The following is a 72,089-nucleotide window of genomic DNA, read 5'->3' on the forward strand; positions in this document are numbered from 1 at the left end:
AGGGAGGAAAGATACTGAGAAGTTACGGAGCAGTGGTGCTGCAGGGCGAAAACTTAGTGAAACTGAAGAATTCTTTCCATAAAGAATTATTAGCACCGTACTCTGATTCTTATTTTCCCCATATTTCTTAATGGAATATACTTTGAAGGGTGGCAAACACTGGAACAATGTGGATCAGCATTACACATTACACAGAAATCTAGGCTTTAGACATGATGGACCGGTAAAAATCTGTGGAGTAAGCGATATCATCGCTAGATCTGTAACCATCACAGACTTTGGCACTACATTTAACGGTAAGCAACTACTTATATTGCCTCTTATATTTGGCTGTTTCAGGGAAGTGATGTAACACACATAATTTGTGTATCCTACAGCTTAACGGTTTTTCATTTGTTTATGAAGAATGCTGTACACATCCATTTGCAACACTTTTTTTCTGAAGGTTTGAATAATGAATGAAGTAAGTTATTTCCCAGGGGTACTTTTTTCTTCTAAAAAGCTAAAGGGCCTTATAACATATAACAATCCCAGCTGGGCAAAATCACAAGTTTTCTTCACATGCTATTTCATGTATCACAGGGGCAACTGAAAACTTTCAGTGCCAAGAGTTTTTGTCCAACTGGGAGCTTCAACATCTTGCTAGGGTGATGGACAGCAGAGCCCTGCAAAGTCTGGAGACAAGATCTGTGACTTGATCTTCACTGTTCATACTGTTCCGAGACCATGATACAGAAAAATTGAGGCCAAAATATTATTCAGCAGCAAACTGACAGAGGTTTTAGGCAAGGCAGTGATGCACCACTGCACATGGAAGGGGCATATCCACCCTTGCACATCCAAGTACCACAAGGCTCTCCTTTGCAGTTGTACTGCAGAGTGGCATTCATCTCCGGTGGCTCTTCTGAGGCCCTGTTGCCCCAACCAGATTCTACTCCTTGTTCTTCAGTGTATTATCTGAATATAGGAGGAGTGCAGCATTCATGTACCTTAAAAAGCAATTTGCTGGTTTGCAACCATTCATCCCATCAATTCACATCACTCTGTACCAATAAACTCTCTCCTTCCAAAGATTCCACCAATCTTTGTGTCATAAATATGTTGCACAAGATTTCATTTTATCATCTAGATTGCTGATAAAAATTCGAATGCATACCTGCTGGCTAGCCCTCTCTTGTGGCAGGGGCCCTCAAACCCATCACCCCATGGACTTGAAACCCTCTAATTAAGACCTGACACTCGCTCTGTTTGTTGCATGCTCTTTAAAGTAAAGGCAAAGCAAAACTTCTTGGGTTCTGAACCTCAAATAGGAGGTAGCCCAAGGTTACAGAAACAAATAAATTATAAGCTGCAGAACTGGGAATCTCTCTCTGTTGCATTCACCTGTGCTCAGTGTTCTGCTTGGTTCCTTTCGTACCTGGGAGTATTCCTACAGCTGTACAGCAAATTCCTTTTAAGGATGTCTTGAGTTGCTTGATACCATCTAGTCTGTTGTAGTGAGGGTCTGGCGCCCGGAAGATATCGCGTTGTACGGGAAGACAGGGTCCCCCTCCCGATAGCCAATAGCGTTCAGTGCCCAGGTTATATAAGGCTGTTTCTCCCGCCAATAAACGCCATTTGCCGTCCACCACATTGGTGTCCGCGAGCCGATGGACCGAGCGACCTGGGATTGGTCGCCGTGCCGTTCCCGAACCAGGTCGCCACGCCTACGATAGGCAACAAGTGGTGCCGAAACCCGGGATTCGCCTGGACGGGTGAACGGCGGCCGGAGCGGCAGGACCAGCCCGGCGGGGAGGACGCTCCCGGACCAACAAGGAGGATGGAAGTCCTTGTGAAGGTCGTATCGCAGTTAGATAAGCAGTGGGGCATCGATTGTAAGCCCAAAGATTTTACTCTCGCTATTGCGAGGCTTTTGCGAATTGGGGTCATTGACCAGCCGGTGGATATTCTCCACCCCGAAGTGTGGGATAAATGCACTAAAGCGTTAACTGAGGAGACGATGTCCTCGGGCTGTGGGAGAAGCCTAGAGTCGTGGGGGAGAGTCGCGCGGGCCCTGCGCAGGGCCATGCGGGAGCGGGAGAGCTGGAGGGCGGCAGAGAGCCGTTTGTCGGCCGCCCCGGGACTGGGAGTCGGGGCGGCCACGCGGAGTTTGCACCCCTCTGACGATGACGTGTCCTCTCAATCGAACCCCGACCCGCCCACGGAGGGACAGAAACGTGCTAAATCCTTCTGGGGTGGGTTAATCGAGGAGGCCAGGGCTGCCGCGGAGAAATCGGAGCCCGAGGAAATTTGGGCTCGACCGCCCCCCTATGCGCCCCAAGATGGCGCCGAGCCAGGAGAGGGAGGGCGGGGGCAGGACGCCCTTGGCGGGAACATCGAGGAGGTGTTAGATAAAGGCGGTGGGAGCGACCGGGAAGGTGAGGGGAGCGTGAGTGAAGGGTGGAAAGCCAATCAGAGCGGCCGTCCGAAGAAAAGCCGCTGTGGGGCGAACATCCCGCTGGGCAGAGGGCGGGACGAACCAAGAGGGAGGGAACGGCCTGCCCGCAAGGGAGGCGGGCGGGGCCGGAGCCTAACAAAAAGGTACGAGAAACCGGAAGTGGCCGCTCAGTCGGGCTCTGACTCCGGGTCAGACACTAGCTGCGACGAGTGGTTCGCAGTTGACTTAAACTCGGAGGAGGAGGGAACGAATACGAACAGAGTTAAGAGCCGAAATATTCCCATCCAAATTAAAGAGAAACCGCGAGGGGGAGAAATCCCTCTTACAGACTGGAGGAAAATAAAGATTGCATGTGCTGACTGGGCCCCATTGGCCAAACTAGCATTCCCAGTCCGGGTGATGGATGGGGGACAGAGGGTCCACTCGCCGATAAACCCTAGGGATATACAAGCAATTGTTAAGGCAATTGCAGATAAAGGGCTTAACTCAGCTATGGTCTCCACCCTTATAGATGGTGTTTTTGGGGGAGACAATATGCTCCCATTTGACATAAAACAAACCTGTAGACTAATTTTTGACGGAGCAGGGATGATTGTTTTTAAACAAGAATGGGAAGATAACTGTGCAAGACAACTAGCTCAAGTAACTGGGGCGGATCACCCACTACATGGTTCCAGCCTGCAGCGGCTGATGGGTACAGACCCAACAATGATTACCCCCCAAGCACAGGCCCTGGGCCTCCAGGCCCATGAAGGTATGACAATTACTTGTGCAGCCAGGGATGCTATTTGCACAGCCTCTAAAGTTATTGTTAAGCCATTGCCATGGTCCACCATAAGACAAAATGGAAGCGAGAGCTTTACACAATTTGTAAATTGCCTCCAGGCAGCAGTCGACTCCTCGACCCTGCCTGCGGAAGTGAAAGGCCCGGTTGCCACCAAGGTGGCCCACAAGAGCGTGCTGGCCACAGGCGGCGTGACCAGCCCGGCACAGTGGTGCTGCACAAGATCCGCCGCTACCAGAAGTCCACGGAGCTGCTGATCTGCAAGCTGCCCTTCCAGTGCCTGGTGTGCGAGATCACGCAGGACTTCAAGACCGACCTGCGCTTCCAGAGCCCAGCTGTAGGCGAGCGAGGCCTACCTGGTGAGGCTCTTCGAGGACATCCAGCTTACCTGGCGCATCCATGGGGAGTGCACCTGAGGCCACAGCCCATCCGCTTTTTTCTTCCGATTAACATCATGTTGGTAGAGCACCAACAACTGTTATAAGAATGTTCTTGTTCAGAGCACCTTATGTTTTCTATTTGAGTTTTCTATTGAAGATTGTTCTATTTGAGTTTTCTATTGAAGATTGTTCTATTTGAGTTTTCTATTGAAGATTGTTCTATTTGAGTTTTCTATTGAAGATTGTTATATATTGTTATATTTTACCTAATTTAATTGTGCATAGGGAGGGGGGATATGTTGTAGTGAGGGTCTGGCGCCCGGAAGATATCGCGTTGTACGGGAAGACAGGGTCCCCCTCCCGATAGCCAATAGCGTTCAGTGCCCAGGTTATATAAGGCTGTTTCTCCCGCCAATAAACGCCATTTGCCGTCCACCACATTGGTGTCCGCGAGCCGATGGACCGAGCGACCTGGGATTGGTCGCCGTGCCGTTCCCGAACCAGGTCGCCACGCCTACGATAGGCAACACTAGTCTTTAACAAGAATCACCCAGATCAGAATACAAGATTTGGCATGTGGGAATGGAAGGGAAGAGAAGGGCTTCTGAGTTCAGTTTTTCAGATTGCTTTGGAATCATTTCTCTTTGAGATGTGCACAGTGGCCATAAGGTTTTGAAACTGTAGCATCTACCTTCAAGGGCTTTTTGATGCTTGGCACCCACATCAGTGTCTAAACCATTTCTTCTGGACTCTGTAAGGCCATGGAGGCAGGAATACAGAGAATTTTTGTTTGCAGGGGAGGTCAAGGCTCAGTCAGTACAGTGCCTGTGATGTAAGAGTGTCCTGAGGAGTTGAGGTGGTTATGTTTTTCTATAATTTCCACTGAAGAGGTTGGAGAAATCACCCATCCTTGCATCAGCAGCCACAGCATCCCTGCACCAGAGAGTTCCCCGGGGTGCCAGGGCAGCATGGGATGCTGGCACATCTCATGGGATGGCCCCACTGCCTTACTGCATGCTGCAGTTTCAATGAGGAGCTGTGTTTGGTCCAACATGCAAACTCTGAAAATGGGGAAACGTACACATACGCATATATATGTACATACATATACATATTTTTTAGGCTTGTACTACTGCTTATCTCAAGGCAGCGGAAAAAAATCCTCAAGTTTCCATTGGACTTTGGATGAAGCAGAGACAGCATATTTTCCCCGTCTCTCATGAAGCATCACACCCCACTTTGGGAACTTCATTGATATGCACATCATATGCAATCTGACTGACTCCTACTGTACCTTTGAACAGATCCAATCAGATACCCATATGCATGTAAATGAGGCTCCCCGAGCTGTGTTCTCTGTGCTGAGGAAGAGGAGTTAAAGAGCAGCCTCCTCGCGAAACTTGTTACAGTGACAATCTCATCCTGCAAAACACAATAAAGCCTTCCCCACCCCCCGTCTTTCTCTGTGCCGTGCGTGTCAGGAGAATGCCCTGTAACTCACTTTTCCAGACTGAGGTAATTTATTTAAACATGGATTATTTGAAAAATGGGAAGGGATACAGGGTTTGATTTTAATCCCTGCTAACACAGAGGGAAGAATGCTCGTGTCACAACTCAGTGAGTGTAAAAATTAAAAAAGGCTGAGACTATTGTTTGAAAACAGGCAAAATAATTAAAATTATTATGGAATAATCACATATCACACAACAACCTCCCACTCTTCTGAGCAACAATCCAAAACAGCTACTCCAAAGCAGGCCCAGGGGCAGAGGTTCTGTATATCATTCAAAGACCATCTGTCATTCAATTCCTGTAGCCCCTCTCCACTATTCTAAGGGCAGGCTGAAATTTAGTCCTGGCATTTCTTTTTCCATTTGCTAACAAACAGCAGTGATGGCAGATAAATATGGCAAACAATAGGCGTTTGTAATGAACTGGAAAGGGATATGGATTTCTGGAACCAGCACCAAGAAGTTCCCAGTCCCGCGCGAAGCTCTGGGGACCCCGAAGCCTGGTTCTGCCATGTGGCTGCACAGGCAGACATCTGCAGGCTGCGTTAGGCTTTCAAGAATTCAGCCAACCTGCTAAGGGGCTGATTTAAATAAGATCAATTTTTTTTTTTTTTTTTAGAAAAAAAGAGAAGACTGAAAGCTAATTTCATTCCAGAGTAGGATAAAGAGCAACACAAAAGGATTGTGGATAGACAGCACAAGCGATGCAAAGAGCCCTCTGTTCTAACAGTAATCTTTGTTTTTATGCTGTGCTTTTCTTAACTCATTCAGCATTTCATATTGATTCTCATAAGGAACAGCAGCAATGAATCCTGCTTTCATGTCGCTCTCTGGGAACTCACGCCTGCTAAACACTGTTTAAGCCAAAGCTCATTTTATCTATATTTATTGTTTGGAGACTAAAAATGAACTGTGACTGTGTGGAGCTGAAGCTGAATGACAGAATTATTACTACACCGACCCTGAATCAATGCGGTTTGCTTTCACAAATTAACTCTCTCTGAAGTGCTCCAGATCCTATTACTGGAGTGACTCTGAATGCTGTTGGAGAGAATGGGGAGAGTGGCACAGGGGAACGTCATGACTAGGTCCCCTGAACATCAATGCCCTGGTCCTCTGTCCTCCCTTGAAAAAGCAATAAAATTGACCCAATCTCACCTCACAGACAAAGAAGAGGCAAAGAGAGGAGAGGAGAAATAAGCAAAGAGGCAAAACTCAGATGTTGGAAGTTTACAAGAGGCAAGGACACCCCTCAGTGTCCAGCTGAGTAGGAAGGGGACTTGAGTTTCCTGGGTTTGTTTGCGAAGGAATTGTTTGATGACACAGAGGATGAGATTGGCCATAGCCCAGAGAGGCTTTTGGAGTCATCTGGGCATCACTGACCATATCTGGAGAAAGCCTGCTGAAGGAGAAATCTCAATACATCTTGTCAGATAGAGTGCTGGCTATGGCTGTCTGCACCATGTCAGCTTGAAGAGAGAGTCTGTGGTATCACCCTGCATCTGGTAGTAAAACCGTCCTGTAAAACCAGGGCTTCTTTGCCTTTTTGCAGTAGGTTTATTGCAGGTGTGAAGCCTTGTAAGGATCAAGTTCATTTGTGCTCTTCCTTTGATACTACCTTTATTTGAGAAATATCAGATAAAATTCAAAAGGGGAGAGTAAGGGCATGTGCTTACCCAGAACTGATGTGGACGCAGTGTAGAACTAGACTAGTGTCACCAGCCTTAGTCAGAGCCTAAGCAAGCCTTTTAATAGCTCTCTTTGGTGTCTCTAACTATAGGATAATTCTTAACAACAGGTGTGCTATCAGGATTAATTAATTAATGTAATGTAATTAATGGGATCTTGAAAGCAAGGTGACATGAAATGCAAACTAGCACCATAGCAATCAGTCACTTTTTCCAAGCTGATTGCCTTTGCTAGAAATAAAATGCCTCTCCAGAAGAGCTTGTATCTGCTTGTTTCAAAGTGGAAAATGATGAGTAGCTCATGTGAAACAATATGCTCTTAGTATTGCACTTTGTTAAGAACTGATGACTTTGTAAGATAGTTTGCAGATGATCGAGAGAGGACCCTGCCCTGTAGGGTTTCTATATTGCTTTTTTAAAGCTTTGCCCACTACAGGGGGCAGACTCAATGCTTCTTAAGGCTGAGACATGAGGGGGTATGGCTGACTGGAAAGTATTTTTTGAGCTGAATTTTATTGAGTACTTCACTTTCTGGAGATGCCTTAGCCAGGAACACTCCTCTGTACAAATGAGGCAGTCATATCCTGAGTGAAGTCCTTTCTCTGAAGGGCTAGGCTTAATCTGTATTAATTTTTGCCACAAAGAAGCGCTGTATACTGGGAAGAAGAGTTTTGGCTCTCACAAGAAGGTTAGATGTTTGGATTAAAAACCATGACTCGAGGTTGCTGAAGGATAGACTGTTGGTATGGTGGGACCCCAGATGAGCCTTGGCTCAGTGTGGAGCACACCCAATCATTCTTCATATGTCAGAGTTCCTTAGTTGTCACTTCATGAACATATCTAGGTGTGGCTGTGACTTCTTAACAGAAGGAGGAGAGACAATCCATGAAGAAACGGGAGAGTTGCTCTGCCACCATGACTGCCCAGTTAATCCTGAGACCAGCTGGTGCTTGTGTAGCAAACCGTAGAATCACAGAATACCCCAAGTTGCAAGGGACCCATAAGGATTAAGGAGTCCAACTCTTGGCTGCAAACAACACCACTCAAAATTCAAACCTTGTGGCTGAGAGCGTTGTCCAAATGCTCCTTGAACTCCAGCAGCTCAGGGCCATTGCCATGATGAGCCTGTTCTGTGCCCAACACCCTCTGGGGAAGAACCTTTCCCTGACGCACAACCTGACTGTCCCCTACCACAGCACCACACAGCTCCCTTGGATCCTGTGGCTGTCACCAGAGAGCTGAGATCACTGCTGCCCCTTCGCTCTCCTCGTGAGGAGCTGTATAAGGCCTCCCTTCAGCCTCTTCTGCTGGACAAGGGACTCTCCCTAGTCTGTACATGTATCCAGGCTGCCCCATCCCAGGTGCAGAATCTGGCCCTTTTAAAATGCTTCTTTTCTTCCCAACATACCCTTCCTACACTGTATTATTTGTATAATACAGTCAAAATCCCAAAAACAGTCTACTTCAAGAAACATTTGTTTTTTAAATATAATCCTGCACGTAACATTATATAAATTATAAATAATCCCAAAGCCCTTAGTCTCCATGGGTAACAGTAGATCTGTGTTCTGTAGTCTTTCTTAATAAGTATTTTGTCTAAAATTCTATTGTATTATTGTAACTGCATTAGATATCTGGCTGGAGACAGCAATGGTACTGGGCATGGTGTAAACAGACTGATAAACCAACTTGTTTTTCCTAAGCTTTTACATGACTTTAAAAGAATAACAATGAGTTATTACTACTTACCTATGCTAAATGAGCCAGAGATGAAACTTCAGGCTTCCTTCCCGGTCCCCTGGGCCATCTACATACCTCATGATCATTTTCAAAGGGTATAATTTACATGAGATTTTTTTCCTGCCTCATGAGCCATAAATTTATAGGGAGCCCCTTTGAAAGACTTATTGCTTTTGTGAGGCCTCAGATGAAGTCAATCAAGCCAACTGGTATAAAAGCCAAACTCACAATTAATTCTGTCCCTGTGGACTGTGCTGTTGTAAGATTGTGAGGGCTATGGGGCAGGGGCTATCCCTTTGCATGGACTATCCCTGTTAGACATTTCTCAGGCCATGGCTGGAGCAGTAGATGTCACCTCAGCGTGGTGAGCGTGTTCTGCAAGCCCTCAGCAAATGATAAATAAATAGCCAAGAGTTTGTTTTCTTTTCTGTTGCTTGCTGCTCTTTTTACTTGTTACATTCAATTGTTTTTGGAACTGCATAATAAATCTAAGTTGTACATTTTCGCATTCCCAGACCAGATTAGAGAGGATTAAGCATCAAGGGGTGGCAGCTGGTCAGTTTACTGCACATTTTTAATGTGGAAATATTTCTAAATAAAATAAAAACAACTGAAAGATGGCTGATGGTAGCAAACTAAGGCTCTTGCATCTGCTCCCTACAAAGCTGGTGTGTGCAGAGCAGGGGGGCAAATTCCTAGGGAGCATGGTGTGAGAGGGACAGAGGCATTCCCAGCAGAACCAGCACCATCAAAACATTGCCAGTGAGTTCCATATGCACAGACAGTGATGTGGTGGTGGAGGTGGTGACAGATACCTTCCCTAGCCCCTGCCTGCCAGCATGAACTCATCCTCCAGACTCACCCACTCCCTGACCCCTCTTTGGAGTCAGGCCACGGGAATGTCAGTTAGTGCTAATTGTGAGCAGTTTTGTTTGCCATGTGGCCACCAGTGGGTAGCTTGCTGGAGCCATGCAGACCCTAATGAGCAGCTGTTGGCCACTACCCACCTCCTTCATATCCCATGCCCCCAGATACAGGCACAGGGACCTGCTTCCCAGGTGAACCTGGCCACTCTACCTCATCGTAACTGTGACATATATTTTAAGGGACTATAAATGTGCCTTTTTTTTTTTTTTTTCCTAATTACATTACACCCACCTCTGTAATTCCAAGTTGTGTGTTAAGGACTGTAATTAAATGAAAGCTCAAGTCACTAATTAGAACAATTCTTAAAGGGATACGTTCTCACGGTGACACTCACATAACCTCCATATGTGTGGCTGTGAGTGATATGTACCCTGGCACTGCAAAATATGCAGTAACTCTTATGCAAGGTTTTTATAACAAAACAAAACAAAAGAAAAAAAAAAGAAAAAAAAAAAGGAAGAGAAGAGAAAGAAATTTCAGAGGTCTGTCTGCTTTCACTGCAGTGCTCTCTGCTGAAAGGCTGCATTTGGCAGTGTGCATTCCAAACCATGCCAGCAGGGAGATGCCACTGATGTGTGGGTTGAGAGTTAGCGTTTGTGGAGGAAACCTTGACATTAAACTCTGCGATGTGCCTGGGTGGGCCAAGGGGGTGGATTTAGTGCAGGAGTCCTGATTTCTGCTTGTCTGAGACGTGTGAGAGGAATGCCAGGATTCCTGTCCACAGCCACATCCCTCTGCCCTGCGCACACGTGGCCCCTGGTGCACCCAGCAGCTGAGCAAGGGGAGGCAGGATCGCCCGCAGATTCCTTGTGAAGTTTTAGGGCATGTTTGGTAAGGCTCTTCCAGAAATGACAAGGAAATGTTGACAGTCGGATGAGGTAGGAATATCCGTGTGTGAGCACAGAGCAGGCGCTGACCCAGCAGCCACAGACACCCTGACAGAAGCAGTGATGACACACTGCGAAACTCAGCTCGCAGGCAGGGGCTCTTGGTGCCCCTGACGCAGAGCGCCGCGGTTGCTTTGCAGTGAGAGCTCATTGTGCTGCCCGCTCCCCTCCAGCAGAGTGTCAGGAATAGCAATGCGGGGACTGGAACGGGGAAGGCTGATTGCACCTTTTGATTGATGGTGCCTTGCGGATGTAGAGAGGTTTCATAGAGGAGCCTGATTGACTTGTGCATCAGTTCTGGGCCCACGGCAAAACCCTGGTTTCAGCTGCCTCCAGCTTTTAGGAAATTCAGAAGAGGATCTGAATTTTCACCTTTAAGTTGCCTTGTGCCTATTCTTCTTTAACTGTGAATCCACTTCCCCCTCCTGTTTTCCACTCCCTAAGGCCTTTTCTTAACAAACTGTCTCCAGAGTCATTTGGGATGCTGAAGCCATCGATCTCAGTATAAATCTCACACGACTGAGGGTGTTTCTGCACTGCATGCTGCGTGCTGCTCAGGCAGCTGTGCCCCTGGCTGGCACTGAACTGCCTGGACAAGGAAGTGACCTTTATCCATGTATGGGAGTCTTTTACCTGTGAGAGGAAACCTTTGTTATTTAGAAAAGTTTCTGTGTCCGTATCTTCTCTTTACTATAAAATACCGGGTAATTTCGAATGTCAGGAAGTTGAGAAACATTGTAAAAGCAAAGAGCCCAACACAGTCCTTAAAATAGATGGACAATTACATGCAAACACACAAAATTACATGTAGAATTATATATTTAAGTACATAGATTAAAAATATTGAAGACAGCTGCATCATTATAGATATATTTTGTATCCCATTATTGAAATGAACCCTCTTCATGATTACTGTAATGGGCTGACTGAAATGCTTTGCCCAAGGTGAGCACGGAACCAAGATCAGAAAACAGTGCCTGGAATATAATGGTAAAAAGTGATAAAACAAAGGTTGAAATGGCCACTGTTTGTACTTAACTATTGCAGCTACTCTGTTTGCCTAGAATAATAAACCCAAGCTTTAACAGCATTAAAAGCAATATTCCTGCAATAATGTGTATAATTGGACACCAGTACTTTTACTAAATATTCCCAACATTAATATAATGAGGCTAGATTGCAAATCCTTTATCTGTGGCTGCTTTAAGGCTGGTAAGATATCCTATCTAATCACCATATATTTTCTGCCCTTTTAGAGCTGTGGTTCTATTTCGCTTTTCTTGCCAAGCCTACAAATGCATCAATCCCACATTGTCTTCCTTGCCCCAGTTATGTGCACCTCTTGGTGTTGGCACTTGCAACTCTAAGGCATGAGGGAAGAGACCATGCTTTCATGTACATCTAACCTGTTAGAAGCAAAAACTACTGGGGATTTTTAAAGAGAACAGTTTTATATCAGTTTTTCAGATGAAATTTATTGAATTTAGTGACCTACTTTTCTCCAAAGTTGCTGAGCATGCACATTTGCAGTTGATGGAAACCATGGTTGCTCAGAGACCTCAGATAAACAGACAAAATATAACATGGGCTGAAATTCTTCCAGTCTTATTAAAGAGATGCTAACTTCTTTCAAAAATCAAATCTTTTTGAGCCAAAGCAAAGTCTGAGAAATAAATGGAGTTCGATTTGGTTTGGGGTGAGAAAATGGAAGGCTGATAAAAAAGCTACCTCCAGGGAGGGGAGAGATAATCAGCACCTGGGTAAAGACTTCACCCTTCAGAGGTCACTGACAGACCACTGCTAGAAGAAAAAAAGTGTTTTACTAAATACATCTTGAAATCCAAACCTTTCTTCTACAGTTTTTCACTGTCCTGATCTGAGTGGCTGGGAAGCTTGGGCATGGCCTGGGACAGGCTGTTCCTGGGTTAAAAAAGCACTGAAGAGAAAGGAGAGTTCCTGCTCTGGATCGTAATGTATAGAACAAGGGGGCAGAAGGTGCAGAGGAACAGATTGACATAAGACTACAAGAAGCAATATCAGTTATCAAGAAAAGCAGTAGTGCCAAAGAATATGAAGAAATTCAGGTTTGGGGGTGCATTATTTGAAATGGAGATGAAAGAATGAAAATAATGTACTGTGGATCACACCATATAGAGCTCCCCTTTTACCTCCTGCATCAGATCTGACTCCCAAAATAGTATCTGTTTATTTCTAGTCAAGCTATGTAGCGATTTAAAAGTGCAGATAACAAAATCATAGCAGGCACATCACTGTTCCTCAGAAACTGAGCAGATCTGGGCAGTACTGAGAAAGGACTGCAGGTTATTTGTCTCTGTGGAAGCCACCTAAGGATAACGCTGTTAAGAGACAAGAAAGTAGTTAAGAAAAAAGACTTTGGGAAATTTGGCCAGTAGGAGGAGCAGTAGGAGGATGGAGGAGGAAGGCAAACTACTAGATGCGGGGCATATAGACTGAAGTCAAGAGAGTAGGGCACAGGCTCTCTGAAAGTCTTGGGAGGAAAGAGATGGGGATTGATCACTCGCATCAAAGGAACTGGATAGATCAAAGAGGATGAGAATAAAGAAGGGATCTTGTAAATGTAGGTGTTGCAAAAATACTTCAAATAAGGAGGGGAGCACACCACTATGCTATGATATGCTCCTTTCCAAATCCCTGTGCTTTCACACGACTTAGTTACATGTCATATAGATTCCCTTCTAAGAGCAAAATCTCTCACAACTAGATACAGATTTTTTAAGGAAGATGGGCCCAACATCTCTCATGCTTTTCACTCCCACCCACCATACACAGATGCAGCTGAAGCCAGTGAAAAGGGAAGGCAGGATGGTGCTTCCAATTCTGGAGTACTGGGGCCCAGGTTGGGCTTCTCTGTTTAAAAGCTGAGCTCAAGCATTTCCATTTTGTCTTCTCTTTTTCCATTTTTCCTTCCCTGGGTTCATGTGCTGCTTTTAAAACCTAACAGCAGAACATTTTTAAACATTCGATAGGGCATCAAGGGAGGAATATTTATGTTGTTGGAAAGGAAACAGTGAGAAAAAAGGATTTTTTTTTTTTTTAAATTTCTGGACTGAAAATATAATAAAAGCAGAGCTGTGGTGCGATGCACTGTTATTCAGCATGTTTTCTGCTGTGAGATGACAAGTGTGGGGAGGGGGATGAAGATGGGGTTTCAGTTAATTCTACGAAACTATGCTGATTATCTGAGGTGTCAGATGTATATGTGTCAAGGAGCATTTGAGTCTTCACTTCTTGTCAGATCATTTTTTTAAATCAGGGTGCCTGGAGCCCTTCACATCAGCAAAAACAGGATATAAGCCTTCCCCCCTTGAAGATGATTATCAGTTTTAGAAGTGCATTTGTATACTTTCAGAATTCTGCTTGAAATGTAACCAGGCAACTCATCTGGGGAAGGAGACAAATGTCAGCCCAAACTCAAGGCTGAAGTATGGTGCAGGCTTTATAAATTCTGTTTGAAAGTAAAGACAGTGGGTCAGCTCTTGGTGCCAGGAAAATTCGGAAGACATCTGTATATGGAAGGCCTAAGTTCCACGTGAGGTTAAAGGCCTTATTCTTCATAGCACTGAGGCTCTGCCATGTATTTCCAGTGCCAATGTTAGGTGTTGTTACCAGGACACTGCTTCTTGCTATGCCCACTTTAAAATTCCTCTTGCAGATGGGCTTCTCTAACACTGCCAGCGCAGGTGGATCTGAGATCCCTCTGCAAATGTAACTCTTAATTCTTTTTCTTCTTAAAAGCCTTCTGCATGTTGAAGTAGTACTTTTGACTCTTCCACATCTGCCTGAAATCAATTCCTTCAAGCTAACAAAATCTACCCTGGAAATCTGGAAGCAGAGGGGTTTCTCCTGCTTTCTCCTGCACCTCCAAGGTCTGAGCTCCCTGGAGATGGCTGTGTGTGAAGGAGGTGCACCTGTGTGTGAGTCCCACAAGCAAAATTGTTCGCCTGCCCTCACACTGCCCACACACCATCAGGAGGATTGTGAGGATGAAGGCTGCTCTTGGCAGCTTGGGGTTTATCACAGCTTGCTTTGTGCTGCATGCTTTTCCTCTCATTTTTCTTGCATTTTGGGTATGTCTTTTTAAGACTGACATCTTTTCTTTTAAATGCTTTTGAGGATGGAAGATCATCCCCCATTTTAAGGGTTTTCGCTTGTTAGAGCAACTGCAATTTTCTGCCTACGTTTTTTTCTCCCTCAAGGTCTTCTATTTACAGACAATCTGTCTCTGGAATGATTCAGGATGCTGAAGCAGTTGATCACTGCATAAATCTTCACAGGCCTCACAGTATATGCAGTAAACACGCGTGAGTCTAAAAGCAGCTTTGTCCTGGCACCACAGATTATTCTTTATTAAAAATTGGTGTTTAAAAAACATTAGATCTTTTCATTTGGGAACTGGAGGAAAGCACCCAAACTGGTTGTTTTCTGAATTTCTTGTTAGTGCTGCTTGCTAGACTGACAGGCTTGATGATGGTTATCTTGTGTATCTCCCTGGAACAGGCACGGTGCTGGTGAGGAAATGTTGAGTGTTCCCACAGCAGAGCAGCGTGCAGCCTGGCTGGCACGGCTGTGCCCAGGGCAGGGCTAAGAGCAGAACATCCCAAACCGGATGGCTAGGAGCACAGCAGGTTAAAGGGAGCTTATAAGCAGGAAGGAAATCAACTTTTTACATGGGCAGAGTGATAGGACAAGCGGGAATGGTTTTAATTTAAAAGAGGGAAGACATAGATTAGTAGTCAGGGGGAAATCAATAGTCAGAGAGTGGTGAGGCACTGGCACAGGCTGCCCAGAGAAACTGTGGATACCCCATCCCTGGGGGCATTCAAGGCCAGGTTGGATGAGGCCCTGGGCAGCCTGAGCTGGTGGATGGCAACCCTGCCTATGGCAGGAGCTTTAAACTTTGATGATCTTTGAGGTCCCTTCCAACCCAAGCCATTCTATGATTCTGTGAAATCCCTGCATCTGTTGTGCTCTCTCTGGTGGGAATCTCAAGCAGTAAGTTAAATATTTTGTGAAAATGAAGACGGTGCTAAAATAGCTGACTGACTTTGATTACTGAGAAGACACTCAAGCTACTTTTGAAGGTGTAACCCAGAGATCTGTCGTTCCTTCAGGTGACTGCACAAAAAGGAGGGATCTCACTAAAAGACTGGTCAAACAGAGAAAACTCAAATCCCATAGCATGTAAAAATATATGGAAATGCTACATGCAGATGCATAACTCTTAACACCAACTTACTGCATTTAACTCTGTCAGAGTAATTCAGGTTGAATGCACTGGAACAGGCTGCCCAGAAAGATAGTGGGGTCACTGTCCCTGGAGGTGTTCGAGAACTGTATGGATGTGGCACTGAGGGTTATGGTTAGTGGGTATGGTGGGAGTGGGTTGATTGTTAGACTAGGTAATCTTTTTCTTTTTTAGAGGTCTTTTCCAATCTTAATGATTCTATCATTCTATGAATTTGTTCTTGTGGGACATCTGATGCCTAATAAGCCCTAAGATGGCTCCAAAAGTGGAAGTAAAATCTCTATCTGCTGAGGGGAAAATACAAAGGTCAGAGGCAGGCAAAAACAGTGTGAGTGACTTCTGCTTTCTGTGCCTGCTTTAAGAACCATTTAAATGATGTGAGATGATCTGTGTTAGTTCGTATAGCAGCAGGAAAGTGGAGAAAAACAACTTACATCTTAAATGTTTAAAGTAGTTGAAAATAGCTTTCAGAGATGTTGAGAAAGAATATGATGCCTTTAGAGGCAGCATTTAATTTTTTAATAAATGGAAGATAGCTGTCAACTTGGACTTCTCAAGTTAATGCCCTAAAATGCAAATTACTGATTTATTATTACTCATAATTTTAAACTGGTGTTGATAATGTAAGATTCTCCATCAATGGGTTAAAAAAAGCCATAAATTTCTTTTTCAGAGTCCAAATATTTGTGCTGTACTAATGCAGATGTCTCAGCATTAATCAATCAATTTAAAAAAAAAAAGAAAACCACCAACAAAAGGGATTTTTAGACATCATAGCTTTCAGGAAGAATGGAACACACAAATTTTAATGAATCAGGAGATTCCCCCTTAGAAAAAAAGGAAATCCAAAGACCCTTGTTTACAAAAAATATCCCTCATTTTCTTGAACATTTTCTTATGGGCCGTAGTATTGTTGTAGTTAAGAATAAGCACTTAAGCTGACTCCTCTCACCACAGAGAGTGAGATAGCATGAAACATTGCAGCGGTGCATCAGTGAAACTCCAGCTCCCCTGTGGTGACACTGGGACTTGGATGTCCCTCAGTGCTGGGGGAAAGCCGGTGTGGCACCAGCAAACTAGAGCACAGCTGGTTTCAATGCCCTTCTGATACTGTAATGTATTTATAATTTAAATGATAACCTCTGGGGAACAAGTGCTGTTTCTTTTTATACATCATTCAATATGCTAATGTGTTCAATATATAATGGGTACATTTACAGAAATAAATGCCTACTTGTTTTGGATACGCTTTGCCCTCAGGTTAGAGATACGTTATCGATACGATTTTTCTTTGCACAATGAATTGTTTGTTATGGAACTATAAAATGCTACTGTGCGTCCCTTCCACCCCAGCACCTGGGATCTGCTTCCTCTGACTCAACTTCTGGGGTCCCTGCCTGCCAGACATTTTCTGTTCAGCACTGGTGGGTGTGCTCCTCCTTGTGTATCTTCTGGGGACTGTGAGTGCAATGAGACACAGAAGTGAGAAAATCCCACAGCAGTAAAGCCATAATAGAAACACTTGAAGGCCAAAGTGTAGTCACCCAGGAAATCTTCTTAGGAGATTCTTGGTGGTGCATATATAGGTAAACTGTCAACGCCTCACCCTAAAACAGCCTTTTCTTCTGGGAAATTACAAATGCTTTATCTGCACAGTGGCTTGAGTAATGATAGAACAGAAAAATGTTAATGCAGAAGATGTGATGTTTTGAGGCAAGAGATTGCTGCAAACCATCATGAAACATCAGTGCTACATGTACAACTATAGATATTTGGAGAGGAAGCTAAGTAAAAGAGTGAAATGTAAAAAAGCAGTTAATTTCAGCAACCTCTACATGCACGTCCCCAGGTGACACAAGAAGGAATATACTGTGGCTCAAAATGCTGCATAATTCCCTGTGCATTTTTTCTGCTTTTGCATCGTGCTTGTGCATGTGTCCTCCTGAGAGCCCTGCAAGCCTCTTCCCAGTGCACACAGAGACACAGACACTCATTTCCCACATCACACCATGCATGGAACAGGCTGCTCAGAGAGGTGATGGAGTCACTGTCATTGGATGTATTCAAGAAACTTGTAGACGTGGCACTGACAGCCATGTTTAGTGGGCACAGTGGTTGTGGATTGGAGGTTGCACTAGATGATCTTAGAGGTATTTTCCAACCTTAATGGTCTGTGATCCTATGATTCTGTTCTGTGACTCTTGCTAATTCCCCTACAAGGCTGCCTGCTGCACTCCCTTTCCTTGCTGGCTTGTTGCCATGCTGTCCCTTCTACAGCCAATTCTTCATTTCCAACTTTTCTCAAAACTCCCCATGTCTGTGCTTATGTTTCCCAGACAGCCATCCCTGCTCAGTGGTGAGCAGGAATTTCCACCTGAGCAGCAGGTATCCCACAGCAGCTTTTCCTCCTACTTCTCCAAGGCATCTCTCACTCACCCTTCAGCTAGCTTGTTGCTGCTGCCTCCACCTTCTCCTTTCTCACTAACCTACATAAACAGATGATGAACTCCTTGCCCATATGTAAGGTGAAATGTGGGTCAGCAGGGAAATCCTTCCCTCACACACCAGTGTCCCTGGCTCTGTTATCCCCTAGTTTAAGCTGCATGCTCAGCCTTGCTCCAGGCTGTCCTCTCTGACTACTGAGAAATTATGAACCACAGTCTTCATGCTTCATACTAGTCCTGTTAAAAATAGATGATTATCAAACATCTCAAATTAAAGCAGCCTCATGGGAAAGAAAGCACAGAGCACCCCAGGTGGGAGCCACCCACTGGCACCCAATTTGTGAATTAGGAGGCGATAAGCAGGGCAATGTGGCACAGAGCCACACTGCCCTCCTAGAGAGCTTGTAGTTGTTGTTGTAACATGGCACAGAACAGCTAGCCTTACCAGCAAGTCGAGGGACAATCTCTCTCTATTATGCCCGCTGGAATACAAAAACGGCTTACAGTCACACATCTGCATGAGTCTAACCTTCACTCATTACAAACGCAGTAGGGATTTATGTGCACCATGCCAGCTTTGCATGGGGCCTGTATTTTTATCCAGCAAAATCACATATTGTTACCTCCATGTGTACAGTGGAAACAGCATGAGTAATGGAACCTTTAATCCTCATTTTTCAAAATTAGATTATAGCTTTACCTTCATTTTCTCTTACTTTCAAATCTCTGCCAACGTCAATGGACGCGGGTGCTGCTGTCTCTCTCATTGCATTCCCAGCAGCTCTGATCAGGGCTGGAGAGTAGGAATGGTCTGCATCTAAAGCCTGTTCACCCCATGCATCACCTTCAGCCACCTTTTCTAGGGCCTTTGAAGAAGTAGCCTAATTGTAACAGATAAAATAAATGTAGTGTAATGTAAAATTAAGCTAAAACCTACCTGCAATAAGAAAGATACCTTGATAATATTGTGCTGGAGCACTTCTCCAATGGAGAAGGGCTGAGGGAGCTGAGGTTGCTCAGAATGGAGAAGAGGAGGCTCTGGGGAGACCTCATTGCATCCTTTCAGCACATACAGGGAGTCTAGAGGAAAATTGTGGAGAGATTTTTAGCAGGGTATGTAGTGACAGGACAAGGGGTAACAGCTTTAAAGTAGAAGATAAGAGATTTAGATTGTATGTTAGAAAGAAATTATTCTAAGGGGATGGTGAGGTACTGGCACAGAATGCAGAGGGAAGCAGTGCATGCCCAGTTGGATGGGACCCTGGGCAGCCTGATCTGGTGAGTGGCAACTCTGCAACAGCAGGGGGCTTGGAACTTTAAGATTCCTTCCAGCCAAAGCCATTCTATGATTCTGTGAGGATACACCCATCACGCCTCTCTACCTTTGAACTAGCAGATTAACAGGAAGATTGGTAACGCTGGGACTACTTCAGTGCTAAAACAGAGGCTGGCAATGTTGAATTGATATGCACATATTTGTCAAAGCCTGTCCAAAAATTTGTAAAGTCTGAACAGGGCAGCCTCTTCCAACCCTTTCAGTGTCTTGATGTGAAATACTTTGTGCAACATGTAGCCTGCTTGGTGGTGCAGCATAACACCATAGTGTCCCACAAGTCCAACCATCAACCTCATCTACTAAGTTCCACTACTACTAAAACGTGTCCCTTAGTATTACATTCACACGTCTTTTAAGTATCTCCAGGGATGAGGACTCCACCACTGGCCTGGGCAGCTTGACCACCCTCTCTGAGAAGAAATTCTTCCAGATATCCAATCTAAACTTCCCCTTGCATAACCTGAAACCATAAATGCGCTCTGTCAGAAAATATTTAATATCCTCTGTCAGACAATGAGAAGGTCAGGTGATTTAAACAGCTGTTTTGCTGTGAAAACATATCCTGCCACAGCTGGGAGTTGGAGGGGATCCTAATCATCCTTCTCCTCTGTGTTTCTTCCCGTCTCTGCTGTGACACCATCCATGTTGGATTTTAATGTGATGATTACTGGAAAATGCATCTCTCAATACACTTCAAGACAGATTTTTCAAAGGAAGAATCCTATTGCATTGTCTTGAGATTTTCAGTGTAAGTATACATGCTGATGCCGTGAATTATTTTTACTATGCTACTTTTGCCTTTTTTCATTGTCCTTTATGCATATAATCAGTAAGCTTCATTTACAGCCTCAGTTTTTTACTCATATTGTGCTTTTTTTCTTTTCTCCCATCCACTCCAGTTCTCCTCTTCTTTTTCGTCTTTGGATCCATCATCCCGGGAGGCTCAGTGAGCATGTCTTACATGCAGGTTCTATAGGACTCTTAAACACATGGTGGAGAATCCAATTCATTCTTGGGCAAAGGTTTCTGAGGAAGGTGGCTTTTTTTACTCAGATTCAGTCTGCAGAATACAGATAAACTTTTGTGCTACTGCCTAACTCACTCTTTCTCCTCTACCATCACCAGCACAGAGCTACCTTCATTAACCCATTCAAACTGCTGTGTATATGCATCATCAGTGGCCCATGGATGTGTGCTTTCTGTGAGATGAGCTACGTAACCAGGTTACTTTCACTGGTCAAAGCCATCCTCTTCCCCTAGCGAACAACTTAATTATTCTTTCTTCCTCCTGGTCCTGGGGGACAGATTATTGCAGACAGATGGATGTAAAAATATGCAGACATTAGTGGTTAAGGCGGGGTGCAGGCTGCCAGCTGCACTGTCACATCCAAGCACCTGGGGAATTGCCTGAGCCTCCCCTGTGTGTGCTGGTGACCCTGTGCTGCTCTCATGGGTTCAGCTGTGGGCTTTGCATATCACACACAAAGAGACCCCCATGCAGCCTCCCAAACTGGGCTGCACAGAATCATAGAATACCCTGAGTTGGAAAGGACTAACAAGGATCACTGAGTCCAACCACTGTGTCCACACAGGATCACCTGAAAATCAGACCATATGTCAGAGCATTGCATAGTGCGTGCACTAGGCCATAGTCACAAGGGCACAATTCTTGCAAAGCCATCTGTTTGCATCAACACTGTGTTTTCCCTTTCCTATTGCATCACAGCCATCATTTAAACTTGATGCTATTGCCATCTCTCTTGCCGCTGCTGTTCCCCCTTCCTGCAGGGTCTCCAAGCTGCTGCCTGGCTGGTTATTTCACTGTAGGGAAGCCAGCAGGACCTCTGCAGGGCTTGGTTTAGGAGGGAAACCCTGATGCCACCTTAACTTTTACAGGCAGATTGGTCTAGCATTAGGTGGAATGGTTGGTGGCCCTGCATGTGGCAGGGGGGTTGGAGATTCATGATCCTTGAGGTCCCTTCCAACCCTGGCAATTCTGTGATTCTGTGATTCTGTGAATAAGCACAGCATTCAGTGGTTTCAGCACTGAGGGGCCGTGCTCTTCTTGCCACACCTGCAGCCAGTGTTCGGGGCTGTGATGGACACAGTGACAAACAGCCACCAGAAGACTGCATATTCCAACATTTCCTTAGCTCAGACAGTAGCTGTCTTCTCAGCTACTGAGCCAAGTCAAATGCAGATTGTTGGCCTTCCCTTAGTTTAATTTTTTTTTTTTTAATGTTTAATTAATTAATTAATTAATTGTTTTTAAAAGGACCCAGTGATGAGTGATTTCGTTAATCCTCCCACAGAGCCACTTAAAAAAACTTTGAAATAAAGTCAGCAGCTGGAAATCCTGTCTGCAGTCTGCTCGCCCTCATCTGCATTTTGATTTCTGTGATTTAGCGGAAGGCACAGGTTGTCCCTGCCAAATATCCCTCTCCTACCAAGGGATGTACAAGGTAGAACTGCCCAAAGCAGCCTGACTTATGAGGACTGCCACCGCAACACAACCAATGCATCCCTAAACATTTAGTAATAAAAAATCTGTTGTTCTTTGGTCGCCAGGATTTAACAAGCCTAATCCCTGGGAGAGGTGATAAAAATTCATTAATCTAATTAAATACTTCTTATTGCCAAAGTGACTTTGTAGAGTAGCTTTGCTGAAGGATAAGTGCAAAGTAAAATGGAGTCCCAGCAGAGAAACAAACGTTAGACTTCAGCAAGCTGGTACACGCTTCATTAAACTCATAATTATCCTTTGGTTCTAAGTAGCTGATAATATTTAATGAGTATCCGAGATAATTTAAAGAAAATGTTTACTAATGAGGAACAAACAGTGCTATGGAAAACTGATATCTGGGGTACCATATCCGTGTATCTTACCTGTATCTTGTGTACTTGGTTTGGTACAAGCGATTTTAATGTTCTTTTTAAGCTGTTTAACCACAGGCTGCCACTGCTGGCTTCACCATGGCCCCCTGTGAAGCACCAGGATCCCATGGCAGCAGGACATGCTGCGAGCAGACAGGGCTGCAGAGGATGGCAATGTGAATCCCAGATACTGAGCACCCTGAGATTTGGCCCTCTTAGTGATGCTGAAAGGTTTGCTTTGCCCATAGCTTTCCCAAGTTTCTGGCTTCTCCATTTTATGTGGGGAGACCTAATTTTTGGCTTCTGCAGGCAGATCAGTGTGGCCATGGCCCTAGCTGCACCAAAACTCGTTGTCAGGGCATCTTGTGTCTAGGTGACTTGCAAGATGGTCTGGGTGAGACAAGCACTCAAGCATTTTCCTCCACTCCACAGCGTGGTTTTTGGAGGTGGCAAGCAGGGACAGCCAGCGCTGGCTTAAAGTCTTCATTGAAAGATGGAATCATAGAATGGCATAGAATGGAAGGGACTGTACAAGGCAGGGCTTTGTCAGAGCTCCTTTGGGGTGAGCAGGGTGCCCTGAACACCCTTCAGGTGGTGGGATCAGCACTGCTTCTGCTGCAGGAAGATAGCATTTCTCCTGGGAACTCATATGGATTTAATTTTCCTCTTGGAAAATGTTACTCCTACCCTGCAACTCTCAGTGTCTGCAGTTTAATATGTGCTTATTTACCTTCTCATCTTTTTTCTTCTTTTCATATGGGAATTCTTTTTTTGTCTAGTGCTATATACAATGGTGACTCTCTCTAATTCACTGCAGCTTTTACAATCTTCAATTTTTTTTATTTTTATTTTTAACAACTCTGCAAAAATTTTTACAAACTTTAATAGGAAAATGATTGGACCCCTGGCAGACTACACCTTATCCATTTGTTGGTGAAGCAGTCAAACACCAGCAGGTTGCTCTCCCCCAGTATTCCTTTATATGGATGATTTTCCTCAAGGGATATGTGTCTTAAGCTCAGAACACCCCACACTGGAGATACAGAGGTTGTTTACTGATGGTTCTATTACTGAGAGCTTGGTCCACCTTTCTCGACTCCAAGTCTCTCCCTGCCCAATCATTTTCCTGAGGCGCTCTAGCTGGAGGGACATGGTCCTGCCTCAAAACAGAGGTTGTCACCCCCATTTTGGTCAGGACTTCTTCTCTCAGCCTTAACATTGAGGTTCTGGGATGGATATAGGCCACAGAGCCCTCCAAATCCACACAAGATTTCCTGCAATGTGTGGTGAACCCAGATAGCAGCCGACGCTTTGAAACCAGATAGCAAGCAGCAGAGCAGAAGCACACACAAATATAAAATTAATGTAGATATTTCCCACTTTCATCATAACAAGAAAGCATCCTCTGCTCCAATATGCCAGCGTATAGCCTTGTATCCTGATGGCATACACGTATTATTGCAGGTATTCTGGAGCTGGAATAAAAGGAGAAGGGAACTGTGTGGATTAACAGACCACATGCATGTGCCTATTTTATGGCTGTGATTATCTTTATAAGGTGCTTAAATGTGGCAAGTGCAATATCCTATAAATGGGTAGGTAGATTAGATCTGCGGTTCACAGCAAGGGAGTTTATACCTGCTTTGCTCACTTGGATGCTGCGTTTCTCTTTAAATGCAGTATTGCTAGCTGTTTCTTTCTTCTTTAACAAGCAGGTTTCCAACTGGCAGCCTTATAGGACTTGATGCTGCAACTTTGATCTCAGATAGATTTTTGTATACAAAAACATATTTCACAACAGCTTTACAAGCAGTTATGTTAATTCATTGCTTGTCTACGATCCTGGCTACAGTAAATGTTATGAATGTACATATGCAAAAGTATAAGGAATATGTAGAGTACTACCCATCCTCACACCCAACCCCGCTCCCCAAATAAAATCCAAGGCAAACCCCTCATGTGGACAAAGAGAAAGATTTTGTTCCAACTCCTTGTGCATCAGATTGTACCTTTTTTTGGCTAATGGAAAACTTATTTCAGAGGGGTTGAAAAATAGCTGATACTTGGACCATAATGGCCGTGCTAGTGTCATATCACTGCGCTTCATTGCAGCCGAGGCTCTCGTTCAGATGCATTGGCAGCATGCCTGGACAAGGCGTTTTGTTGAGTTTGGTGGTCTGGAAGCAGGAATTGAGGAAGATTACTCTGTAACAATATTTGTAAGCCTTGCAACCAGTTGATGGCTTTAAAGCAGAAAAAGCGTAATTCTAACAGCTGCCTTTGCTGTATTTGAGAAGGGCACTGCAGATGTGTTTCCTATTATGCTGCACAAAAGGTGCCAACCTAGCAAGCAGTCATCAGTCTATCGAAAAGAAACCGTCTGTTCACATTTTGTGAATGCAGGCATGTGAATGAGAATGGTTTATGCACCTCATCTTGGAGACAGGCAGGCTCCCAGCCAGTTAAAAAATGCCCTCTCCCATTAAAACTTGCTCTTTTCAAAATCCAAAAGCACTCTTCCTATTTAGCATCTGAGAACTGAACAGAAACACTGATATATTTACAGCTACAGTGAAGGGTAGAGGTAAGTACAGCGGTGATACGAACTGCAGAGATCACTGTAATATAACATTACCCTTGTGAAATGCAATTATTCTAGCTCTTGTTTTTAAATAGTTGTTTTTCTCAGTGTGAAAGCTAAATCACATAACGTAACAATTTTGTATGTAAAGATGTAAGATTTCTGTTCCCAGCAAATTTCCTTTGATTTTACAGGTGAAATTACATGCAACTAAACCTTTTCTTAAAACCCACGGGGGATGCACAGAGCAAAACTGAAAAATGCCCTCCAACAAACCAGCCCAGGGGAGTGAGGCTAAAAGGGACGTCTTTTCCCCTTGTTTTACAGGGACAGGTAAGGGGAGGTGGAATGCAGAGTAGGAGCTTCCAGTGCATCCTTCACAGTGTATCAATTTATCTGTTTACACAAAAGGTATCATCGGTTTCAGTGAGGGAATAATATGTATATAGCACTAAAATTAGGCTGTGATTATAGGCTTAGTGCCTTAACCAGACTGTGATTCTTATCTCAGGGTGTTTCAGTGAGATTATGACTGTAAATCTTGGCTGGAAGTGTTGAGAAAGAGTAGGAGGAATCAGGGGTCCAACTCTTCCATCCCAAAATATTGCACCTGAAATACTACAACACTGCAATTTTATCACATGGATGGAAACAAAGGGATATAAAAAGTTAAGAAAAATAGAAACTTTGGTTAAAGGGTAGATCCCTCTTAACTTGTAAATTAATGCTCATGCATTCTTCATCATTCAGTATATAACATTTGACCCTCACAATTGAGATTTAATTACAAAACTGCACCGAACTTTCACAGGTAACCTCTAAATGCAGCCATCGTTTCAGTAGGACAGGCTGAAGGGAAAGACGTTCTCCTCAATGATTTATGAGCAGCACGTATTAAGTATCCAATGCATGCCAGGTAATTGTACTGAGATACTAGGTTTTCACACCAGGTAAACAAATAAGAATAATGGAAAAACAACTGATTAACAGTTAGCTAAGTGCACCTGTGGGCAGTGTGCTTCGGCTCTGAAATGCAAAGCTTGTCATGCAGACAATAGCTGCTGTCCCTTACAGGTCACCAGCTCTGCAGGGGTGAGAGCCAAAGGCTTGCAACAGGAGTCCCTGAGAAAGGGCAGAGGAAAAGATGGAGGGTGGGTGATGGTTTTTGTGGTAAAAAGGTGGGTAACTTGCTTTCAGAGCTTCATCTACGGCAAGTTCAAGCATGACAAAACATGTGCTGGCTCTGGCCATGCCATGGACAAGGGCAGCAGTGCATGACAGCCTGTGAGCATCCACATGGAATTATGCTTGCAAAGGCCCTGCTAGCGAACAGCCCTGCCTCAGCCCTAGATTTATTCCATCTGTTATTAATGATGACCCCGAAGAACTGAAAGGAAGCTGCCCCTGCTCCTCCTGAGGGTCACTGACACACTGGTGAACCCAGTTTGTTTTCCAGCATCAGGTGTCTGGGCCAAGGGCCTGCCGGCTGTCCCTCCCCAGCCAAGGTGTGGGAGCTCAAGGCTTGGCTGCCTGCAGCCCCTGGGCCTGGAGCAGGGCTGGGTGGGCTCACACATGGGATGTGCAGCTTCACAAGGCTGGGGTGAGGCTGGGGGTGCTGCTGGAGTGCACCCAAAGGCACTGCTTTATGCGGCAGCATGGCGGTACTTAGAGAATTGAGTTGAACCAGCCTATGGCAGGGACACGTTCGTTTTTGCATGTAAAACTTCACATCCATTATGTCAGGGATACAGCATAGCGTTCTCTCAAATTGTTTGTAATTCAGCATTTAAAATGATACGGTGTTGTAAGTTAAGCAATTATCAAGACCTCAATTCCAAGACACAGAGGTTCCAGGTTATAGGTCTCCTGAGTTTTATTTACTTTAATTCATGTCAGCTCATTATCAACCTCATCAGCAAGTGCAGACTTAAAAGTAAGCCTGGATCAGTCATTATTCTGGGTACACACATGTGGATTAGGGCTCTTTTCATCTGTGCAGTTTGGGAAAGGGGAGTGGAAATCTATATAGTTTCACTTTCCATTATTCAAATTTGGAAAATAATTTTTAAATGAGTCAGGAAGGCCACGGAGATCACTAATAACATCTTTTGTATCAGAAGTAATTTGGTTCGTAACTCTCTATGATAAAATCAAATAATCCTTTTATATCTGACCAAAATTACTTTGTAGAGATCGTGTTCTGTTGCTAATAATTATCATCCCAGTGTGTCTTTGAGCCATTAGGCATTATGCTATGCCAATTTTCATGAGGAGGGTATGAGAACTGGAGACCTGATGGCTACGTCTGATGGGTTCTCTGAGATGCACAAACTTTTCAGCTGACTCCTGAGTAAGATGGGCACAAGTGGCCGAGCACAACTGAAATATCTCACAAAATACAGACCACTCTGCATGTCCAGGAAGATGTCATAGTTCTTCATCAACCCATCCTCCTCCATTCAGCCCAGCTTAGTCCTTTCGAAGAATAACAACCAACTTTAAAAATCACGTCAGTTGGTCACTAATTAAGCACTATCATTCTCATTTCAAACCATGTTGTTTCAAACTAAGAACACAGGATTTCTAAACTTCTGTGGGAAAGTGTCAACTTAAGGTTGAACTTATTTTTCTGTAAAACTGTGGGCAAACTTCTTCATCTTTGTAAAGTCATGTCTTTGTCCCAAGGGATTTCTTGCTGCACTAAATCTCATAGCTATGTTTCTCATTTCGGGCATCACTCTGCACAGGTGGAGAAATATGATTCTAGTTTCTTCTCGAAAGCTTTACTTTATTCAGATTTCAACATAAAACATAGTAAGTATTGGTGTGCTAGTCAAAATTTCATAATTTATTGGCCTTGTGCTGATGAATATAGAGGTGAAGCCTCTTTACTTCCCCTTCCACTCAGAGGTCAATCAAAAACCTACAAAATACAAGCTGTTTTCTAATGTTAGCCACTGTATTAATTTCAGTGCGGGGATGACATCCCTATGTGCACTTTCAAGATGCATCCATCACCAGGATTTTGCCTGGAGAACAGGGCTGGTAACGTACTGCATGTCTGCTACCAGAATGTGCACTGTGCATGTGGTAACAGCAATGGGACAGAAAGAGAAGCCCTCATGTTGCACTTTTGGAAACTATACACTCTTCTTCCAAGGGGCATGAAGTTGCAGAGCCTTAGGGTTGTCTGCGGCAGTCTCTGCCAGCTCTGCCATTGAGCTCAGCATGCATAGTGTCCTATTTAAAAGCAGATGTAAAAATGAGGCAGGCAGGGAGAGATCATTTCTCAGATAATCTGGAGTCAGGCCATTTGGGCCTCAGCAGATTGTAACTGATATCTTGATTTTCAGCAGGAAGGAAATGGGTGGCCAGGACAGTGTAATGAAAGGCTTTATTACCATATGGCACCTTACAAAGCTGGACTATTGTACAGTGACAAAGAATGAAAACTGCTTATTCAGATGAGCCCAAAAAGGAGAAAATAAAATCAAACTTTGCCAAGAGCCTAAAGACAGTGTGAAAAAAGACCTTGGCTGGCACATCAAGTATGGTCCCCTCCCTTGTGGTCCTTGCTGAGATATTCCACTGAGGTGACATTATTCTTCTATCTAACATGGTATTGAAACAAAAGTGCAGCTTTTGTCTATGCAATTGCTGTATGACTGCTGGACTTTTTTTTTCTGTGGCAGAGCAATAGCAGGGAAGGCCAGCAAGGAGCAGCAGATGCTGCAAGGAGTGCAAAGTTCTGGAGTGTGACAGAGCCTTGGCAGCAGTGGCTGGCGCTTGTTTTCCCTCACTTTTGGTGGAAAAGTGTGTCAATGGATGTCAAGGTAAATTCTTCTCTTTCTCCCTTTCTTCCCTTCCCCCTCACCTCCCTCTCTCAAGGCTGTCTTTGTGTCATCTCTTCAAAGTACACTACCTGTAAAATATTGATTCACAGCAGGCTGAGCTGGCAGGTTTAGATTTCTTTTTCACTGGCAGCAATAATAAACTACTACAGACAGTGCAGACTCAGTACCAGTCTCATCATTGCACCACAAGCACATCAGTCTGTCTTCTGCGTGACTCAAGATAATGAAAAAAAGACCCAAAGGTATGTGGAAAGGAAGAAGGAGCTGAGCAACAACCACCAGAGACATCAAAGGTGCCTAAGGAGGCTGTAAGTTGAGGATGTAGCAAGTGCCACCCTAAATAGCAGTAACAGCAGCTCTGTTTATTCAAAATAACTTGTCAGAAAAAAACAATACAATAAAACAACCAGTGCCACCCGAGACAACAAACTAGAATAAACAAACCCTCTCCTTTCTCTGTTCAGCTTGAAAACAGGAATACCACCCACTCCTAGCCTGGTCTTTATGTTGTTGAAAAAAGTGTCAGGAGTGATTACAGGAAGGTAAAAAGACCCTCAATAGCTTATGGCAGTGCTACGAAGATTGTGCCTGGTGGGAATGTGGGTAGACATACGTGCGTTATGAAATGTGTTCTGTTTTGATCACAGGCATTTCTTCCCTTGGCTTACTAGCAACGAAAGGAGCAAGGAGAGGTCTTGACATAAGCCAGGTCCTGCTCTGCTGGCACTGCCCTGCTCTGCAGAGCCGAGGTGACAGCAACACACCGGCAGGGGACAGAGCACACGCTGTCTGCAAACAGCTGGGGCCTGGGGACATGCTCAGGTTAAGCTGGAGCAGTGTATTCTTTTCTTTCGGTTAGTACACCTGTTGTATTACTGTTCTGCTGAATATATATATGTATATATGTATATGTATGTATGTGTGACTTTTTTTCCATTCAGATGTCACTATTTTTGTTCTAAACAGTTCTCAGGTAGGAAAAAAATAGGAAAACATTATATTATCATTTCTGTTCCTTTTTTTTGTTGCCACCTCCCTCACATTTAAGAGCTTGGTGGAAGGAAAAGCAAACTGATGATGCCTAGGATGACAGGGAGAGGCCAGGGCTCTAGCTCTGTGTTCTGTTTTTACTGAAGCTTTTAGAAAGTGGTTCAAGCTGTCTAGACAGAAATTGATCTATATGTGACTGGAGGCCTCCTCAACTGTCACTGCATAGGATCTTGTCCTCTGATGTCTTTTTTCTTCTCATGGGCAAAGAGAGACAGACTATGAGAGAAGAGCATTTTTGCAGCAAAGTTGTCCGTTGTGCAGGCCAGTCTCACCATGCTGCTTGTGGGGAGAGGTTTGCCATGTGAAGAACTTGTTTTACTTATTTTACATGTTTTACTTATTTTGAAGGGTGAGGAGCAGCTTTTGGTTCTCCTTATTTAACATCTGAGATTTGCACTTTGCACAGCTCCAGCAAAGTTGTTGATCAAAGGGGCCAGAAAGCATCTCTGAGTCCAGAAGAGACAGTCCTGCAGGCTACTTACCTACTCCTCTTTAACTTTCAGGGCCAGCACTGCACTGAGGAGCCCTTCCAGCAGGGGAACTGGCTAGACCAAGGAGCCACTGCTACAATGTGGCTAGTGGGATGGAATTTTGGTTGTTTCCAAACAGACACGGAGGGAATTTGCAAAATGATGATAGGAAGAATACTGCCCAGCTTTGGGTCTCCCCAGACGTCTGTGTCTAATTCCCTAGACAGGTCTGATGAAGATGAGGAAGCACTTTCAGTGTGTACTTTCCCTGGGCTGCTATGGGAATCTTGCTCAGGGAGTCATATCACAGCAATATTTATGCCCAGCCTCTACTGGAGGGCTGTTCAGCTGCCATCTGACAAGGTGACCAAAAGGTGTCACACTCTGACAGTGCTGTAAACTCTGTCTGAGTATGAAATACTCAGAAACTACAGGTGGTGTGTCCAAAATAATGAAGTTGCCTCAAGGACCCTTGATGTCTGGCCAGCAGTGCTGATGAGCCTGGGGCTCGCAATGGATGTGTGTGCACTCACCAGGCATACAAGGCCAGGCAGTGTCTAACTGTGGAGCCCATGCTGAGTACAGCAGGGATTCATGTCCCTTGTTATTACCCAACCATTAATTTTCATGAAACCTGTAGGAATATTGTATCTTTGAGAAATCTTTCTCCTCTGGTCAAGGGGATCAGAATTTACTAAGGAACAGCAGGTACATAAACATAATTTCCCTATGAACCAGGGCTTATACTGAAGATAAACTCACCTGGGTCCAGGAATAAAAACTGTTTCCAAGATTCAGGTCTCAGCAACACTGAAGTCAGGAGCTGGTAATGCTATTGTTACAGTTTTGATGGCAATGCTGTGATTTACAGTTTTCATGAGTACTACCATGGCTTTGGTGCTTGACAATTCAGCATCAAGTTTTGTCAGTGAGGCTTTCCTGCGGCATCCACCAGCAGCAACTATAACTGGATGCAGGCTGTGTCACTGTGTGTAGAGAAGGAAGCAGCTCCCTTCCCAGGTATCCTCTGCTTATTTGAATGTGCCCTCCCTTGTATTGCTGGCCAGGATTGTGGGCCTGCATTTTGTGCCTCCTTGGCAGGAAGCCACACTCCCCTTCCTCAAGAGGGAAACAAGGGTCTTGCATCCCTCTTGAGGCCATTCCCCGACTGTCTCAGCCATCAGGAAGATCCTTGAGCTTTAAGTGATCTTGGTAAACAGCTGAAGACCCAGTGGTTTGCTCTTCACCTGTGCCATTTATCCATTGCAAATGCATCCCAGCCGTGCTGAGAGGGAGCTGGAGGCAGTGGTGTAGTCCGGCCCCAGAGAGAGGGATAAGGCTGCCCTGTGCACATGGGTGGCAGTGAACATTGATGAAATTTTCCTTTTACATTAATTGCCAAATTTTAAGCTTCTCTAAAATGAAGGAGAATAAATGCTGGATAAGGCTCACACGAGAAAACCTCTGAGAGAGGGTGGCACATCTGAAGTGAAGTCATTCCCTCTTTAGGCATGGGCAGTGTCAAAGGCCTCTGCTCATGGAAAATTGCTTCCCTGTTGCTCTGGTAAGGACCAGTCCATTTCCACCCCACACTCATGCGCTCTCACTTCTCCCCCTGGTTTCTGCATTCCCATCTTCATTTCTGGGAGCTGTTTAAAGTACAAAAACTTCTGGGTTGTGGTTTTCCCTCATTAAAAACAAGTATGAGGAAGGAAACACTAGCCTCTGGTCTTTTTCTTTGAGAGTGTCTCACCATGTATGTACTGCCTACCCTTAATCCCCTGTGCCTTTACGTAAGATGGTGCAGCAGCTTTGGTGGAAGCTCTCCAGACTGCACTATACTGCATGGGATTCAAGGCACCTCCTCTTGGTTCTCTTTTGGCTGTGGGCCCTGTGGAAGGGATGGTCAGCATGGGCTTCTGGTGAGAATGCTGGGTTTCAGTAATGCCAGCTTTGGGCACTTTAAGCTGGAGGAGGCAATAGAGAAGCAAGGATGCTCTTGGTGCTTCTCCTCCCCTGATACCTTCTTCCTTAAGGATGTCTTCTGTCATTTTGCAGAGAGAGCCCACCAGGAGACAGGTGATGCTGCTCCTTATGGTAGTGAATTTGACTCTGCCTGCACCATTTGACACATGTCATTCCATGTGAAGTATATTTTCATATCATTTCAGTTGAAATACATTTTTCTCCTTCTTCTTCATCCTCTTCTTCTCCCTTCCCCACCCCTAGGTCACAAACTATCTACATTGTTTTAATTTCTGCTTCACACCCCCTGAAACTTAAAACATTAGTAGGCAAGCACCATGTGCTTTATCTGCCTGAGCCTCTCTAGGCTGCCGCTACGATGTCTTCTATTTCCATTGATCAAGGCAAGACAATGTTTCACCATATTCTCATTTGCACTGTATTTTTTTTTTTTTTTCATTTATTCTCTGACTTGATCAGTGCTTGCTTGCTTGCATTTGGGTACAACAATCACGTGGTGCTGCTTCTGCCTGTTGACAGTATATCTCATGCAATAAGGCTACTACTGCAAACGTTTGCCAAAAGTAAATGTTTGAAACGTGTTTCTGCCTTAGATAAAGGTGTTTTGATGAGTGAGGCTGAAATTTGCTTTCTGTGGTCATTTAGCTCAGCACAGCTCAGTCAATGAAGCAGAATTCTGGGCCTGTCATTTACACATTTGATTTGTAATCTGGTATTGCAATGAAGGCTAGACCACCATGTAGATGGTGAGGCAGTGGCACAGGTTGCCCAGAGAAATTGTAGATGTCCCATCCCTGGAAATGTTCAAGGCCAGGGTGGATGGGACTTTAAGCAACCAGGTAGCAGGAGGTTGGAACTGGTTGGTCTACAGGGTCTCTTCCAATCCAAATAATTTTGTGATTCTATGAATTTCTGACTCCTCTATTAAGAAGTGATACTGCTCCAAAGAAATGAAAAGAGACCTTTGCTTTTTCCAGATTCTGTTCAAAATCCTGCATCTAATAACTACAAAGTTGGGACTCAGGTTGAAAAGAGCGATGGGGATTTCTTATGCCAAGACCCTGCGGAAAGCCCCAGCCTGGCCATGGCTGCAGAAATGAGCTGCAGTTCTCCATGATCTTAAATTACGTTTAGCAGGTCAAAATTATATTTTGCAGGGAAAAGTTAATCTTTTTGTAAATTATTGTTTGTAACTCACCTTCTTTCTTTTATGAATTCATTTCTTTTTTTGTCCTAGGAAGAATAGTATTCATAGTCTTTCCTCTTTATTCCCAGTTTGTAGTATATGTTGAGCATGTCTGATTAATTTAGACTTAATTCAACTTCGTGTTTTAAAATCTTTTGTATTTATATGCTCAGTCCTCCTTACTGATGTCTTTTAAATTCATTCTTTGTTTCATGCTGTAGACTTCAAAATTTACTCACGATTTAATTCTGGGTGCCTGTTCCTTGTTCTTCTTGGTTATTAAAAGCACAGCCATTCACTAGAGGTTTGTCTCTTGTGGAGTTTTTTTTTTTTTTTTTTTTAGTCACAGAGTGTTTCCTCACTGAGGGAAGAGTCCCAATGAAGAGATGTGATTTAAGAATTAATGTGATGGCTCTTGGCAAAAAGCATCCCAAAAAGCTCTTTTGATTTACTATTTTCACATGAAGGCTTTAAAGGCATTTTTTTGGAGGGGGAAATCCTCTGTTTTTGTTGAGATAGGATTGATAACACCCTTGGCAGTGCTGTCCCAATTAGAGGGTAAAGTCATCCTCAAAATTTGAAGCAGGGCATATTGTCACACACAGTATTTTTACTGTTTTCTCTTTCTCCAGTGCTAGTTGTTCCTCATAATTCTTTTCTTGCACGATAACAAGGGAGAAAAAAACATCCATTTCATTTTCATTTTCTTTTTCATTAATTTCTTCATTTACATCAACTTTTTCTTTTCTCCACTTGTTGACTCAACCACACCACAGCTTATCCATAACTATTCTACAAACATAAAGGAGTCTGCAGAGATGCAGTGTATTTTTCCATAACCAGCATCCTTCTCCAGCCTTTCCCAAACTGCTTTTCATACCGTTAATGTTACATACGTGCAAACACTGTGCATGGCACTGGGAGCTTTCCCATTCCCTGTGCAGAGCTATTGCTGAGAGTACTGATGCAAAAGGACTAGGCAAAAAGAAGTATCTAGTCAGTGCTAGGAAACAATGTAGGAGAGAAAGAAACTCAGGAGAAAATAGAAAGCATGAAAAGCCATTTTAGGACAGTAACTTTGAAGCAAGAAGTAGAAAGATGACTCTCAATGTTGCCTGACATTAACTTCCAAAACAAGCAGCTTTTAACTTTGGTAATGAAAATAGACAGTCATCTCTATTTTCTGCTTAGGGTAGTTTAGATTTTGGTTTTCCCAATGGGTTTATCCGCTTGGAAGGTTCTCTCAGTTCTGCCAGTATAATCATACTGCTACAGTCATACTTTTCTATGGGAAACAATCTTCCTGCATTAATGACTGTCTATGGTTTAGCTTAAGCAGACATAAGCTGAACTGGGCAAAAAGAGCACCTGCAGTGGGCTCTCAGCAGTGGTGTAGTAGTGAAGGTCATACCTTGCTCTTGCTTTCACATGCTCCTGCCCTACCAAGTTATGGAGACCAGGTGTTTATTTTACAGATGTTGGAAAGGAAAAGTAGGCACTCCTGTACCCACACATGGGTTTCTTCACACATCGGACTACGCAATTAGGAGTGGCTTACTGAACACCAGAACTACACATGGAGCCTCCTGTAGCCAGTGCTCATGTCTGGCTCCTGAGCTTACTAATAGGGGATGTCCAGGTGGCTTGTGTACTTCATTGACACTGAGAGGAAAGCTGAGCAAATCAAGGAGAAAAAAGCATTATTTCATGGAAAAAGAATTGCTGTTTAAATTATCATCTATTGGGAAGCCTACATCTTCTAAAATAATACTGGGTAAACATTTGGCTGCCAGGCAATTAAATCTCTTTTTAATTTTTTTTTCTTTTTTCTTTTAGAGCACTTCTTCGCAAATAGCAATTGAGGCAGAGTCATGTCTTAATACTGCTAAACTCTGTGTTTCCTTGTGCAGTTCTATACACTGATGTATCAGGGAAATTTTTAATCCATTGTAGTGTTTATGTTAACATGAACACATGCAATGAATGCCAATAGCCAGAGTTAAGGTTACCTTGGCTGCCAAATGGAAATTACCTTTTAACATATGGAAAATTACATAGAAGCATAAAAACCAGCCCTGCTGGCATGTAAGAGAGCATGAATCAAACACACAGGAGACCTTGGGTCTGAGCAGCTCCTGCATGGAGTTATTGAGGGTTTTGCCAGGAAGAGGGGAGAGAGAAACTAATTCCTGTATGCTGGGATGAGTGCTGGGCCACTGCATCTTGACACTGTTAATGGTAGAATACAGTGCAACTTGGAATTGGACCTGATGCCTGCACAGCTGCAGCCATACCACATGTCTGTAGCTTCAAGCACTTCCAGCCTTGGTTAGGCATCTGCCTTATCTAGCATGGCTTGGGGCAGAAGCTGATGACACCAACATCATTTTGAGAAGGGGAGTTCCCTTAGTCTGACTTGGGTGATAGATAGCACTGAGATGTGAGTGGTGTAGGGTAGGTTCAGTGGTGACCCAGGTAGTGGAAAGGAATGGGTGAATGGTGGCTCTGACTGAGAACAGCAGGAGCTGGGGATATTCCAGGAGTGGTGTCAGATCTGGCAGAGATATTGTCCCCAGGCTGGCGCAGCACGCAGAGGGCAGTCTGGGCGCTCGCCCCTTCGCTCCTGGCTTGCAAAGGGAAGGACAAAAATGCACAAGCTGTTCTGAGCATTTCCAGCATTTAAGAGCTGATTGACTACCCTTTGCCGGGAAGTGGTGAGTGAGCAAGGGCAGCCAATCAAAGGGTTATGCTAAAAAATACTTGGGCTCCTCCCTGCATCCTGTTGATGCTCACAAACTATAGCCAACCTGCTTTTCCCATGTTATTTTTTTTCCTCTTAAATGAGATTTGAGTGCTGCTTGGTAGCAGTCACAGTTTTCTCATTATTAGTGTTACTGTATGAGCGAAACACACTTGAAAGGAGATGCAGAACCTGAATAGTTTTAAAATAGAAGCAAAAAGGTCTTTTCTGTGTGTGTATGTTTTCTCTGCCATTTAATTGATAGCCATATTCCCAAGAAAGCAAGTGTGTTACGAAGTGTTGATGTATCTCCCTTTAACTTGTTAACCCTAGCACTGACCTGTTACAATTATTTCACAAAAAGCACCATATAAAACAGCACAGTAAAATGGCTACTCACTGGAAGTGTGAAAGATGGGATCCTGCTCCACGACTTGCACCAGAAAGCCAAAGCTGGCCACAGCATTCATTGGGAAAAGCACACTGATAAAAACTGCACCGAACTTTGAATAAAGCAGAAGGATGAGTACTGCACATCAGAATATGAAATAATCAGCTGTGAAGATTCTGTTCTCATTATACAGATGCAAGATGATGTGGCTCAAACCACTGAAGTCATTTCACACTCGAGGCATATTCATAGGACCTCTCCACAAGATGGTAAGCAAGAGCCACGTATAGAAATTTCAAAAAAATATCAAAATCAGTCTCTTAGTTATTTGGTCATTATTCAAAATATTCTAGGGTTTGTGCAATAAGGTGTGATGGACAGATGAGCCAAATTTTTACTATGCTAATCCCTTTTTATCATGTTTCTGAATGTAGCGTAACACAATGATGATCTCTCCACAGAGACACCGCTGGCCAACAGCATGACCAAGGCAGAGTGGAAGGTCACATTGCTTAGCAATTCTCCTGAAACAGTTTTCTGTCTAAACCCTTTCTACACATGGGCATTGTAACAGCTGCAATAGACACATGTTGAAAATTTAGAAAATGATGTGGTAGAAAGTCTTTGGGGCAGGGTATCGTCCTTGATCCTTTGCAAATCTTTTGCTAGGCATCAATAGTGGTCCCTGCCAAGGGACATTACGAAGAGTCCATTGGCACTGCTGTTTGCAGCAGAGGTATAACCCCTGCATTCTGTGTGTGGAAAAATCTACCTCAGCTGGCTCTTAGGATGCAGTCTGCACAGTCCAGGAATGCTCAGACATCCTTGCTTGCCTAGTGCTGGGAAAGCTTCCTCTGCCATCTCTGGGCAGGTACAAGTCTGCTCTGTCACATCCTCCAGTGTCTTTTTGTATTCCTGCAGTGCAAGACCAACACTTCAACGAAAACATAAGTCCAGAACAGTTAGAACTGAACAGATGAAATACTGTGAAAGCAAGGATATGTCTTATTCCTTTGGCTAAAGGTAGATGGCACAGGAAATCTTTCAGCATTTTCGGTACAAACAGTTTCTGCCAGTGCTAGATATTGATTGCAAAAATGTATCTGCCACAAGACTGCTTTCAATTAAGCATTTCACCTTCAGAAGTGAAAATATCCATTAACCTTGTTGGCTACATTTCAATTGGCTCCCAAAGTGAAGTGTAGGTTTGCATTGTTTTCTCTAGTCTTATTTGCCTGTTTCTGCAGTACCTGTTGATCTAGTGACACACAGAGACTGCTGCTTCCTATGCTCTCCGTTTTGCCAGTGGCAGGAAACACATCTGAGCGGGGGTGCTCCTGCAGCTCCTTGTTTTCCCTTTCCTACCTATCCTCCTGTCCAGGACCTGTGCTCTGGTCATGGTACCCTTGTATCCATGTGCACGGCAGTGGGCTGTGGAGCTATTATAGGCTCATTCTTCTTGTTTCAAATTGATGATGCAGGCGTCCTGCTAACTGTCATAGAATCATAGCATGGCTTGGGTTGGAAGGGACCTCAAGGATCATCAAGCTCCAACTCCCCTGCTACAAGCAGGACTACCAACCTCCACACCTAATACTAGACCAGGCTGCCTAGGGCACCATCTAACCTGACCTTGAACACCTCCAGGGATGGAGCATGCACAACCTCTCTGGGCAGCCATGACTCTGTGTGGCCCTATGGGCTAGTTCTCCGCAGGGTCAGGAGGAGCCCTTGCAGCAGTGCTGCCCTGATGAGAGCCAGCTGTCATTGCTGAAGCCGCATGATGCTGTTTTAGTGGTGTGAAGGGTCTCTAGGACTTGGTGTCTCTCTGCCATCATTTCTGAAAGCATAAAAGACCAAACCTTTATTAATAAAGAACAGTGGTGTTTAACATCACATCAGTAAGGGATTGTTCTTACCAGAAATATTGCAGCAAATGTGATTGGCAAAGGAGATAGGATGTTATTAAATAGAAAGTGTTGTGATTACTTGTCAGACTTAAGTGTCTTTCATATAAAACAAACTGACACACAGGAGATTGGATTAATACTCCTTCTATTAGTGTCACGATCTTTCACAATTTCAGATGTCCCAAAATTCCCCGTTGCTTGTAAAACTGTAAATATGATATCAGGAATTATTGGTGTGATTATATTAGTTGATTAAAAGCCTGGCAAAAATACACTGTTTCAGACTATTTAGAAGAGTATAGTAATAATCAGTTGTGATTATTTATCACTGTAAATGGAAGAGAAGTTAAAGATTTTTGCTCAGAGGCTCACAGTCCAGTACTGGAACTATTACCTTTAGACTAAATACTTGTCAATAGAGTACATATTTGAAAATATCAAGCCACTGATCTTGGAGAATGTTTCTGGACATTAAGCCCCTCTTACAACATGATTCTGGGAAGGGCAGCACTGCTGGGTCCTGCCCTACTCTCTTGGGAATTGATGGCAGTTGTCTTCTAATGAGAGAAGCACTGAGACTCCGCACCAATGTCACAGTGGAGTCCCCGCTGAGCAAATGACACCAACAGAGAAAAACGTTCTTCTTTTGGTAGGGTGCATGAATATAAAGAGACTTATAATTGGATTTCCTTAAAGACTTGGAGAACTAACACTCTTACAACTCTTCACATTGAAAGGAAGTTCTTTTAAATTCTATTAGTTCTCCAGCCTACATTTTTTAGAAAAGTAAGATGTACAGCTTCTGAAGCAAACCAGGAACAATGAGGTGAGCAGCATTTGCATTCACAAGTAATTCTGTGGTGGCACATTGTCATCTTTTGTTGAAATATCGCAACTTTCAAAAAGAATCATTTGAAGCTAAAGAATTATGTTTCATCCTGTTTTCTAAAAAGTTACGCTGAATACACACTTTGAAATGACAATGTGAGATCTGACTGCCCCTTAGCATTGGTCTGTCACCTAAGATGCCCGTGTTCAAATCAAGGTCATTGTGTTTTCTCTCATCTTCTGATCACAGTATACATGAAACTATATCTACACCACTGACATCCCAACATTTGGTCTGCAAGTCTGTGACAAATTCCATTTAGAAGATGATCAAGAGTGAACTAATAAGGGCACTGGATTTAAATACCAATCTCTGCACTGAATGGTTTCTCCAGATCAAAGTTAAAATCAGTGCAGATAGATGTGCCGTACAGAATTAATGCCCTACAAGATTGAAAAGGCGATGTTTTAAATATCTGAGGAGTGTGGTGCTGAAGGACTTCTGAGCTCACTAATCGGTGGGAGAGCGTTGTCCCAAACTTTTAAGACAAAGCGACTATTGCAGAGTTAGGAAATATGAGACTTCTCTAGTATGCCAACAGTTTCTGCCTTTAGGCAAATTGAGACAAATAGCAACAACAGTGTACAGTCTGGCTAAAAATGGTCATTAAAAGTGTTTCTGCTTTAGTATTGCAGTTTGGATCAGGTGTATGCCTTTGAAACAAGCCTTTACCCCATGCTGTGCTTTCGCTGTGCTGTGTAAAAGCCCCTATTCCTACAAACTTTTAAATGAAACTAAGCTTGCAGACGAGCTCCGGGAATGCACACCAGCCACAAGTGGGCATTCAGCTCATGGGACCAGACTCAGAACAGCCTGAATTCAGGAAACACGTATGGGATCAACATTAGATTCTTCAAACTACCTATTCCTCTCTTGTATCTGCAGTTTTCACCCTGGTCTGCACTGTTGACTAATATAATTGGCATAAAGGAAAAATATTTGGGCCTTTCACTGAAAAAGACCAAGAACTTCTTCGTGCGTTCTAAATTTTCATTTACTTATTTACAGTCTCACTGCTGTCTTATCCATTAGCAGTGTGCTTTTGTTCAGATAGATGTCCAGAGTCCAGTCCCATCTTCTCTTTTCCATAACTCAGGCAGAAAGCTTGCCTCAAGTGCTGTTTTTTCCCCATTTACTAGTACATTTGGGGAAACTGGTGAGCCTTGTTTTATCATTCTGGGGAAAACAGATTTTGAAAGTGAGTTATATAGGGATATTGGTTTTCTTTTTTGTTATTTTTGGGCCAAGTTCTGAACACCTTACAGCGGTAAAGCCCCAGTAAAAACTACTTCTGAGAAGAACTAGTGATTAAGCCAGTGTTCTTGATATCAATTTGGTGCTGCAGCAGAATTGCCATTGAATCAATGGTTGAGCACCAGGTGAGCAGGCATGGCTAATCCAGGAAGCTCAGGTGCAAGCAGTGTACCTGACTGATATGGGTCCACCCCTCCTCACTCTCATTTAAGTGTTAGCAGCCAAGGGAGCAATTTTTTAGGTGTCTCTTGGAAAGTTTTGTCTTGCATCTTTTTCCAAGTAAGGGAAAAAGCAATCCTTTCATTGTAATGCTGGGTATCTTTGCTTCAATACTGGAAGAACTTAGATTCCAGGTTCCAGGATGCCTCCCTTGGATTCCTGATGCCTCCGGTGAGGTCTCTGTGTTTTTGTTTCTAGTTTTTTTCTAGGGCTGAGTATCTGCACTACAGAATCACTGGGAAAACACTGGGATGCCAAGCATTTCAGTACCTAAATTCCAGAGGGATTTTGGCCCTTCTTTGACTGCTGGGAACCCTCTATCTCTTTGTGTGTCAGTGCCTTATTTGTGGAGTGGAGATAATAGCGCTACCCCACCCCATTTTGTAAACTGAAATCCATGAATATAGTCCTTGGGGTTAGCGGAAAGGCTATGAAGATTGGGACCATATAAATAGCCAGATAGATCTCTTAAGGAAATAGATGGTGGAGATATGGGAGGGATTTAATTTCCCTTTGAACAATTAAAATGAGAAAATGTCATAGTTCTAACTTACAAAATAAGGGAGTAAAACTGGACTGGATTTTACTCTGCTAAAGTAAGGTAATACGCAGATTTTGTAATTAGGTAGTGATATTCTCTGATATGTTGAGTTGCTTTTACTATCCAGTGGTTTACAAAATAAGAGTTATCTCCAAGACTTATTGTAATGGGTTTAAAAATACCCAGTGCCAATTAATATGAATGGAAAAGGTTGTACCTGGACAATCACAGGTCTGGAACAGTGTGACTGTTAGTAATGTAATTTACGGAGAAATCAGTTCTGTAATATCTACAGCAGAATTTACTTGAGATTTAAGGAGGAATTAAATAATTTTCTGGTTCCTGCTGCTGAAGATCAGTGGGAACTGATGATAGGAAGGCACCAGATAGAAACCTTATTACAGTGGCCTGTATGGACATTAGTAATGAAAATCATTTTAAAATCAGTAGAAAATAATGTGCAGGCATTATGACTTGTGATGTGTGTTACTCCATTTCTACTCTCCTAAGCTTTTATACATGTGATTGCCATGCTAAGTCAGGTGACCAAATAGAGGGACCTCAGCTCAGCCAGCGCACAATCTTTCTCTTGGTAGCAGTGCCTTGGGTGAGCAGAGAGGTCCTGGTGGGCATTGTGTGTTAGTGCCATAATATACACTGACTTTGTTGCAGTAAATGCTGATGACATCTGCTGCTGACACTGCCTTTTGGTCCTGCTTCTTTTGGATTGAGTATTTCTTAACGTGCCTCTGGTTTTTATTCTGTTTCCATCAACATTCATTTTGTAGTTTCCTAGCTTGCAGTTATAAAGACTGAATGTTTGTTATGAATGATCAGTCTTTGCTATAATACCACCACTGTAATGGTATCAGAATAATCTCAACTCTGTTGCTGTTTATTCTACGGACCTACAGAGACCTATGGTGTATGGCTACTACTCTTTAAATCCTACCTGCTAGGAGCTGAGCTTGCTGCTTGCGTCATTCCCAAACCTAATGGGATGATAGTAAGGAAATGCATGGTGTATACAAAGGAAGAGAAACTTCAAAAAACTAGATGCTGCCATGGAGTCTCATCTGCTTTCTTTGAGTTCCCTACTTAGTAGTTCCTGGTAATTAAGAGAACAGGATGCGAGGTGGGAAGACAAAACCATTTTCATGTGTTGCAGATGTTTGCAGAGCACGTGGGGAGGAATGCAAGCAAAACCCCAGTACCTAGATAGGAAGGCATCCTGAATTTCCAGCCACCTGTGGTTGCAACAGAGCTTGTCAATAAGGATTAAGCAAAACCTATGTTCAAGAAAAAAGTCTGCCAGCTTGTAGACTGGCAAATACATTAGTCCTCAGAACTGAGCTGACAATTATACTTTTCAATAATTACACTCCTAGGAAAACCTTTCTGCTAGTCTTAATACCTAGCAACCATTTTGAGACTTGTAATCTCGTGAACAAATCAAGGAGTGAAATACTCCCTCACCAACCTTGCAGCTTAGAATTTGATGCTTGTTGTCTGTGTTCAAAGTGGCCTCTCTGCATGCTTGCTGCACCTGTGCCTCCTGCATCAAAGTCGTCTCTTGTCAGAGCTCCTGTTAGACCAGTTCTCATGGAAGCTTCATGGATAGACCTTGACAAAACAGGCTGTCATTTACTTAGAGATCAAAATGTCCTCTCTTTTTTATTTTTTGTTTGGTGGAAATGAGACATATTGGGATGAATATAGGTGGGAAAATGATGTCAGAGGATAATCAGCCTTTGTTATAATGACAGTATTGGCACATCTGCTTGCATGTTGCATGAGAATCTGAAACAATATGGTAATGTTAGTGTGTGTGGAAAGTAAGCTTAAAGATTTCAGATTGTTCATTGCTGAAAATGCTGTCTGAGAGGAGAACATGACTGCATTTTATGTTTACTTCTAAAATCTCTTTTCCCCTGGGCTGTGTCCATAATTCAGCCCATTAATAAACAGGAACTTCCCATGAATCTATTTTATTTGGAAGCAGAACAGGTGTGAGGATTTAGTCACCCATTTAAATTGTATCATCCAGTGCGCAAGCTGGAACATATAGTTACACAAATACTTGCTGACATTTCACATAAATAAGGTGATCAAAGGCAAGACAAGTTCTCTCGGACTCTGAAATTAGGCAAACTATGTTTCCAGAAGACATCCTGTTCTGCCAGCAGCCATCTCCTAAGAGATTTTACCACGCACAAGGTACAATTCTCTAGGAAAATGACTTGGAAGCAAAGGTCCCAGGAGCAGCGTGTTCAATTAAGATCAACCAGTTTATTTCAAGCTCTGGCACACCGCTATTTCCTGCATATGAGAGGAACAGTTCTGCAGGAGGAGGTGCTGCAGGAGATCACTTCACAACGGGGCCTCTGGAGGGGGCTGGGAGCTCGGGCCAGGCAGGAGGATGGGGACGCACCTGCTTCATTGGGCTGAGGAGCTCTGATACAGCTCCCCAGGGAGGCAGCTGATGGGGGCACCGTGCCTTCTAGAATGTGTGGGCATTGTCTTTGACTCCATACTTCTCTAGGACAGGAAAGGCTGCATCCTGCCGCCTTTCTTTGTTTAAATCCAAATAACTCATGTACAAGAGAGCTTCAGTGAGAATCAGCTAGAAGGAAGGAACCCAGGACTTTGGTTTGTTACAGCCACACGTCTCCCTCCTCCACTAGCCATTATCATTATTTCATTCCAGTTAACAACATATATTTCTATCAGAAGCTTTTGTTTGGTAAAATCACGTTGCTCAAAGTGACTCCTAACTTTTCCAAATGTTGCATTCGCTATTTTCTGATCCGTGCAATTGGTAGATTCTCCAATGGTTTGATAGGAGTGTTAATAGAAATCACAGTTCCCTTTTACAGGAACAGGCCCTTTGTGACTGCCTCCTACCCCCTTCTGTGATTTTTCAGAAATTCTGTTTCTGAAGTCTTCAGGAATGGTATTAAATACTACTGTTGTCATTTCTTTTCATTGAACACTTTCTTATTCTGAAAAGAGTAACCTCATCTTAGATACAGGATCTGCATAATATGAACAGCAAAGCATAGCATCCAGGAGACCTTCCATGTTTTTTTTCCTTATTTTCTCTCCTTCCTCTCTTGCATTATGTTCTTCAGGTGCTCTTTTACTTGCTATTGAATAAATAATCCTTGCGTAACTTAAAATTTGCTCTGAAAGCAAAGGCATTTGGGTTAAATTTAAGTTTTGTATATGCTTCCATAGCCTTCCCTAACTTCTCTGAGTTGATTATATAAAGATAAAATTTCTTTTTGAATCCATGTATATTTGGGACAGTACTGAAAAGCATTTAAAAGTGAGAGAAAATATGAAATTTTCATGTTGTAAGAAATTCGGGAGGGTATTTGCTGCTGAGAAATCTGCTGTTGTGCTCCACATCTAGGCATCGTTATATTGAAAATGCTTCTGAAAGTGCAGTGTGCCTGAAAGCATGACATAAATGAAAAGTCGTGCTGGTGTTGCCTATAATTGCTTCAATCATTCTAAATCTTGGAAATGCCCAGGTATTCATATTTTTTTTGCCTTTGCCACTTCATCTTGCAAATAAGTCTGTTGATAACATAGTAAAAGACTGGGCTGAAAGTATCACCCTGAAGAAAAAAAAAAAACCCCACTCAGCTTCCCTCATTCCCATCTCTCCCAATTTCCACCTATATTTTGATATCAAAACACTTCTTTACTTCACATCCCATAGTTGGAGGCACTAAATTTTCCGCATTTTTATTCATTTTCTTCTGTTTTAAGAAAAAGAAAAAAATCCATGTTCTTGCCAGAGAGGTACAGAGTGGATATTATCTAAACTTCCAGTGAATCACAGCTGACAGTGTTGCTATTTCTGGGCCAGAGAATCACTCTTTGAACAAAATGTAATCGCTATGTCTTTTCAACCTGTGCTTCAGCAGAGTGAAACAGCAGGATTCCCGTACTGTATAATAACTGTCAGAAACAATTTCTGCTCTGTAAGTGAGGTGAAGCAAAATGTCAAAATATTTGAATACATTTCATTGAGGATATCTTCTTTTAAATTAGTGAAGACTAGAGAAAGAGAATCCTATTCTCTCACATAATAAATATGCATGGAATAGCGGGGACAAGTGAATTCTAATAAAGCCTGGTCCTCGCTCGTTAATGTGTTAGAGAACCACAACAATAAAACACAATAATTGTTAGTTAAAGAAATGCCAGCATCCGCCTTTTACCAGCACTCCTGAAAATATAAATTGCTATAAATTAGACTGTCTAAAGGCACTGTGTTAATTACCATATTTTATAAAATGTTGTGGGTAGAGGGGGGCGATCACAGGGACCCAGCCTAAGTATGTATATCTTGTTATAAGCACCACTGCATTCCTTGCTGCTCATTAAGTGACCCGCATTAGCTTTGCTTGTACGCAGAGAAGAATGGTGAGGAAAACTTACTAAACAAAACCTCATAGTTCTACAGGATTTTCCATCCCTGCATATCCCAAGGCACCTTGTGAAGGAAATGGTTGAGGTTTTGCAAACTTCTAGACTTGAGATTCTTTCAATACTGTCTCAAACTCGCAAACAACTCTCTTGTGTTCTCATTTGGTGCTTGCGCGCATGAACTAGAGAGAAGGCATGTGTGTTAACAAACCCATGCCCTCTACTAAGCAGCTGTAAAATGGATTCATGCTCTAGAGAATGCATGGGTTGAATACCCAATCCATGTGTCCCAACAGCTGCCAGCCGCAAAACCCTTTTAGACAATTTAATACTGGAGTCAAAAAAGCTATGGAATGCCACAAGAAGGGAGCAGCACAGCTGGCACATGAAGTCCCCGCAACAATGATGAAACTGTGCAAGTTCCTCAACTCTAAGAGACTAGACTTGACTTGTGCCATAGACAAGTAGATCCGCTATTTTTCTAGAGTTCTGCCAATCTGGTGCACCAAAACACTAGGAACAGAGATGCAGCTGACATATTTAATCTCCAGCTACAGCCAGTCTGGCACAATTCCCAGAGAAGTGGAAAAAGCCAGACTGAGTAATAAGGAAAGGAGGAAGTACCCCTAGCTTTTGCAGTCATCTGTAGAAAAGGAAATGTCACCCTGGTGTTATGTTAAAAGCAAGCTAAATACGTGTCTGAGTATGATTCCAGGAAAAGGAATACGGGAGCCTACAAAAATTTTCTCTCCATTTTCCTGAATGAGTGTTCTTGGTGACTATATTGAAATGTTGAAGTGGCTTTATCATTATGGTGTCTAGCAGAAATAATGAGTGCACTTTAATGAGATAGATGCACGTGCACATGCACACATCCAAAGGCAGGAATTCTCTGTGTCAATGAAAATTTGACTGGCCCCAAATTGATTTAGGATTCATTAGTTCACAGAGCTAATAATGCCACATTATGAAATAAGAGATCAGCCTTATTTATTGTTTTACAGCATTGTTTTTTTCATATGATGCTAAAATGTTCTTGTTTGATAAGGCAAGTGTATAATTCCTTGAGTATTTAATACTGATGGACCACAATCTAATTCCTACTGTTTGACATTTTATCCTCTGCCTATATAGAATCCACTCTAAAAGTCTGAGGATATAATCAGACCTTGCTATTGCAAATTACCATACTGCTTCAGAATGAAAGACAAAAAGTCTTTATTAGAAAGTATACATTTATGTAGATATGAAAAATAACTTTGTTGTGTGGTTTTCCGCTGATGCTAGTTTCAGTCAATAATGTTGTTTTGAAATGTTGATCAAATTGTTTGCATTCCCAACCTGTGCTATTAAGCTAGATTAAATCTAGTGAATATCTAGCTACCCAGCTATCAGGAGGCATTTTGAGAGCAGTCCAATGCAAAGTGGGTAATGATAGATTACAGCACAGTGCCTGCACCGAGTGCACTTCCAGTTCCACCAGTTCTGACAAAAGGCATTACTATTAATGTTTTGTTTTTCTTTTTTTTTTTGTTTTTTGGTTTTTTTTTGGATCTGACTGATACATTTCCCCTGTAGACAAGAAGAAAGCTGTGATTGCACTCGTTGTGTTTATACTTTTAAGGCGAATGGGCTATTTTATTCTGAAGGCAAGTGATAGCAAACAAATCGTCTTGTTTTCTCCTAGATAAAACCTTTCTTGTTTGTGAGAATTCTGATTGTTGATGTGATTGCTGAGCTGTATTATTTAAAATCGTGTATCTAGAGATTAGAGGTTTCTTTGGTAATACTGGGATGAAATTACAAACTATTTCGGCAGTATTCAGGGGAAGATAATGGCAACTCTGGGTAATGTACAGCAGTCTGCCAAAATTGCTGAAAAGAAATGGGAAATTTCATCTAATCCACATAAATTGAGTCTAGGGAATATCAGACTCTCTGGAAAATGCTTGCTTTAGTTCTGGTGTGTCACAGGTAGCTATCTGGGGTGGAATTTTATCTCAGCTCACCTAACCATAGCAAATGCAGCATTGGTCGCAATTGCATGTTTGCAAGTAGTTTGAGTAAATTCAATAATCATCATTGCCTTGTTTTCCTCCTCATTTCTTTCTGTTCACCACTCTGCCTAATCTCTCCCTTTTTCTTATATTTTCTCACCCCAAGAATCAAGGTTTTGTCACTAATATGGTTCAATACATCCTTCATTACCCATTTCTTCTTCTCTTCTCCACGCCATTTAAACTCTGGCTAATTAAATCTTATTTTGTCTATAATATCCCTGGATATGGACTCTTTGGTAATTGCTTCTTGCCTTGCTTACACTTTTTTGCCATCAGCTCTGATAGCAGGTTCCAGAGGACTCGCTTTTGAGCCTGTGCTGTGCACGTAGCCAGATGGAAGCCATTCAAAGGAGAAGTTCAGTATTTTCTTCTTGATGAACACCTTTTAATATATAGTACTCTTTTTGCTCATTGCATAAAAGGTGTACTTTATTATTTCCTCCTTTTATTCAAAGATGGTTGCTCAGTTTTAGTGGTTTACCTGTTACTTGCCTTTCGGGTCAATAGCAATGAGCAAATTTAAATGACAGATATGGCATTCAGTTAACACAGAACCATAGAATGAGGCTATTTTCACTCATACATACACAAGGGTAACAACTTGCTTTTGGAAGAATCTACATGGCATATATTCAAATGGCTTAAATTCCTTGAACAGCATTTTAAGTGTATGAAAGAATATGCTCCTTGGTAAGCATTAGGGAACATGCCATTTGCATTTCATATGTCAGTACTTTTTTTTGCTGTTATCCTGGCACCAAAGCATAGACACAGTATTACCGTGAGTTTTTCAAAAGCTTAAAATGTTTTTCTTTATGCTTATTTTAAAATGTTGATGGGGTTCTATCTGAATTTTCAGAAAATGCTTTACTGAGGAGGAAATCAACCATAAAAAGGTTTGCAAAAGTAGATATTTTGCTAGAACCACAACCTTTCCTTACTTGCTTATGATAAAAAAGTCTTTCAGACTTGAATGTGGGAGTTCAATAGACTCAGTGGAATAAAGATGGTTTTCAACAAATAAATAATCTAGGAGGTACTGTGAGTCTGCTGTTGCCTTTCATGTATGCGGTGAGTCCTGACTAATGTCCCTCACAGAAGCCAAAGCAAGAGCTGATGAATATAATTGACCCCATCCCAATTTAAATTTCCTGGATGATTTGATGTAGAAGGTTTGGATCGAATGTATTGAAGCAGGATAGCAGGTTTGGATCAATGCTTTTTTTTATATTACTGTAAGAGTAGAGCATCAAAATTCCTGTAAATATTTCTCATGCAGTTGCCAGTAATTATCCATGTAAACTACAAATGAAAAGCTTTAAAACTCTCTATAATTTAAAGAATTAAATCAAGTGCATTCCCTATGTTTCTCACTTGTCCTGGGCTTTTATCTTTTTATCTCTTTCCTACCATGGATTATCTTTGTATTTCCTGCATCCCTTTTCCTTCAGTCTTTATCTGATCACACATTTGTTTTTGAATACCAGGCAGTTCCTCAGGTCTGTGGTCTCCTTAGAGCCTTTCATTTAAGCAACAAATGGAGCGCAGTGCAATAGAAACGCGACTGTAATGAGTGGATCTATAAACTAATTGCAAAACATACCATGTTGCTTCTTGGATGAAGAGTGGGATGAAAAGCAATGAGCATCAAGGTGAGGCCCCTGTTTTTGGAAATATTTTGCTTGCCTGGGACAGCTGCAACTGAGTTAGCTCAAGAACCATCACAGTGAAAACCTTCAGAGGATGTTAAACATGTCCAAAAAGTTGTACCAGTTCCCGACAAGTATTACATCTTTTGCCTTTGTGCATTTGTAGGTCAGCAGAAATAACAGCTGCACACTTTCTCATTTCCATAAAGAAACAAGGTTTCTTTTTCACTTAAGTCTTCAAATAATCAGAACATTCTCCAGTGATATTCAGTATGACTAGAAATATCTCTTTGGAGATAGATTAAGAATTTACGCGTTTTGGTTACTAATAGAATTCTACAACAACTTGTTTCTTAAATTCCAGTATGTGCAGTTTCTTAAAGACTACCAGAATGGGTAAAAGAAACAACCAGGTTTCTAGAAGTATCCTAAGTTATGAAGTCTGCTTTGCTGTAGGAACATCATATTTCTAGTGAGATGTATTTGTTGTAGACCCAGTGAGTTAAATGTTGTGTTTCTGGTGTGTATGAGGTCTCACAGGAGACCTGGGAATTGTGCCATCCAACCCATCTCAAGGCTTTAGCCATCAGAAGAGCCTGAAGATGAGTCAGGTACAAAAGAGTACAATCTGTGCAAGTTTTAACTCACTGAGATGCGGAAGATAAGACAAACAAATTGCATCTTCTAGATGGACAGTTTTCTCCCCTGGGCACAGATGCAAAAAAAATCCCACCCAAAATCTGTAAACTGTGCAAAGATGTATTTCCATAGCTGGGACACATACAGCTTGGAAAAAAATGTTGCTAATGAAAAATACAACTATTCTGAAGAGCACAAAAAAACCAAACCAAAACAAAAGTAACTGAGCAGAGCTATCAATAATGGCAAAAGGCTAATTAGCTATGAATTTGAGAATAAAAATGTCTATAGGATTTGAAATGGAATATACAGTAGAGCAGCATCTTATCAAGAAAAAGAAAGTCTTGGACCCTCTCAGAAGGATTTTGGTGCAGACATAATTCAGGAGAAAATGAATTCATTTAAGGTACTTCCTTAATCATAAGATTCTGTCTTACAGGAGAAACGAGACCTACAAAAATAATTAGGGGCATAGAGTGAATTCATTTACAAGGCGAAAGATAACTAGTTATCTTTGTTAGGTGATGATTAAGAGCGGAGAGGGATGAATAATAAGAATTTACAAATATTACAGGCATAAATATACAAAAAGCAGATTATGAATATGCAGTGAAGTATTTTTAAATCCAAGGACCAATGTTTGGGCTGTAGGTGACTTATTTGCTAAGGGAAAAAATACATAAAATAAAGCCTTTTCTCTGCTCAAATCTGTCCCTGACATGGTGTAACTTTGTTATCTAAAGGCTACTTAGGATTCTGCTTGAAATGAATTTACTCCTCTTTTGGAAGAAAGTGTCTTCATTACAAAGCCCTTAGCATGAACCTGTGCTGCTTCTCATTGTCTCAGCAAGGCAGCAGTGGAATGCCCTGCCCCTTCCAAATGCTGTTGTACTGGCATGGAAAAGGCTGGGAGCCTTGTACCACCCCTGTGCATTTGCATTTCTACTGGGTGCAAGGAAGCAGTCCCTCAGAAGCATCAGGAACTTACCTGTGATAAGCACAGGTAGGTAGTGAACCAGGCAGGTGTTATGGACTCACATTTCTGCAAAAATTGCACATGTATGAAAGCCAATGGGAAAGTCTTTGCAGAAACAAGTTGTCATTAATTGCACTGACATGGAGAATAGTGGGTATTAAATTCCAGACAGATGAAAAAAATGTATTAAGTCCCTCTCTCATATAATCCTAAAGTTTCATCATAACAGAAGCTCTGTGCTCCTCAGCGACGCACAGACCAGCATGAGGATTTGTTGAAAGCATCTCTACTTAAGGATTGATCCATCTGCTGCACTGGGCAATGTCAGCACAACAAAGAGGCATTGCAAGCCAGCGTCCTCCTTACTTGTCTCACCACCAAACCAGCAGTGTCCAACCTCGCAAGCTCTAACCCATTGTGTAATCACAGCTGAACTTCTTGTGTAGGCAGGATGTCTCACAATAGCTGCAGGCTGTATCACTGGTATGAGCATCCAGAAGACACACTAAGAAAACAATAAAAAGAGAATAAACAACACTAGCAGGTAGTTTGGTTGCTGCCAGCAACATCTGTGAATTAACTTGTTCTTTTAGAGTAGGCTGGAAAGCATTTTCTGTAGCAGAAATAAAAGCAGCTTTTTGAGCTGCCTTTGACAAAATCTGCTGTGTACACCCGTGCTAATCCTGGTGGCATGAAACACTCCTCTCAGAAGTGCCTCACGTCAATTTTATTTAGAAGGGAGAGGGCAGCTATCTCATTTGCTGAAAGTGAGAGAGGTTTGTGATGCTCCTTTCTGCTGCATAAGAGCAGAAATCCAATGCATTAGCTCTCCTCAGATATTATTTCACTGTAAAAGAATTCTGAAACTTAGAGTTCCTTAGGAAGTGGGTTTGATGATAATTAAATACATCCAAATAGGAATAAGCTAATCTCAGAAATATAGCAGTATATTTAATTTCCCAGTCCTCAAGTTCCTTTCCAGACCATAACATGCATGATCCTTTTAAGCAGAAGTCTCCACTGATTTGGGCTTTACTGTCTTTAATCAAGCAAATCCACCTCTGCATCAATTAAGACCTGAAGAATTAGCACTGAATGTCATAAAAAATGTGTATTTTAATTACATCTACAATGCATAAATTGATTACATAAGGCAATCTGTTCCCCCAGTTTTCAGCTCTCCTCCTGTGTCCTCCATCCTGCCATTTGAGTAATACCGTTTGGAGCAGGAAAGGTCAGGATTTTGATACCTGTGTCAATGAGCTCCTCTGTAGTATGACACGGGACCTCTTTTTATTCACAGTTTTAAAAGTCAGAATAGATTTTTTCATTTCTTCTTCACTATACTTAGGTCTTCACAGTGTAAAATGTGATCTCTACCTGTTTGAATTATCTTTATCGATCACCAAAGATTTTTAAAGAGATGGTGGAAAAATGCTGGCATCCTTTACTGCTGCTGGTATTCTAAGAATAGATTTTTTTTTAATTTCCCCTAAAATGTCAGAGCATGCATTTTGTCTTTGTTTTTATTTGTTTGTTTTGCTTTGTTTTGTTGTTCTTTGCTTTTAATTTTATTTTAATCTTTCTAAGAAAGCTGGAGTTCAGAGAATGGAGAGAGATTGTCTTCTGTCCTACCTATGAATTAATGCCTACATCTGCTGGCTGCATGGGTTGAAATGAAGCTATTTCACACTTCTTTTTCCAGTAAGTGATTATGGTTTGCAGACTCTCTTGTTACCAGATATAGTCCTAATAACTATGATATGAGCTGGCTTTCTTCTGCAAAGGTGAGTATGCAGAGATGGTTTAAAATGTTGTACCTGCCCTGGCTTGGGAATAGCCAAAAACGGCCTATTTACTTTACACCAGCTGCAGGCTTTCTGAAGAACTGCTTCTATGTTGGTTTCAGGGAGTCCAAATGCTGAATAACAGTGGGAAAAAGAAAAGGTTCTTACCATTTCGCTCTCAATTTTATCAGCATATTAATGCTTGTACTGTTGAAGGCTTCTCTTTCAGCCCTTTGCTGTCAATACATTTAAAACCCAGCATCTAGCAGTACAAGCCAATTAAATCCCAAATTCACTTGTCAGAGCATTCCCTCTATGTGTCTGCCATGTTCTGGAGCCAAGTTCTTCAGTTTCTTGGTTTTAGTCCAAGAGGAAACATTAACAATAAATAACTATGAAGATCAGTGTGCTGGGAATTAAAATGGTATCTATTAAAAGCACTCCATTAAAATGATCTTGAAATACATTATGTGAAAATTAAATAAAAGCTTTAATATTAAAACTCCAAAGAAATAAATGGAATGACTCCTGCAAAAAAAAGCCCAAAAAAACAACAACAACAAAAAAAACCAAACCAACTGTAAATGAGGTGCCTGGTGTTTTATACTGTTCAGATATTTTTGGCAGCTTACACAGTAAGCCAGTGCTGTAAATCAGAGAATTCCAAACAACTTTCAATTGCCTTTAAGCGTATTTTGGCCTCAGCTCTCAGTGTGGACAAATGTCACAGAGGAGAAGAAATCTGGCTCAAAACTAGTGAAGTATGAGCTCTGAAAAAAACTTAAGTATGCACAATATGTGACATTCTATTATATTTTTAACAACATTTCAAGGTTGGATACATAATTCATGGCATTTTTGATGTCTTGAGAGAAAGTGTAGTGGTGTAAAATTTCTGGATCAGCATATTTTGGCTTGGGAGTGTACCCATACCTCTGAAATTTTTCAGTTCCCTTGAAAATATTATGAATATAAAAACTCCAGTGCTATGATCCAAAGCCCACTGAAAAATCATCCCACTTATTCCAAAATGTCATCTGAATCTGCCTGCACTTTTTAACAGAAGGGATTCATTCCTTGCGTTGAATAGGTTGTGTAGAAATACAAGGCAAAGCATAAGCATCCATTTCAGTGAGCTGCTCCTTCAGAAAGCAGTCATCACTTAGAAGGGGGCCCACAGTCTTCTGAGCTTTTTATTGTGCTTTTCACCACAATGGTAACACAAGATGCCCCATATCCAGGTATTCCTGGCTTGGCATTGCATGAGCTTTGTTTTTAAGTTGATGTCCAGACAGTCACTGCCCTCAGTGCACTCTCTCTCTCGGTGTGATGCTCTTGCAGCATCCCCCATGCTCATCCTACAGCTGGGCCTTGCCTGGAAGTGTTGAGAAATGAGTAAATCTCCATATCAGCAAACTCCTGAGAATTTGTTTTCCCTTGGGTGGTCTAAATATGTTCAGTTTTTTGTTGTTGGAAATGAAAACTGAGCTGTATGGCTGTATACAGCTCTGATTCACCTTAGTGCTGAGGTCAGCTTGAACTGGGGAAGCCTGAACAAAGGTTCACCCCTTTGGCACGCCCTGGCAACCAACCAAGAGTGAAGCACTGACACTGCAGCCTCTTTCATCAGCTCTGTGAGGCTCCCTGGACTGTGTCAACTCCCCTGCATCTCTGTCATGGAGGCTTGCCATCTTAGTGTGCTGGGCTGGAGGCCCACGGGGAGGCCCTTCAGGGAGATCAGGCAGTAGCAAGCAGCAGAAGAAGGAAGGAAGAGGGAGCACTGTGACAATAAGTACTGTGTTGTGTGCTTGAGACTTGAAAAGAAAGTGCTGTTAGAAATGAAAATAAGGAATAGGTAATGTCCTTAGTCTCGGGAATGAAATATTCCTTTAATAACTGTTTTCCTTTGCTATTTTTTATGGCAATGTCAAGTCTTGTGATTTTCCACGCATCTCTGGTGGACTAGAATGACTCAGGGCCAGTCAAGCACACCCAAAGCCCACCCCTCCCCATATAACAACAGAACAGACACATTCTTATGGGGCTTCTGAGCATCGCTCAGCTGGTACACTCTTCCCTCCCTCCACCCAGCAGATCAATTTACAACTGGGAAACATAATAAAAATCCACCCTAGAGACTCTTTAGCTGTAGATGTACCTATTCATCGCAGGAGAGTTGAACTAGGTGACCTTTAAAGGTCCCTTCCAACTCAAATGATTCTATGATTCTATTATTTTAGGGTGATTCTTTAATCCAACTCCTTGCCATAGTGGTTTATTGCTTTACTCCATGGTGGTTCAGCCCTGCAAGTTGTCCCCTTACAGGTGTGGTTGCTGGGAGAACAAGACTGGATGGAGAGTTCTTGTATGAGGTGTGTACAACTGTTCTAAATAACCCTCTTCCATAAGTACCATTAGCACTAGGGAGTGCCAAATTAAGAGCAATGTGAAATCCTTGCAAATAGTGACTAAATGATGGAGACAATAACAATGTAAATAACTTGGTAATTTAAATAGCTGGTTTATAAATAAACCAGAGTCAATATATATTCCTGCTGGTCTCTAAAGAAATTAGACCAGTAAATTCCTGTGAATCACAATAAGGAACATATTTTGTGCATTTAAAATAAATCTCAAAGCTGCATGATGAAGTACTTTTAATTATTGCAGAGTGGTACAGGCAGCAGCTTTATATATTTTATCTCTCAAATCAATAACAAAAGAAGTGCTTTGCAGGAACTGATGCTGTACTTTCACAAGAAAAGAAGTTGTACTTAAAATGACACAGTCAAATGCTAACCTTAGTTTGTCCTTGCTAGTCATTTTATTTGGACTATATCCTAAAATACAGTTGGTTACTATGCTTAGGGTTATGAAGGTACTATATTTAGAAGGATGTAGTGTACCTTAAGGTGGCTAAAATTTTGGTGGTGTTTGCATTTTAGTTATAACTTAAAGGAAAAAAAAAATGCAGAAATACTACGCTTTGACTTTATAAGCAACAGGCATGGAAGCAGGGATAATTTCTCTAAACACTCTTTTTATTTAAAATATTTGAAAGGAACTCTGCAAGATGGGCACTTGAGAACAGTATTTTATTTTAAAAGAAACTAAAAACTGCTCACAGTAGGCAAAATCCCCAAATGGAGCCTTTAGCCCGTTGCATTCAGCAGGTAGCCTGGATTGTTAGCATAATAGTAAAACTCCAACAGTGACACTTGAAGCAAAACTTTATGCATTTTTAAAGACAGCTAAAAAAATGGATCTGATCCTTGCATTCCTGTTTTCAGACATGCCACTGGAAAAAAAAATAAGCCAATTTACAGCCTTGGTAAACCAAGATCAGCATTCCAGAGTGACCTCTGAATACCTCCTATCCTTGCAGCACGGATGCTTAGGGGATACTGGTGCCCTCTGAGGTCAGTGTAGATCCATCTTCAGAAAGTTCAATTTATTTATAAGCTTCTTCATGATCAAATGACCCCCATCTGTCCCCTTCATGACTCTTTTGGGCCATTCTTTTGCAGTCTCTTCAAAAATATGTGGTCAGTGTTTGTTGCTGAGCATGTGTGCATGAACTGCATGTACATGGGGGAGTGGGTACCATGTAGCACCAAAGAGCAAATGGCTGTGATGTTCTCTGCTCAGCTTGTCCCAGCCAGACTCCTTTCTCCTGCTGGAGGAAGCACAGTAGGAAGGAGCACTTTCCCCAAGAAAAGCTTGGCCATGGGAGGGGCGCTGATTTCAGAAGGCACACAGGAGCATTTACTCAGCTCAGGTCATCAATCCTCGCCCAGTAGAGACAGATGCACTGCTTCAGAGTGAAAGAGAGCCACGTTCTGAATAGCAGCACTTCCTACCGCTTTTTCCTTTTGCCTGTGTGTGCCAGCCAGGCTCCATGCAGAGTAACTCTTTTTAGCTGACAAGAGTCAGCATGATCTCAGTGCAAAGCGACACGTTTGCCATCTGCAGAAAGCCATGGGTTAAAGCACAACTGACCTTCAAACCTTGCCAACATTCGCAGTGCTCTGCTGAAGCTAAATGCTAGGCTAATTTATGAATGGGACAACTCATCAGCAGAGTTGTAATGAATAGACGATGTGCCCATTCATTATTTTTCCATCTCTAAGTGTTCATAAACAGCCCAGTGATAATTAACTGAAATTCTGCCTTTATAGAAAAGTGACGCTCCATAAATACCAAATTGTGCTATTGTCATATGTACACACTGGGTTTCCATGGATGTATAAATTCAGCAATTACCTCTGGAAAAGTAGTTTAGTAAAGAAGAGGAAAGTCATGCAGCAATTAAAATCCAAGAAACAAACAGAACGTCCTCCTGATTCAAACATTCAATGACAGTAAACAGGGCAATGCAATCAGGAAGAAAGGCCCTGCCCTAATCAGTGAAGGTGATTTTTCACATAGCTAGAGATGTTGCTCAGTGAGGGATGGTTCAGCCCACCTGCAATCAGCTGAGGGAGGCTTTGAGACACTCGGCATCAGAAATTTATGCCTGGGGAAGCAGGACCTCGACTCACACAACTCTCTTAGAAGGTCAGCTCTCTTTTACAGAACAAACAGAAGCCCCCAAATTTTCCAGCCTTCCTAGAAAATTACCCTCCAAAAGATGAACTGACCTTTACCAGCGCTGGGCTTCACACATGGCTGAGGGAGGTGTGAGCTGCTGCTTTCATCTCAATGAGATGTTAATTCTAATTCCTTGTTTCTCTGGGGAAAGGCTGAGTCCCACCAGTGGGGATGGCTGTGGGAGTTGGGTGGATGTAGCAAATGGGATGGTTTTGGGCACTTAGGTACTGCTGTGACAGGAGAAGGGAGGAGGATGCTACTGCTGGGAAGGAAAATTTTCCTCTAAATGCTGATGAGCTGTGGGGCAGCAGGGAAAGAGATTGTGGCTGACACCTTGGTTCATCATCTCTGGAAAACTGAGTAAAAATAGAGTCAATAGAATATTCAGCATAAGATTCTAAAGGAAATTGGAGAGTACAAAAAGTGATGCTGACCCCACCTCTGTTCGTGTGGGTGCACGAGAAGTTCCGGAGCCAAAGCTCTCCTACCCTGTCCTCAGTACTGGCTGTGTTTGGCTGAGCTCCCCCCCAGAGCCGTGCAAGCTGGGAGCATGTCTGCACAGAGCAACTAACGGTGTCTTCTTGCTGGACCGAGGTGCTGTGCCCAGCTGCTTGAAGGATTTTGTCCTGTATCTCCTTCTCTGCATGGGGAGGTGGGGGACACTGACACAATCAGCTAGTGACACCGGTGGCACAAACATGTTCAGCTGCACTGCCCTTTCCCATTGCAAAGATGTGCCTTGCCCCACGGCACTCTTTTATTGGGGGAATACCTGGGCTCTCCAGCTCCCACATGAGTGCAGGTGCTGGAGGGATGAAGAATAGCACTGGAATGGGAGTGAGGAGCAGAGGATTTTCTGTTTTTCCAGACATGCTGCTTGGCTTATACTGCTACTTCACTTGCAAGCCCAAAGTCTGGGGCCCAGGGCAGCGAGGAAATGGATCCCCCATGCTGATTTGGTGTGTGTACGCACAACTTGAACAGTGTGGTGCTGCTTTTAGATAACTCTTTGCAAGCCCTTGTCTGCACGTAGCAGTTTTCCAGCGGCCAGGGTGATGAGGAGATCCTCCTGTCCACAGCAGGTGCCAGTGTTGATTCATGGCTCAGCCTGCACGGTTGCTTAGCTATGCAGCTGCCAACCCCCTGCTTCCCACATCTCCATGCAGTTCCTGAAGCGAAGACTTCTCCAGCGAGGGAATGCACTGGGCCTAGAGAGGCAACTTCTTTTGATGAGGACCTTTCCAACCTCTTTGACCTGACCTCCCTGACAAAAGAGCCCTTCAAAGAAGATGAACTGTTTCATGTGGCAGCAATTTCTCATGTCAATCAAGAAGATTTTTTTCTTATAGCAACAACTCTCTATCCTTTCCTCACAAAATTATTCACTTTAATACAGCTATCCTCCTCTCTACAGTGAACACCCTTGGGTAGCATCTTCCAGTGTGTCACAGACACACTTTTCTATTCATAATTTCCATATTTTATTTTCTTTTAAAAAGGGGGGAAAGGGAATGAATTGAGCTTTCTTTGATTAATATTCTTCTTTTGCATTTTTAAAACACACATCTTCTGAAGAGCAAGCTACTGCTTGAGATCTGGTGGTCTTCTGAATATCTTTTAAGGAATAGATGCTCAACTTTCTCTTTAAAAAAAAAAAAAAAGATGGAATGTTTGACCTGTTGGCCTTGAATTTTTAACTCAGCTTTCTGCCTTAAAATATCACTGCAGCAGTATTTGAACTTCTATGACATTGGGAGATAGAAGTCAGATAAATATTTTTGATCTTGAAATAACTATTAAATTGCAACGGGAATCCGTAACCTTGAACCCATATTTCAGCCATGAAGGAAATAATATGGCTGCACAATTCAGAGGAAGTCATAAAATCTGCTTAAAATGGCCTACAACAGATTTCCAGCACATGAAATTTTCCTGTGTTGAAAGGCCATTCTCTTACATTCCTGCCAGGCTCAGAGGGAGCCTTGGCCTCATCTGTGACTCAGGAAACTTCTATGTCTTTGGGATGGAGAGATTTCCTTCACGGTGATTTAAAGCATCTGTCATGATCCTTGAGCAGGAAATACAAAAGAAAGAAGGAGAAAAGAAATTCTCTAGCAGATTAGTTCGGAAGAAAATAATATGTCCTCCTTAATCTGTTTAGAGATCTGGAACACCTCAAGAGCTTCAGCCGAGATGGATGGATGGTCAGGAAGTCAATGAGGTGGTCAAATACATATCCATGGTTTAGTCATATTGTCACTGTTCCAGGACTTCCCTCACATTTCCACTTTCCACCATATGGCTGTCATTACCTCAAATGTGCGATATTCATAAGTGCTGGAGATGTTCATAATAGAATTCTATGTGATGCTAATAGTTAAGAATGTGTATAGCCTATGTCCATTCTCTTAGCTGCTTCTAATCAGTCTCCACCTCCTCATTTGTTCAGTGTTTGCTCAAATTGAAAACTAATCATTTTATCTATTTATTTGGAAGATAAATTGACTTAATAGGCTTTTTAAAAAAAATTAGAAAAAGAAAAATGCACTTTTAGAATGAGACCAAATTAAGTCTAACTAGTTAAGTCTCCAAAATGGGAGGTTTTGAAGAAATAAAAAAAAAAAAAATCATAGGAATTCTCTTGGATTATTAATGTTGCAAAATCAAAAGTTATAAAGCTGGGAAAAAGGGTAGAAAGGCAGCTGATCTTTAATTCTGGTCTCTGAGCTAGGTTTTTTGTTACAGTGTGAAGCAGTTTTGCCAGAATTTCTGGTTGCTGTGAACCACGACAAACATTTACTGTGTGGTGCTTGCCACCATTATGCTTAGCCCCTGTGTGACAGCAGAGCATCCTGACTGTCACACACAACTAGAGCTGGGAATACTGCTGCTAGCTGAGGCTGGGATAGAGAGGTGCATTACTTCTTCCATTGCATACCAGAGTCTGAGGAAAACTGAGGCTGGGTTTTAGTCATCTAATCATTGAGAGTAGCCCTGCAGAGAAGGACTTGGGGATCCTGGTAGACAGACAAGAAGCTGGACATGAGCCAGCAGTGTGCGCTTGCAGCTCAGAAGGCCATCTCTGTTCTGGGCTGCATTAAAAAAGAGGTGGCCAGCAGGGAGAGGGAGGTGATTGTCCCCCTCTACTCTGCTCTTGTGAGACCCCATCTACAGTACTGCATCCAGGCCTGAGGCCCCCAGTACAGGAAGGACATGGAGCTCTTGGAGTGGGTCCAGAGGAGGGCCACTAAGATGATCAGAGGGCTGGAGCACCTCTGCTATGAGGAAAGGTTGAGGGAACTGGGCTTGTTAGCTTGGAGAAGAGAAGGCTGCAGGGAGACCTCACTGTGGCCTTCCAACATTTGAAAGGAGTGTATTTTACAAGGTTGGATAGTGATAGGACAAGGAGGAATGGTTTTAAACTGAAACAGGGGAGGTTTAGGTTAGATATTAGGATAGTGACACACAGAGGGCAGTGACACGCTGGAACACATTGCCCAAGGAGGTTGTGGATGCCCCATCCCTGGAGGCATTCAAGGTCAGGTTGGATGTGGCTCTGGGCAGCCTGGTCTGCTGGTTGGTGACCCTGCACATAGCTGGGAGGTTGAAACTCAATGATCATTGTGATTCTTTTCAGTGCTGGCCATTCTATGATTCCGTTATTTGTTTGGGTAACAGCAAACACAACCATTCTGTGCCAGAACATACCTAACTTATGTATTATTTCTTTAAAGGAAAATGAGCATTTGAAATGACCTTTGCTGTAGATCTTCTGGACAAATAGATACAGGGCAGGAATTCTCACCCAGGTCTCTAGTTTCCCCAGAAACTTAAACTTGCACTGCCTGAACTTCCACCTCTAATATATATATCTTTTTCAATCCAGAGATAATTGATGCAAGCAGGTTTTACAGACTACAGCTGTCCAGCGGATGAATTTATGAGAACTCTTGAGGAGCAGCACCTGCACAGGGCAGTGACAGGGAGTGCTGTGCAGGAGGTCTCCTGGTGGCGGAGCTCTGCGGCAGGAGTGGGAGCACCGCAGCAGCCATGGCCACGGCGCCTGGCCGCCGGCTGCTCGCTGGCCAGCCCCGCGACCCGGCCGCTCTGGGATGGCAGGGAGGTGACAGCACCGCGGGGGAACGAGGGGGCTGGGGAGTGCCGAGGGAGGGTGCTGAGGCTGTAAGCGGTGAGGATCTGGGATTGCTGCACGCAGGCGGAGGAGGAGGGGAGTGAGAATATAGGACACGGTTTCATAGTAAACTAGGCTTCGCTAATGATGCGGCTCTCAGAACTGCTTGTTTTCGAACTTGCAAAGAGTCTGTCAAGTGCTGCCTTTTTTTCTCTCTTAGGCTTTTCTCCTCATTACTGTGTTCTTTTCTTTATTGCTGTCCCATGCTGTGACTTTGATTCTCCTCTCTGAGTCACAATGCATCCTCTGCCTCTTCATATCTCAAAACACATTTACATCAGTGTTAATATAAAAGTGTATTTTGGCATAATAATTATATCCAGTTATTGACCATGTAATCAGTAGTGCAGTTCTGGTAGAGCCTTTGCTGTCGGCTCCGTCAAGTCATCAATCAAAGCAATAAGAGTTTGAATATATAGCCCTGTGGAAGTCCCAAGAGTTGCTTTATTTTCAAAGGGCAAAAGGGGACATGAGTTTTGTTTTTTCTCCTCCTGACCACATACAAAGCTGCCACATAAGATGATTTCATCCTTTTGTTCATACTTCAAGCCACCCTGGGATGAGGCACAGACCACCCCAGGTGCTGGAAGCAGACCACGGGGAGCCCTGGGCTGCACAGAGGAGAACAGCAGGCTGCATCACACCTGGACATGGCAGGGCCTCGGGGGGGACCTCGGCCCCCTCGCACCATGAGGGCACTGCACTCCCTCAAGAAGTGAAAATCAGGCTGTCACATCAACATGGTGCTAGGGAGCAGGCTTGACCTCCTGCCAGCCACACACTTTGGCATGCCCTTGCTGCATGGCAGATTCTTTCTTCCCCCCACTCCTCCTCCCCCAAGTACAGCTGGGATGTGCCTGGCCCTTGTTCTAAGCCCTGCTCTCAGCCATCTTGCAGTGAGTCTGAATTCTCTGTCTGTCCTGCAGCTCCTGTGTGTGAGCACCAGGCCTCTGCTTCCTGCTGGGACAATGCTGCTGTCCTCGTCTGCAGACCTTCCTCCAAATGCAGTAATGGCGAAACCAGAGTGCCACGTTTACCTTTTAGGGCTGTAGGAGTATCCCAGCGGGCCTGCAGTTAACACAGCAAGTGCCACACAGTGTGTGTGTTGGTCAGTCTGTGCCTTTTTGAGCCTTAGGGCCAGAGCCAGCTCCTGGATAGTTGTATAGACACAACAGCTGCGGCTAGGCAATGTGAGCACCTGGAGTGGAGCACGCTTCTGCAAGAGTGCCTGTACTGGTGAGAGGCAGTGCACAACTCCCTCATCCTGTATAAGGTGTCCGAGCTACTCTGCTGTCTTAAAGGAAGTTAATGTTCAGGCAGAGTGAAAGCTTAGCATTATAGAAACTAAGACACTTAATAGAGCCTTATGCCAGGCATCGAGAATCCAAGGGGACTGGTTTGCTGTCTTCTGCTCCTATAGGATACATCATTATGATATAGGAGAATCTCTAAATGATGCACTCTTTCCAGCAGCATGACTTGGTTCTTGCACATTCCAGTTTAGAGGAGAATTACTTTAATTAACGAGTTTCATCAGTACGAAGTTTCAGTGCCAACATACATGAAATAAGAGGCAGACAATGGTTTCCAGGGTTAAGAAGAAATTGCCCAGTGCTAGCACTAACTTCTCTGTTGCCAGCTATCAGACTGACGGCACAGCAGTTCCGTATTGGTTTGTATTCTTCGCAGGGTATATTGGCTATGATAGATGTGTGTACACCCTTAAAACACTTACGTGCATCTGAGACTGCTTGTTTGATCAAAGTGCTTCAGGAAGGCTGTGTTTTTAAAAGGCAGTTTAGAGACTTTTGAGAAAAGAGAATATAACGTGTTGCTTTTGTTCCTTTAAGACTTTCAGTATAATGAAGGCAACATTGTTTATGTACGCCAGAGCCAGCCTTGCCATGTGCGCACAGTACCTGTAGCTCAGGCTTTGTGGTCTCACCTGCTGCACTGAGATTTCCTGATGCTGGGTTTTCCCCCTTCTCCCCTTCATTCACAGTCATCAGGCCAACTGAGGGAAACAGGAGAGCTCCCAGAGTTGGGCTGCAGCAGGGCTGCTCAAGGTACCTTCTTGGTAGGGGCAGCTCCCAAAGCCCCATGCGGATCTCTTCCCACCTCTCATCTCCCAGCCCCCAGTCCACATGAATGCTTCCTGTGTCAGCTGGGATTTTTACAGTCTGAACAGGTGGCACAACCTGGTTAAAGCTATAGTTCAGATGTGAATTTAATGTATTAAATGCAGTCTATGGGTAAAACAGGGAGGCTCAAAGTTTGGACTGTAATCTGAGACACTTGTTATGTGTACTTTTAAAACCATGAGCTGGCCATAAGTGGTCCTCCACTACCAGTTTACAGATCTTTCTGAAATCTGACTGCAGCACCTGCTGGCAATGTTGTCAACATATATGTTAGTGTTTTTTGTTGTTGTTTGTTTGTTTGTTTTAATGCATATTCATGTGGTAGGTCATTTATACACAGTATAAACAAAAACAGACCAAGGACTATGTCTGGTGGACCCCAACAGAACTAGGCTGAAAAGAAGATTCAGTGCTTCTCACAACAATATTTTGTTGGCAATTTGACAGCTTTGACCTAAGCCAAGTGACAGCGTTAGGTGATACACAGTATGCTGACAACTTATTACATAAAGTATCATGGTTGGCTGTCAAAAGCTTTCTTGGAATCTAGAAATATAGCCCTGGCCAATTTTTATGGCAGCGAAAATGTGTTCAGTAATTTCTACCAAGGCAGTTGCTGAGTGGGAAGGCTGAAAGACAGGGCTGATGGAGAGTTATTTGATAGCAACAACAAGTTGGCCACCTACAATTGGGCAGGTTTATTCACACGGTTTTGTAACCTTCTCAGCAGTGATTCAGACTTTATGATAGTGTGGACGATTCCTTTTATTCTCAGGGGAAAAAAAAAAAAACCATAATCCCAGAGAAAATAACATGCTACCTATTTCCTTTTTAATCTAAAAGTGTATTGGGCAGGAGTAGCAATGGATGTGAATAATGAAGCGATGCCAGGTAGAGTCTGTGACTCAGAAATAGAAAGCAGCAGGCTTCATGCTGTGGAGCCGTGGAGCTCTGTGATGGCCAGTGGGCTCTGCTAGCCTTGTGTGACCTGCTAGAGTTTAAGGAGCCCAGAATCTGGTCCCACAGGAGTCAAAGGTTCTCTGAAATTTTGCTTGTAATAAAGAAGAGATGAAACTTAGACTGTGTCATACAGTTCTGATAGGAGGATTAATATGACAGGAGTGGTCACTTCAGGGTACCAAAAGCCCAAAAGCACTGGGGCTTTCCTGAGCATCCCTCCCTTTGCTCTTGCAGAGTTCAGTGCACATCCAAGTAGCTGGAAGAATGCAAAGTGCACAGGAAAGGGCAGGTAACTGTGCTGCAGCATAAAGCAGCAGGCACACAGTGCACATACCCATCAGCTGAGGCACCCTACAAACTTTGTTCAGATTGAGGCTTTTTTGATGTAGTCCCTTTCCAACCTCAACCATTCTGTGACCCTATGAAGACCCACTGCCCACTTATGCACCTGCTGGCTGCTGGCCACCAGCCCTAGCTCTTTGGCCATGGTTTGGTGGCTGTGCAGGGAGCCTGACTCATGGGACGTGGAAAGGAAACAAAACTGGAGTTGAGACACAACGGTTGTCAGTGTCACTCTCTCCTTTATGTGTAGCATTATAAAACAAACCAGCATGGTGACTGAGGGAGCCACAGGCAAACATTTTTGACTGTCTGCACATGATCAGACAGGCAGACCCGTTCTCCTGGCATGTCTGGCACAGCCTTAATTAAGGAAGTCAGGAGCTGGAGTTGAAACTGCGGTATCACATTTCACATAATGTGAGAATTGATGGTTTCCTACAGTCAGCACTGACAAAAATCTTTCCTTCCTCCAAGTTCAAAGCAACTGTTGAACATGCAGATGGGTCGTATCTACACCTTTCCCCTCACAGCAGAAAGTGCGTTAGATGATTAAGAATTTAAACTGCATTGTGAGTGAGGATCCCTGCAGTTTTGAGGAATAAGGGTTTCCTTAGAAACCAAGAAATGTAGTTTAGGAGCAGACGTTTATGAGGGTGAATATGTACACCATCAATTAACACCTTGTTTCGTTCACAAGTTCAGTTATATTTACAACACTGCTAGGAATCAGTGAAAGCAGACAGTTTTGTGTGTGCATCAGGGCTGTGAAAGATGTACTCCATGCTACCAGACAAACAGGAATTCACACCATATGGCTGATTCAGGAGTTTTGACCGATTTAGAGCAAATGCACAGTAATTTCCCCCTGGGCTGGTTAGAATGAATATTAATAAAGATCAGAAATGACAAATAGGGGAATGGACAGTGATTGTTCCCAGGTTACAACCCTCTAAACCTCATGCAAGCTTTTGAAGCTGCTAACTTGGCAAAGCCAGTGGTTTGCACCTGGCTTCCGTGGTATTTTTGTCTGGTCGCAGTAAAATCCCACCAACTGTTCCTGGGTCAAAGTGGAGGACAGTTGGCGGCAGTCTGATGTCCAGAGGAGCTTGTAGGCTGAACGTGCTCAAAAAGCAGCCAGGAAGGCTACAAGGAGACTGGGAAGCTAAGCTCAGCAGAGACAACCAACCTCTGGTGTTGGTTTCCCTGGAGCCAGTTCTGTGTCCATCCTGGTACTTGGACACCCTCACATCACACGTCCACAACCTGAGATATGGCCATTACAAATAGTGCAGCAGTGTAGCTGACAAGAAGAGTAAACGATTGTGGATCCAGCTGGCATAAAATTAACCCTGGTTTTATCTTGCTTTCACTGAAGGAGATTTATTCTCCTCCTTTGCAAGAAGATAATTTAGAAGATAGTTTATAATTGGCTATGAGAGTGTCCTCAATTCAATTTCTGATCGGCTTGTGTAGTGGAAATAATGAATAATGGGTTTTGAGCCCAAACTTGAATTCCATATTTGGTGCTAAAGCAGTGTCCCCCCTGTGCTGACCTGCAGCTGCCATGATCATAGCGGAGCACTCTCTGCCTGCAGGAACACCACCAAGGCTGCACCCAACGCAGGCTGATCCCTCAAGGACAGAATCTGCTTGCAGCTGGAAGAGAGTGGGAGCTGAAATTTTTCATCCAGTGGCTTATTTCAGGACGGGTGAGCTGAAAGAATTCAATTAAAAATGGCTCAGCTAATTCTGAAAGGCGGTTAATAGAAGGAATGCTTTCCTGTGTTAAAAAATTCATGTTTGAGGAACTCTCTCACAAATGCTCTGGAGTAGTGTCTTCATATTTGGCAGGATGTGTGACTTCCCTGTGAGAGATTTGGGTTGTTTTTTTTTTTTTTTTTTTTTTTTTTTTTTGCAGTAGTTCTGAATATTCTCATATACGGGTCCTGTAAATCTGGAATTAATACACACCCTCTTACGTGACAGTTGGTTTTCTTAAACTGAATGATTAAGTAAGTTGATGACACATTGGGAATTTTTTATGACTTCTTAATTTTCTCTTCTATTAATTCTCTATTTGGATTTTAGGTATCAGTGTTCTACAGTATTCATTTTGTATGCATTTCACTTCCCAAGAGAATACATGAGGGAATATTAAGTTAAAAATTCAAACCTTAGATAATACCCAAACTTCATCCACCCTTGTCCACCAGTGTGCACACCAAAGTGTAAAGAAAAACAACTTTTTCATAAACTGTGCCATTTTATGGTTAATGAATCATAGAATCATAGAATCAAAGAATCGTAGAATCGTAGAATCATAGAATCGTAGAATGGCCTGGGTTGAAAAGGACCGCAATGATCACCTAGTTTCAACCCCCCTGCTATGTGCAGGGTTGCGAACCACAAGACCAGGCTGCCCAGAGCCACATCCAGCCTGGCCTTGAATGCCTCCAGGGATGGGTCATCCACAACCTCCTTGGGCAGCCTGTTCCAGTGTGTCGCCACCCTCTGTGTGAAAATGGATTTCCTCATGGAAATAGCTTCGTGATCCAAACGCAGCTTTAATTTTGCAACACTATTGGCATCAGAGAAGATTGGAAAGGCAACCACAGCCTGGAAATGGTCTTCTTTCTTCTGGAGATCCACTGTCTCATCTGCAACCACTTGAGCAGAAGAAGCAGAAGTCCTGCACAGGCTGCTCTGTTTTGGACACAAGCTTGTTTCAAAATCTTCTGGCTGATGGTAGTAAAATCAGTTTTGAAGTAAAAAATATAGTTATGGAAGTAATGCCTAATGCAGATAATTACAAAGAGTTCAGGCTAAGTTTTTCAAACTGTCTCTGCTGTCGCATAACCTATGTTTTAGGGTTTGATTTCCCCACCTGTTCAATATTCTCAGTCAGTGGTTGTGTAACAAGTAGATTGTCTATCCATTAACAGAAAATAAAAACATAACAACACCTAAGATCTATGTCATCAGAAAAACATATAGGAAAGAAAAAAAAGCATGGCCGGGCTGGGTGTGAAGGACCCCATCCTGAATGGGATCTTTGCGAATTTGACTCACCACAAACATGAGACCTCAGTGTGTGAAAATACAGTGGGCTTAAAAACCCAGTCAGCCTATGACAGTCGTGTGAGCCAAAGAGTGGCTTTCCATCTCCCTTTCCATCAGGGAGGCTGGTGGTCACCTTGTGAACACTTCTGTCAGGCCTCTAGCAGATGTGCTCGCGTGTGCGCTGTCTGCTCAGCCCGGCTCCCAGCGTCTCTTGGCAGAGCCACGACAAAGATAAATGGAGGTGTGAAAGCTATATTTACACAGCTTTAAACATACTCTGTGCTGAAGATTTAAGGGCTTGCTGAGAGGTGGTGCGACAGGCTTCAACAGGGAGCGCGTCCTGCAGAGCCCTGATGCCTCATGCAGATCATGCCTCTCCTATGACTTCCGTGAAGAAAAGTATTCCTAAGGGAAGAGATGCAGCATGTTGTTTGGATGTTTGAAAAACAGGTGTTTTTTTTTTTTTTTTTTTTTGTGGGCAAAATCCATTGGTAATGAAGTTTGATCCCTAATCTCAATAAAGCAGGAACGTTGCTCTCCCAGAAATGTTCTTAACTATTCAAAAATTCATTTTAATCTTCCAGATAGCAAATAAATCATATATGAAAAGAAATGAACACTGGAAGCTGAGATCCTACAAAAACGTTACTTTAAAAAAGAAGTTGATTTCGCATCAGTTGTCAAAAAAAAAAAAAAGCAGAGGTAGAAGTATTGCGTTAAGTTTGCATCGTTTGCCATTTAAATAACATCTTAATTTAGCGTACCTTTAGACATTAGTCTTACACTTTATAGCCTTAATATTAAAGCTGGAAAAACAGAAGCTGCAAGAAATCTTTGTGGCAATGTACATTCTCACTAAGATAAACATGTTTTCAAATTCACATAATAATGACAAAGCTGGAATAAATTGTTGATATATTTTGAGGACTGTCAACCTATTTTTCCTTCAGGATGACTTTGGAATTTTACGACGGAGAGTGGCATAAAGCAGATATCGAGACAAAAACATGTCTTTAATAAACAGTACTTTACTACATAAAGAAATCAACATCCATTCCACATCTTCTTTCAAGAAATCCACTGATAGAGAACACAGGGTATGAATGGCAATAAACATCGTGATATAAAATAATAAATAAATTTTCATTGTAAAAATATTATTTAGTAGGTCTTGGATAAGGGATGAAGGACTGCTGCTGTTACCAGATAGTAAGAAAGGGATGTGGGCCATTCATGCTACTAGCACAGGTAGTGAGTCAGCACTAACTTTTATACTGGAGCATATGAAGAGGGATTCAACTGACCAGATGTGACTTGTAGCCAGAGGTGTGTGAGAGTTCTGGCCACTGCTGTGGGAGGCTGTTTTTCTCAAAAGCCAGGTCTGATCCTCAGAGGATGCAGTTCCGATGAGACTGCAGTCCCTGGAGAGATGAAGGAGACAATGACAGAGGTCTGGCTGCTCCCCATTGCATGCAGGAGTTACAGCCCTTTCAGTTCTGGCTCTTCTTCCCTGGTCTTATTGTACAGCAAAATAATTCAGCAGAAAGAAAAGTAAAATGCTTGAACCAGGTGAAACTTAAATAGTATAAAATTGTGATTTGTGAAGCAAAACTGCTGCATGAGTAAAAGAAAAAGAAGCATGAAAGATTTTGTATTAGGTTTTCCATTTCAAAAGACTTGCCTGTAGAGTGACCCTCCCTGCATTCTTCAGGCTTTAATTAATTAAAAGCAGGGAGAAAGTTAGGATTTTGGTTCAGGTTAAATATTCCAGACTTGAACAGAAGATGTTGCTTTAATGACCTGGACACTATCCAGGAAGTATGCAAAGGCTAGCAGGCACTTCTGACAGCTAATATATCTGATAAAAAAGAGCATTCTGGCCAATTAAAGAACTGGGGTAGAAATAATGGTTTGTCACCAAGTGTGTAGCTGAGGCCAATTGGTCCAGATTAACCAATGGGTTATCCTTTGTAAGTGAATTTAAAGGTCACAGTGAGCTGTCTTGGTGGGTAAAAGATAAAAATGTTAAATTAATATGGTGGCAAAAGATTTTCAAATGTGAGACATGGAAATAAAAATTAGATTTGCAAATCATGCAGAATCACCTGGAGTGGACTAAGCAAATTGCTCTTATGGCAGAAGGTCATTAAGAAAAAAGTGTGAATAAAAGTATGAATTCCATCCACTTCAGAAAGCAGAGATTTCTTTGAATATATGCAGGTAAATGTTCTCCAGAAGGTCTTGAGTATAAGCTAACAACTGGGAGCATATGCATCTGTACTCTTGCACAGAGCGAGGGGGGACTGTTTGGGGCTATCTAGTTTCCACTTTCTACAATACAACACATTATTATATTATTAATAGCTGACCTACACAACACTACTTCATCATGAAGGGACCATCTCTATTCTCACTGCACATGTTAGTATTTTCATTTTGGTTGGTATTTTAGCACAGACTGATCTGTGGACAAATCCCACCAAGAGGGCTGTTTTTCTCTACACCTTTCCATTGCACAGAGAGGTGAAGTTTGGCACTTGCTCTGGACAAAGAAGACTCCAGCATGTCCATGTGTTGTATTGGGAACTCTAGGATGGCTGTGGTGATACTGCTTTGGTGTCTGTGTTTTGGCCATGGTAGCCTGTAGTCTAATGCAGTAGTAATAAGTCTAATGGTCAGACCAGAGTTGCTAAGGCTGCATTGACTGAGTGTACTGAACTAAACCCAGGCAGTAGGGGATAGAGAACTGAACCCAAAAGCTTACACTCAGTGCTAGGTGTGATACCTGTTCCTCCCAGCCTTGCTCTACACCTGCTTCTTGCTTGGTCATGCTCACTCCTGATACTCTGATAAAGATGGGGATGTGAAAGGCCACTATGGGCTGATAGGATGTTTATATTGTAAATAGTGACTGGTCAGGCAAGAACTGACCAAGGAAAAATTGCATCTTCCTGCTCCTTCCATTTTGGTACTGTTTTGTGTGCATATTTGTATTTTAACATCCTTCTTACAACCACAGGTCCAACTGTGGTGTACAAACTGCCATTCCGGCAGGATTTGCCACCAGAAAGCAGCAGAATCCCTGAGGGATTCTCCTTTTAAAAGCATCAAACTCCACTTGGGCACATAGCATTGAAATACTGATGCCAAGCTTTGAGATTTTGGGACTTCAAGAATGGATTATTACATGCATGCAACCAGTGATCATAAACTGTATTTATTTTACTTTATGTGAGTGCAAAGAACACCCCAAACACACATAAAACAGCTATTTATTTCTTTGTGGAGCGTTTAAAATACTTGTTCTTCCATGGATTACCCATATGAGTGAATGAACTTAAACCAATAAACATCTGATTCTGAGCCAATTTTTCTGGATATTAAAAAAAGATGTACACATATCTATGAAAGTGTGCATTGCCACATGAGGTAAATGCATGTAAATGAAGATATCCAAGTACAATGTCCATAAAGTGTTGATGAAAGGTACTTTATTGACACTGAAGTCACCTTGTTGAATTGCAAATTTTGGCTTCATTTCCTTTTCTGTAACCAGTGCAAAAGCAAAGAAAGGATCTGATTTCCTGGAAGCAGGTTTGTCTTATCTGTTAATATATGGCCCCACCTTTTACACTGGATGAATATATTTGTATGTCCTTCGTTGGCATAACTTGGAACAAAAAGGAGGAGATATCTTGATTTTACAGAGAGAAACGGCTATTTTGAGAATGAATTCTAGGGAAGTATTCTAATATTTCTTTAAAGAAAATGTGGAAATAAATCACATCTAGCCAGAGCAGTAGGAAATTGTCCTTTCAGTGGAAGGAATTACAGCTTTTAGTACATGGCAGGGGAATATATACTGCTTTATAGGGCTTTGTAAAAGA

General features: G+C 42.8%; 1 protein-coding gene and 2 long non-coding RNA genes across 4 annotated transcripts; all 3 read left to right on the top strand.

Annotated features, from left to right (window-relative positions):
* Nucleotides 1-1,470: 1,470 nt before the first annotated feature.
* On the top strand, nucleotides 1,471-5,066 carry LOC149919101 (uncharacterized). Its single transcript, XM_090135970.1, has one exon. It carries the CDS (start codon nucleotides 1,820-1,822, stop codon nucleotides 3,476-3,478), a length of 1,659 nt encoding a protein of 552 aa, XP_089992096.1. The 5' UTR covers nucleotides 1,471-1,819; the 3' UTR covers nucleotides 3,479-5,066.
* A 20,015-nt stretch (nucleotides 5,067-25,081) lies between these two features.
* On the top strand, nucleotides 25,082-28,691 carry LOC149919102 (uncharacterized). The gene is made up of 3 exons (XR_016464765.1): nucleotides 25,082-25,209; nucleotides 25,688-25,792; nucleotides 28,569-28,691. It is a non-coding gene; the product is annotated as an uncharacterized LOC149919102 (long non-coding RNA).
* A 22,902-nt stretch (nucleotides 28,692-51,593) lies between these two features.
* LOC149919103 (uncharacterized) lies at nucleotides 51,594-56,390 on the top strand. 2 transcript variants are annotated; one of them, XR_016464766.1, is made up of 4 exons: nucleotides 51,594-51,674; nucleotides 52,721-52,834; nucleotides 55,243-55,289; nucleotides 56,208-56,390. It is a non-coding gene; the product is annotated as an uncharacterized LOC149919103 (long non-coding RNA). The 2 variants fall into 2 exon arrangements; XR_016464767.1 differs by lacking the exon at nucleotides 55,243-55,289.
* Nucleotides 56,391-72,089: the final 15,699 nt, after the last annotated feature.

Source organism: Phasianus colchicus, chromosome 2 (genome assembly GCF_987193195.1).
Source record: "Phasianus colchicus chromosome 2, bPhaCol1.hap1.1, whole genome shotgun sequence".
NCBI classification, from domain to species: domain Eukaryota; kingdom Metazoa; phylum Chordata; class Aves; order Galliformes; family Phasianidae; genus Phasianus; species Phasianus colchicus.

What these genes read in the sequence shown, in the direction of transcription:
- LOC149919101 (XM_090135970.1), top strand. Translation starts at nt 1,820, where the DNA reads ATGGAAGTCCTTGTGAAGGTCGTATCGCAGTTAGATAAGCAGTGGGGC.